The following is a 72,089-nucleotide window of genomic DNA, read 5'->3' as shown; positions in this document are numbered from 1 at the left end:
CCATACGATCGGTCCAATTTTTCAACACATTTTCGATTGTATGCGGCTGTATTTCAGCTATGACATCGCGTAGGTTGGTCTTCAGTGCATCAATTGTTGCTGGTTTGTTGGCATAACACTGGTCTTTGACGGCACCACAAAGATAATAATCCAACGGCGTCAAAGCAAGTAACGCACATACGCTTCATTCGGTGCTTTTCTTCTTCCCATTGCCGTACGTAATTTTCGTACACATTCTGCAACATTACCATGATTTTCAAAGTAATGTCGCAATATTTCCCAGCGTTCTTTGAGCGTATACAGAACCATTTTCGTTCAGCGGAAGAATAAAACTAATTTTCTGTCAAATCAGATGACAGCTAAGTGTTACCATTCTTCAAATAATACCTAGTTCAAATCCGTAACGATAGATGGCGGGCTCTGTACAAACAACCAAACTCTCGTCCTGACCCACACCTCTGAAATCGTTTCGCTATGTTCAGGAGTAAAGTGTACTCACGCATTGCATTTTTTGAAAGCTGGCAACTTTTTGTACGAACCTCTTATAGGAAAAAAAAGTTTTTATGTTTAACAATGGATCAAAAAATAATAACTGTTTTTTCATTTTTCTTTTACACGCTTTTAAAGAAACATCCAAAAACACCAATTCTAGAAATTATGAAATTGAAATTTGAAATAGGCGAGCCAAGAAGTACCGAGAGATTGGTAACTCCTAAAACACTCAGCCTGAAAAGCCCATTGTATTCAAAGCTCTGGAAAATAAAAGCGTAGATAGTCAAGGAGGAAAAGGGTGAAGTAACAAAAAGATATACTTAGTTAGACAGAATAGAGACAGAGACAGAAATAGCTAGTCCTGTGAGAATTTTCCAAATTTTTTTGGCAAATCTTAAAATATCCTTCAGTTTCAGAGAGCGAATATTACTCATTCTCATGACATCGGAGCCCAAAGAGAAAATGCTAATTGCTGTCCGCCCCCTCTATGTACGACAAGCAAATCGGTTCCTCAATGATTCCAATGATGGTCATATGCTGACCCCATGGGTTGTGTCCTCTAATAATAACGACCATCAACTGAACGGGTTTTCTTCCAAGTTGTAGAAGAAAGTTCTACAGTTTTCTGTTCGGGCACATCACAAAACACCTTGCAGCTCTGCAGCGTTCTAGACAGGATCACCGCTCTTTGTGTAAATTACATACGTAATCGCTGATCCCATTTATGATTCCTGCAGAACTGATTCCGATTATTGGCTCTAGTCTCTGTAGGTTAACCGCTGATCCGCAGTTCGCGAATCCATCGACAATTTCTACTGACCAGCAAATACTGCAGCAGTAAAAATACCCACATATGACTCAATTATTGAATCTTAATGCAAAACTCTTTTTGATAGTTACAAATCAGTGTTACACAATAATTGTAATCATAAATATTTACTTGAGCTGATTTTGTTAAAACCGAGAACGGAAAATAATTAATTGAATAAAATTGTTGTAGTGATTATTGCATGCATCTTATAGGGTTCTTAATATACATATGTATTCACTCATCGGTTGCTAATGGAAATTGGTATGGAAATATTATTGGTCCAATGCAAGATAACAGCTGTCATGAATCAAACTTTCCAAAATTTATAAAAACATGTACATATGTGTTTCACAGTTCCTGATGTGTCACTATCCCTCATATCCCCCTATTAGAAATTCAAGTTAAAATACATGTTCAAAACGTTAACTATTACTCTGCAATTTGTAGCAAATCTTTTGGAAACTTTCTACAGTTGAATACAAATCTAACCTCAAGTCCAATCCATTGCTTTAAAGTTTAAACTCGAGATGGGAAATATAAAAATATACTTGTTTTAAATTTGTAGTCTGTGAGACAAATTATTAGTGACAGAGTAACACTGATTTAATTTTAGTGATCTAGGACTTGGTGATCGAGGCCCTATTCTCCACCTAGCAATCATGGCAAAATAGCTCACTATTGATAAGCTGATAGTTTTTCGTGGACATCTCCCCATCTTTTTTAGTCCCCACTGCACTTTTTACTTACATACTACATACAGTGGGGAGCAAAACTGAGTACATGTTCGAAGACTTTGCACAAAAATGCCCACAGAATGAAAACGATCAAAGCAAATGAAACAATTTTTTTTTCTTTGTTCAATAACAAATAATTTACAAAATTTCATAACTAAACAAAAAAAAAGAATATTCCATAAACCGTCCAAAAATAAAAAATTAATGGTACTCGTATGTACTCAGTATTGCACTTTCTCAATCGGATTGAGGTCGGGACTTTGTGGGGGCCACTCCATCAACTTAAAACTTTGAGTCGAAAGCCATTCCTTAACCACCTTTGCTGTATGCTTGGGGTCTCCGTCCTGCTGAAATGTAAGTTCAGCTGACTGATATGCGCATACGTTCACAAAGCTGGTAAGATGGGTTTGAAGAATACTCAGGTAATCCTCCTTTTTCATTATGCCATCTTTTTTACTAAGGGACCAAGCTTCCACCACGTAAAGCAACCCCACGCCATAACATTGCCGCCTCCGTGCTTGACGATTTCCTTTATATGGCGTCTTTGCAATGATTCGCCTGGACGCTTCCAGCAATATTGCTTCCCGTCGGACTGGTAGCGGTTAAATTTTGACTCATCTGACCAAATAACTTTTTTCCAGTCATCTATGGTCCAGTCTCGGTGTTTTTTGGTAAATTTTAAACGAGCCTGAACATTTTTTTTAGATAATGCCGGTTTTGTCTTTTTGATCTCAGCCACGTATCCGATTTTTTGAAGGGCTCTCCTTGTTGTCCATCGACTAACATTTTTGCCAATAGTAGCCGCAGCATCTTTTGGTGTTAGCTGAGGGTCTCTCTTCAAGTTTGTGACTAAGAGCCTTGCGTCACCATCTTTTAAAAGTCGTGGGCGTCCACCAGAATTTTTTTAGAGGCAACTCCACACCTTTTCTGCACTCTAATTACCACCGACTGACTAATATTTAAAGCCTTTGCAATTTTTCGAGACGAAGAGCCTTGTTCTGTTAGGCACTTGATACTATTCTCAACGTCAAAAGGAATTTTTTTCATTTTTGTTAAATTTTAGGAACACTTTAAATATTAATGCACTGATCTCACCGAAAGACTAAAATAAAATAAATTACATATTTCTTTCTTTTGATTTTGCTACTTGATAACTGTAAATCAAGATGCATGCGGCGATAACGTATTATATGTAGCTAAAAATAGAAATGTGCTAAACTGAGTACATGCGAGTTGTTTTTGTTTTTCATTTTCTTTTTCATCATTCTTTTGATTTTTTATTTCTCTTTCACGGAAATGTATTCTGAATTGATACAGCAAAATTAAAAAAAAAATTGTTTCATTTGCTTTGATCGTTTTCATTCTGTGGGCATTTTTGTACAAAGTCTTCGAACATGTACTCAGTTTTGCTCCCCACTGTATGTGCTTATATATGAATGTATTGGCATCAAATAGGCGTCATTTGGAAACTATGAATTCGTTCAAATACATATGAATACATGTACATAAATATTTCAGGAAGAAAACAAAAACAAAAAATAACAGACGCAATGCACTGTCTAAATTCTTGGTTCTTCTTCTTTACTTCTTATTCCCTTTTATGAGTATTATGCGATAACAAAAACGGTGCAACACCAGACAAAGTAACAAAAATGGCATAATAGTAAAATTAAATGGGTCTTTTATATTCCTTACAATGGCTGACATAAAACCACACACAGGCAGACTGGCACAATCGCAAAATCATCAACACACATCCAACTATGTGGAAATAAACTTAACGCGCATGCAATACGTATATGTGTGTGTGCATACATGCATATGTACATTCATGCATATATTCTGCCACAAAGTCATACGAGAAACAATAATCATAACACACAGGCAGTAGATTCCTGCCAAATATTTAGAGCCTCCCTTTCCTAGCAGAAATTACCACCATTACTGCGGGTGTTGAAATGTGTAACGTCTTCATTCTGCCACGTTTTAAACCAGATCTCGGTGTCGTATGGAAGTTAGAGTTTATTTGTGTTTGTATGGGTATTAAGAAAGACTGGTTGGTACTCAAGGAAATAAGCACTAAAATATGAAAAGGAGCAGGCGGTGATACTTTGAGTATCCGTTTACACAAGCCTGGTGGTGTAGTTGAGGAAAGAACGGATTATGGAATACTTGAATAGAAACAAATGCAAAATATTTAAATGCAATTGTCTAAGCTTGTACTTACTTGTATTTCTTTTCTTTTTGTTCAGCAAAATATTCACTAGAAAAGTAGAAAAACAGCGGCAAGAATGAGAAAAATTTTGGCAAAAGTGTTGGATTAAAAATAAACGGAGGGTGAGTAGATTTTTCGTATTGGCAGAGAGTTAAACTTTAAATAGTAAAATGTGCTAGGAGAGGAGAGTTTGCAAATGCTGGTTATTAAAAGCGTAAGATATGACGTGTGTTCCTTGACAGATAAGCAAGTGGCAAACGCCCAGCAGCAGGCGACAGAGTGAGGGTCGCGGTTCGCAACCGAAAAACCGAAATCAAATAAGCTATGGTAATGGTGCAACGTAAATTGGAATTACGTTTGTATGTATGTGTATTTGGCTGTAATTGACACGCGGTCTTTAAAAAACATTTAGTAGCGAGTGAGAAAAGCGTTCGACGCGCGATAGAAGGGTTGCCATAAAATGCGCGAAAAGCAAAGGAAATTTGCTGAATAGAAAAAAATTGTGCGGAGATTCCTATCTCCCAATACTTAAATTGGGCTTTTGTATGGCAAGTTTGAAGCTTAATTGACTAAAAAAGAAATTAGTAACGAAAAACAACCCTAATTATATATGCATGTTTTTAAATGAAAATAAAGAAACCTCCCACAAGGATTATAAGGTATTGCTGCTGAGAAGCTGTGTAATTTTACGCTTCTTGATGACATTTTTGTCCTATTGACAAAATTAGCAACTCAATGTAACTTTTTGGCGCTTAATTTGTGGTTTCTTAAGGAAGAATCTCCGAATAATGACACCAATGAGCGCTTGTGGAAATAATCACTTTCCAAGTTTTTTAATACATTTTTCTGCTTACTTATTAATTGTTATTGTCATAACTGTCCCCAGCGAAAGTAAATACAAGGTGGCGCAAAAGTAACCTTGCGATGTTTTTCGGCTGTAATTTAAAACAAAAATGAAAAACTTTGATTCTTCTTGTGGATTATTTTTATTTGGTCGTTTAGTTTTTTTTTTACATCAAGTCGAGAATATGTTGTCATGTAAATGGCCGCCGTCACAGTTGATTGCCATTTGAGCCCTTTTTATGGCGTTTTCCATCACTTTGGCCAAAACTTCCGGCGATAGGTCCTCACATTCTTGACGGATATTGTCTTTAAGAGCTGCAAGAGTCTGAGGATTGTTGACATAAGCCCGCGACTTCAAAAAGCTCCACAAAAAGAAGTCTGGAGCGGTCAAATCAGGCGATCTTGCTGGCCAGTGCAAATCGCCAAAACGGGAGATTAGGCGCCCGGGAAATGCATCTTTCAGCATATCGGTTGTGGCACGTGCAGTGTGTGCCGTTGCATCGTCCTATTGGAACCACATGTTTTCCAATCCCAATTCATCAAGTTGCGGCAAAAAGAACTCGTTGATCATTGCTCTGTAGCGCTCACCATTCACAGTAACCGTTTGGCCCGTGACGTCTTCGAGGAAAAAAAGTCCGATGACTCCTCCAGCGAAAACAGCACACCATACAGTGACTTTGAGCGGGTGTAATGGCTACTCGTGGGTAACACGCGGATTTTCAGTGCCCCAGAAGCGTAAATTTTGCTTATTTACGTACCCGCTAAGATGGAAATGGGCCTCATCACTCATGATTATTTTTGATGAAAAATCATCTTCCTCTTGGTGGTGATTAAGGATGGCTTGAGCGTTTGTTAGACGCGATTGGCGGTCAGCAGCTAACAGCTGATGCACCGTCTGGACTTTGTACGGAAACATCTTAAATCTTGTACCAAAATTCGCTGTAAAGACCGTCGACTGATGCCCATTTTCGTGGCACGTCGTCTGGTCGGTGTGGACGGCGCTTCCATGACATCCTCGGCTACAGCAGCAATATTCTTTGCAGAACGGCTACTCCGGAGTCTGCCACGCCTGGCAGCAGCTCGTGTTGTGCCAGTCTCTTCGAGGCGAGCGGCTAAACGTCGCAGTGTTTCACCAGTAGGCGTTGGACGGCGAAGAAATCTGCGACGAAATTCACGTTGTGCCAAAGTCACCGACCGATTTTTGGGCAAATAAATAGTCAGCAATATTCCGCGTTCTGGAGCAGTGTAGCGTAACATTGTTTATTAACGTGTATTTCGCATGTGTTTACTATACAAATGTCAAAACAGAACTGACATTAGGGGCCAATCGCAAAATTTATAGCATTTTCTGATAGGAGGATTACTTTAGCGCCACCTGTTACTTGCTTTTGGGGCACACATACATACAACACGGATTTATATAGGTATACTTATACATTTTAAATGACGCTGATTCATTTAAATATGCGCGCTTTTTACAAAATACCGCTAATTAAGCCACTTGTATAGTTCAAAATTTAGGCTGGGGTAGTACGATACAGTAAAATGCACTTCTGTGCGTTGTGACCCAAGTTCATCTTTATATATGTATTTGCTGGCATCACTATTAAAGAAGCAATAAGCTGATGTAAAAAACAAACGTAAATAACAAATAAAAATAAAAATCAAGTAAAAAATATGTTGATTCAGCGCTGAAGCTTGTTTGGCATGTTGGGTTCCAGGAAGAATTAAAATGTTTGCTCCAAATGAATCTTTGTGGGTAAATAAGCTGCTAATAGAATTATTTTAAATAAATAAAATGTCAAAGATTTATGAAAACAAGTAATGTAGGTAAATTCACCACACCTCCATTCAATTTTTACCGAGCGGAATAAAAGGCGTCAGTCATTTTACCCGCTCAGAATTAATAAAGCTTACTCGCTCTACTCAGCTCATAGGCACCAGAGTCTGTATGGAATATTTTAATGTATGAAACATTTGGTGCATTAAAATGATAGCCATAGATACTTTTGCTGTGCCACCTATCGAAAAAGTTTCTAAATTTCGTCTTAAGAATTGGCCAGTCTTCTGCACTAAACAACAGAACGAAATTTTTTGAACATGGTTTTTATCAGTCGGTATACAGAAATTATTTTCTCTAAGCCGGAGAAACATATTTCTGGAAAACAATATTGTAAAGGGTGATCAATTTAGAGTTATCGGATTTGAAATTGAAATAAAACAATGAAAATTGAAGTTGATTGGGCAGTCTTTATTCATGACATTTATTTTTTAAAGATAATCCCTTTCAAATGTTAGCCGCAACTGCGTCGAAGCTGGTTTTCCCACAAAACATTTAGACTTTACAACCTCGAACAAATAAAATCCAAAGGTGTGATATTACACGATCTTGGTGGTGAATCCTCTGATTCGAGACGAGAGATAAATTGGACACCGAAACGACGACGTAGCAATTCAATTATTTCATGGTCTGTATGGCAAGTAGCGGCGTCTGTTGGCTTGTTGGAACCAAATGTTGTGGAGATCACAGGCTTTCCAGCATCACAAAGTCGTTTATCATGGCGCGATAGCGTTCACCATTCACTGTTACATTGGCGCCAGCCTCGTCTTTGAAGAAATATGGGCCATAGGTCACACAGTTGTTTTCAATGGATTTAATGGCTATTCTTGAATGGCCTTGGGTTGCTCTTCAGCTCAAGTACGGTAAGCCGACATCCATCGACAGCTACATATAAGTTGGCTTGGGCGCGCGATGAATATTTCTCACAGAGCATCGAATTTCGTAATACGACTGTACTATTTGTAAACGTTGTTGCGGCATAAGTCTTTCCAAGACGAAATGTCAATGAATACTTAAAAAAATTATGTACTTAGTGGGACCGTAGTCAAGCGTGATCTGTCAAAGAAACCCCTATCGGAAAAAGTACCTCTAATCTGATCACCCTTTATTAATAACAGCAAGCAGGAAACCACATAAATAAAAATTGTAAACGTACTGTGAAATTTTTAAACATTCATCCAATCTCCAACAAAATTTCACGCTTTATATTCAATTTTTTTAGAAAAAAGTGAGCTGTTTTATATCCTTATATAGAACTAATAATGACTTAAAATTTTCGTTGACTTTTTATAACTTTTTTCCTTGACGTTGGAAATTGTCTCCATATAACGAATGTGCGACATTTTTTTTTTTCAGTCTGAAATTTCGATTTAAATTTGACGAATTCTTATAAACCTTGTACAAAGTTTGGATTAATAGTTTTTGTTTATCGCACCATTACTCGTTACAATGATACTGGTAGCATCGCGAAACGTCATGGAGGTGGTCATCGAAAGACTGCAACGTCACGTGGGATGGTTCAAAACGTGAAGAAGCGACTTGAGCGAAATCCCCGACGAAGTGCCAATCAAATGGCGAAAGAACTGAAAATATCTGACCGTAGCATCCGCCGCATACTGAAACATGATCTTCAAATCAAGCCTTACAAGATCTAAAAGGCGCATGATCTCACACCAAAGCAGCAACAAGTCAGACTGGAGAGAGTGAAGAAGTTGTTTCCCTTTGCCGAAAGCGGTCAATTTCCGAACATTGTGTTTTCTGAAGAAAATTGAAATTGAGCAATTCTTAAACTTCCGGGCCACCCGCCACAGGTAATGGTTTGGCGCGCTAAACCGCAGATGGGCGCTCTCCAACCGTTTTCGTCGAGTCTGGCGTCAAGGTAAATGCGAAATATTATCGTGAAAGTATTCTGGAGGTCGCTTTGAAGTCGTGGGCAGACAAAGATTTCGGTGGCAGACCCCGAACGTTTCAACAAGACTCGGCACCGTTTCACAAAGCTCGAGTGAACCAAGAATGGCTAAAAAACAACGTTCCGAACTTCATAACGCCCACACATTGGCTCACAAATTCAATTCAGATGCGAATCCGATGGACTCTTCTCTTTGGTCCATTTTGGAGAACAAGGTCCGAACTAAAAGATTAACCAGTCTCGAGGCGCTGAAAAAAGCCATTGTCCGCGAGTGGCCCAAAATACCAGCAAGTCACATTCGGGCAGCTTGCGATTCGTTTCTGGACCGTCTCAAGGCCATTATGAAGGCAACAGGTGTACATATCGGTTTTTAGGTTTATAGGTTTTGTATTATTTTCACACATTTTTTACTTTGAATTGAATAAAAGTAATTTTCCGAACTAAATTTATGGGCCTTTCTAATTGGTTACACTTCGAGTGCCGGACCCTATAATTATCAATGTGTTTTTTAAATTTTAATTCGTACTAAATATCACACTTCAGCTTCCGGTCCTGAGTACTGCAGTGTGTTTGAGGCTGCATTGATGGAAATAATAAAAGCCGTGATACTGGTACCTTGCTATAATGTCTACATTGATGTCATGTCACTGATAGCCGTCGGCTATAAAATCCCTCACAAATCAGTCGACAACCACTAAAGTAGCCATGAAATGCCGCACATTTCTTAACGCGACGGCTAAGTCATTCCACCCAAAAGGTCAATGCAACATCGAGGAGAATTGACAATGGGCACTAAGTTGACTGATGAGTAGGCAGACAAAAGAAAATTAGATCATCTAAATTGGACTCTTATAGAACCTTCTGCAGTGAACTGGAGGAACGGAAGAGTTCAGCGAGGTGTTGCAAGGCCCTCCAAAGATCCCGGACGGCTAGGCTGGACTCACTGCTCAAACCGGATGGTACTTATACGGACTCAAAATCAGAAGTGTACAATGTTCTCTGTTCAACACATTGCACTGGCTCCAGGAATGTTGTTGGTCAAAGCTCTATCGATCAATCTGATCATGTCAATATACATATATAATTACCAGCAGACGTGATTGGTTCATTGCATCCAGGATAGTTATCGAGGAAACGATAAGGTTCGCTTTCTCGTCATTCGAAAACTTTAAGTCCCCAGGACCCGTTGGCATTTACCCAATCATATTCAAGCGAAGCATAGAACAACTAATGAAGGTTCTGAAAAGAATATTTACGGCATGTCTTGCGCACGCTTATGTTCCACAATCGCAGAGTTTGGAGGAAGTTGTCTCTGACCCAAAGCCATGCAAGGACAACTACGTTTTACCAAAAAGTTTTAGACCTTTAAGCTTGACATCGTTTATGCTTAAAGGTCTGGAACGTATGGTGGAGAAACACATTAGGACTATGGTTCTAAGTCGAAGCCCCCTCAAAGTCAGACAGTCTGCTTATCAAAGTGGGAAATCTTGCGAATCGGCTTTGCACGAGTGCGTTAGCATAATCGTTAACGTAATAAAAAGGGCTGGAAACAAGAGAGTACACTCTTGGTGTGTTTGTGGACATTGAAGGAGCTTTCGACAATGCTACTTTTGACTCTATGTGCTCTTCTATCAAAAGTTGGAAGAAGAAAAAATCATTGTCAGATGGATTCACCCTATGCTATCCAAAAGACTGCCTACCATGGATAGAGAAAGCGATGAAGGAGTCAATGTTGAGGTTAAGAAGGTTGCCCACAAGGCGGTGCTCTCCCTCCCCTACTTTGGTGCTTTGTTGTGAACTCTCTTCTTAATTATCTGCAGGAAATTGGACACATGCAAGCCTACGCAGACGATGTGTGCGTATTAATCTCAGTGCGATCACTTGTGGCTAATGGGTGACTTTTTAGCTATTATCTTTTTAAACAGTTGGTTTAAACAGCTGACGCACGTTTCGTGTTTTGTTCCACTGTCAAACATCTTCAGTTTGGTCTATAATTTAACCATGAATCGTCTTACAAACGAACAACGCTTGCAAATCATTGAATTTTATTATAAAAATGCGTGTTCTGTTAAGAGAGTTTATCGCGCGTGTCTTCCATTTTAGGGTCAGTTTAATCGACTCACAGAACCAAATTTACATTATTGGACATCAAACCACTAACACGCTTACGTAGAGTGCGAACTGAAGAAAATATCGCAGCTGTATCGGCCAGTGCTAATGATGACCATCAATTATCGATTCGTCGCCGTTCGCAGAAATTGGGCCTCTGTTACTCAACAACGTGGAAAATTTTGCAAAAGGATTTACGTGTGAGACCTTTCAAAATACAGCTGGTGCAAGAATTGAAGCCGCAACGCAGAATTTTTGGTGAATGGGCTCTTGGAAAGTTGGCCGAAGATCCACTTTTTTATCGAAAAATTGTGTTCAGCGACGAAGCTCATTTTTGGATCAATGGGTACGTAAATAAACAGAATTGTCGATTTTGGACTGAAGATCAGCCAGAAGAATTGCAAGAGCTACCAATATATCCAGAAAAGGTCACAGTTTGGTGCGGTTTATGGGCTGGAGATATTATTGGACCGTACTTCTTCAAAGATGCTGTGAATCGTAACGTGAGCGCTACCGTGAAATGATATCCAACTTTTTTTTGCCCAAAATGCAAGAACTTGACTTGCATGACATGTGGTTTCAGCAAGACGGTGCCACGTGCCACACAGCACGCGTAACAATGGAGTTGTTGAGAGGCGAGTTCGGTGAACATTTTATTTCACATTCGGGACCTGTCAATTGGCTACCCAGATCGTGCGATACAACGCCTATAGATTATTTTTTGTGGGGCTATGTTAAAGCTCATATCTATTCAGACAAGTCTGCTTCAATTAACGCATTGGAAGACAATATTAAAGCATTTATATGTGAGATACCGGCCGAAACACTGGAAAGAGTATACCAAAATTGGACTAAGCGGATGGACCATTTGAAGCGCAGTCGCGGTCAACATTTGCATGAAATAATCTTCAAACATTAACATTTTTCTGAATTTTACGTGTGTTTTTTGAAAAACTTTCCTATAGGTCCTAATAAATTGCAGGTAACTCTAAATAAGATTGAGTATTGGTGCGTATTGCATGGTCTTTCGGTGAATCCTACAAAAAGATCCTTAGTGCACTAGGCTACTAGGAAACGCAATATGGAATGCCTGTTGCTACCACATTGAAAAGGGTAATACTGCAACTGTCTTCTGAGGTTAAATACTTAGGAGTAATCCTAGATAGTAAGTTTACCTAGAAGAAACACGTCGAGCAGAAAGTCTCTCGAACACTAAAAGTATTCTGGCCTTGGCAAGACATGGGGTCTAAGACCGGCGATAGTACACTCGTTGTACATCACCCTGATTAGACCCATTATTACATAAGCCTCTGTAGTATGGTAGAAGGCTAATTCCAGAATAAAACCCCTAAACAGGCACATCATAGGTGGCATGAGTACGACATCTGGTGATGCCATTCTGAACTTGAATCCTCTAGATCTTCAAATTCGAAAGGAAACGATGAAGGCGGTACAGGCTCAAGTTAAATGAGAAATGGAGAAATGAGGAAAGCACTGGCCACTGTCAGATATACCAACAGTTGTCGGAGTGGTGTTCTCGATTGCCTGTCGCTTGCTTCGGTAGGAAGTATGAAGTTTTGATTCCAAATAGAGATCAATGGTTAAGTCCAGAGAACCTATTAACGGGATATCAGCACGCTTTCTACACCGACGGATCCAATACCAGTGATGATAGTGGATCTCCAGTATATAAATAAGAAGCTTATATTTGTAGAAGGGTATGTTCCATTAACATTCTCTGCTTATAGGTAGACACAGGATGGACATGCAGACACATGGCTTCTGCAAAAGCTGCTTAAATAAGAAAGAAGAAGAAACGATTTTGCAACTTCTGCGCAAATGCTCTGCTCTATCGAGACGCAGATTTCTCATTTAAAATAGAAAATTTTCCAATTAGTTAGAAGATCTTAGCAATCAGGGATCTTCTTAAGTTTCTGAACGCTTCACATTGGTTTTAGGAGAGTTAAGGACAAGTTCCTCACGCGGCAACACAATGGGCTATGAACTTGAGTGTGTCCCATAGTGGGCAACTGCGACAATCTAATATAACTCACATATATACGAGTATGTATACTTCAATTACCAATTACTCCATAAACCAAGAAGTTGAGAGAAATTACAAAATATTATATGATGTTTTTTAAAATTCTTTTAAAATTACAAATTCAAAAATATGATGTAGACTGTACGAGTATTATTGCAAACGCATCTTTGATCTGACGAGATATAGAAAGTGTAAGATGGAATGTGCTTGGAGTGCTTGGTTGGTTGTTATTATTACTACAATTTGTTCATTATTAGGGGAGTTAATCGATTTGGCAAGTGAAAGTAAATTTCTAATTCCAATTCATTCTGCGAATTATTCTTTTATTACGCAAAAATTATTATTTTATTACACTAATCAAGTGCTTTGATATTAAAATTAATTAGTACGAGTATTCAAAAACTGGAGTTAATCGATTTGGCAAGTGAAGCATCCATATTACACTTTGTCTGGTGATTTTTTGGCAGTTGATGGAATGCTTTTATTTTTCTTTTCTTGTTAAAGCATTTCTTTCGTGGCACATATTTTAATACTTACCTTCGGTATTATTGCAAAAAATCAATTATTTTTGTATAGAAGAGAATTGGTCTCTTCTATGCTAGACGCAGGAAGTAAAAATTGATAGGAAAACATCCACAAATGCTAGAAATGTTTAAAAAAAATCGTTGGACACCAGTTTGAGAAAAATAACACTGTGTAACAAAAAAAAAACTAAATATACTTTTATGGAGACCTATCACAACTTGTAGGTATAGAAAAACTAAAAAAAACTGGTATAGGAGAAATTTCCAATACACCCCCAAAATCTCATTTTATGGCCAAAAATCCATTTTTCAGTAGGTTGATGTGAAGAATCACTCCTAACTTCGCCAATTTCCATCCGATTTCTATTTTGTTTTTAGTTCGAAAGAACACAAACAAGCGTGCTCATAATTTTTTTAAATTGAAAACTGACGAGACTGTAGTTGTAAGTTTTTGGAATTTTTTGTTTTTTTCCATTTTTCCAAATTTGACATCATTTTTACGATATTATCCGATATTGAGGATTTTTTTTGGTACACTTCTATGTATCATTTTTCTTAGTTTTACTATACCTACAAGTTGTGCTAGGTCCCCATAAAAGTATAATATCACTGTCGCACAGTGTAATGTATTGTATGAGCAATTTAGACAACTTAGATGTGCTCTTTCAACGAACATCCCGCGTGGATAGCCCTCCCTTTCCAAGCATGTGTGGACGGCCTTATGAGTGTACTGCTCACACATAACTCCGTCCACACAAACTTCAACTACACAACATTAAACTATATTTATTTTATCGAACAGCTTAAAATTTCCCCAACTCCAATAAATACCATAACGACTTTCTGCACCCACGCACGTATTATAATTTCTAGTCAAGCTCACAAATTTGCAAACAATTGCAAAATTGCATTTTTCGTTGCCACAATGGCCACCGCGAACGTTGGTAAAAAAAAATGAATGCACCCACGTTTCTAGCGCTTCCGGTGCATTCAAATTCGAATGCCATTGTAACACACGAAAATCGCGTGACAAATTGCAGCATTTCTTTTGCGCATGCTCAAACCAACACCCGCCAATTTATCTTGACATTCTTTCTTTGGCATTTTGGCAGCTCGTTAGCAATTTGAAAAACCTGTAGCAAAAAAAAGGAAATACAAAAAAAATACTAAACACTAACCAAACGACGTATTCCAATTGTCCCTTGTAATTTTCAATTTTGGAACGTTTGATTTGCATTTGGATTTGAATTTGCATTTCAATAGGGAAATTGCAATGCGTTGCACACATCCCAATATATAAATATATATGTATGTGTACATATGTATGAATATGTGAGTGTGCATTTGTTTCCATCCATCAAATTATTTACATCGTGGATTGACAATCGCCAATCACCGCCGAACAATCAGCAGCACATCACATCACAATTGCACTTTTTATAAATGCCTCAAAGGTTTTTCGACGTAAATATGTAAGTGTATTTATATGTGAGAGTGCATTTATACATATAAGTATAGTGGGTTGTACGTAGTACGTAGTACAACATGGAATCTTGTTTATTCTTCTTCTTTTTATCTGCATACATGTACTCGTACTCGTATTCTTTGGTTGTTGCAGCATTAGAATTGGTTTGTTGTTTCGCACTCACAATGGTCAAGTGGCATTTGGTGGTTCGTGCTGCCACTTTGACTTTGACGTACGCATACTGATGAGCTGCTGATGAACGCGAAAACTGCAGGCGCATCACTTGCCCTCTGGACAGTTGATGTTTATTTTCACGTTATTCCCATTCTTTTGAAAAAGCTCTGCCACATATGATATTTACAAATGTGTGTATGCGCCGAAATATCCTTCTCCCTTAACTTTAGCTTTTTTCTAAGCAAATTGCGACCCACACAAAACAACCAGAGAACAAGATCGACATACACTCCGAGTCTCTAGAAACGAGCCTACAGCGACATCTATTATTATTATCATTATTGGCGTGTTCTAATTAAATCTAATTTACATTGTAAAATTAGTAACTTAACCTCTCTATTATGAGCCATGTATCGTAATTCGCTAACCGATCTAGATGTTTCATTATTACAATAACTGTACGCCTCCACGTAGTTTTTGGACGCCTTCTGCTCTTTGTACCATCCACAAGTATCTTGTGCATAACGGTTTTTGTTGTGTGCCACGTTTCGCTACCATAAAAGAGCACTGTTTTTACACAAGCGTTAAAAAAGTTTAATTTTGTGGTTCGATTAATTGTGGGGGATTTTCGTACTCTCGAAATAGAAGCGTAAGCCCGCTTAGCCTTGCTTAGGTGATTATTTACATCCGTCGAGGTACCCCTTCAAGCATAACAACGCAGCCTAGGTACTCAAATCAAGAGTTGTCGATATAGATAGAAAGGTTGCACATTTTGAGTGTTAGAGCGCACAGTTTTCGATTTTTGTACAGCGTCATCTGCATCTGCATAAAAAAACGTTTAGATCCTAATATAAGTGACGTAGGAGTTTGTAGATGCTTGTGGGAGTATAAATTATATGCGCGAAGCCTGCGAAAAGTTGCTTTTCTGGCAAATATCACGTTGCTCCAGCAAGATAACCAGCCAAAATACACAACTAAAGTCATGTTGGGGCTGCTCATTCAACCCTATAGAAAATCTATGAACGGATATAAAGAGGGTGCTGCCAATCGTATACCATCAAATGCCACAGATCTAGGCAACATAGTCCAGGAGGTATGGAAGCAAATCCCCCTGAAAAGGTTCCATGATCTCATCGATTTCATGTCACGCAGATGCGCAAGAGTATTAAAAAATAACTTATAATAATTAGTTAAATATTGTTTTACTCCTATTATTTTGAACAGTGAATTATTGAGTTTTTGTATTCAAACATTTATTTGTTTTTCTTATTTTTCTTAATATTAATAAAAAAGTTTAAATATATGGAAAGACTGTATGCAATAGAGAATTTGTTGCAAAGACAACAATTTTTTTTTCAATAAATATCATAGAACTTTTTATTTTATGTTGAGGTCACTACTATTGCTTTGAACACAACTGTGCATACCAGGGGTGCCTTTTATATTTCGGGATGTGGCGCTATTTGTGTTGTTTACAGTAACTTAAAAGATTCATCTCGGTCCAAAAATGGAATTAAATCGTGAACATTTTCGTGCGATTATTTTTTACAACTTTCGACGTGGATTAACTCAGCAACATTGCAGGGATGAACTTAATTCTTTTTTTGGCGATGAAGCTCCATCAAGGGCCAGTGTTTACCGATGGTATGGTGAATTCGTAGTTCACTCCAAGACGAATTTCGTGAAGGTCGTCCAAAATCAGTTATTGTTCCGAAAACCATTGATGCTGTGCGCGAACTGATATTGCAAGATCGTCATGTGACCTATCGTGAGATTGAGACAATCTTAGGCATCAGTGGGACCAGCATACATTCAATATTGCATAAACATTTGACTGTCAAAAAAATTTGTTCGCGTTGGATCCCACACAATTTGTCAATCGCTCAAAAAAAGGCTCGTGTCGATTGGTTGATGGAAATGCTCAAAAAATACGATCGCGGGGCTTCGAAACACGTCTATGACATCGTGACAGGTGATGAATCATGGATTTATGCGTATGAGCCCGAAAGTAAACAGCAGTCGACTGTATGGGTGTTTCAAGATGAGCCAAATCCAACAAAAGTTGTTCGCGCACGAAGCACTTCCAAGCAAATGGTCGCCTGTTTTTTCGGAAAAACTAGAACTGTCGCAACCGTATCACTAGAACAACGCAGAACAGTAAATTCTGAGTGGTACTCAACCGTTTGTTTGCCAGTTGTCTTCCAAGAAATCAGGAAAACCAATCGCCAAAGACGGATCACTCTTCACCAGGACAATGCGAGCTCTCACACATCGGCTCAAACAACTGCATTTTTGAGCACCCAAATCATCGAATTAATGGGTCATCCGCCGTATAGTTCTGACTTGGCACCGAATGACTTCTTTTTATTTCCGTACGTAAAAAACAAACTGAGAGGTCAACGTTTTTCGATACCTGAAGAAGCGGTTGCGGCATTCAGAATGCATGTTTTGGAGGTACCTCATTCAGAGTGGCAAAAGTGTTTCGACAATTGCTTCAAACGCATGCAAAAGTGTATAGATCTTCATGGAGAATATTTTGAAAAACAATAAAGTGATTCTCGATGATTAAAATTTGTTTTTGTTCTCTAATCCCGACATATAAAAGGCACCCCTCGTACAAGTTCTAATACCGTCGCACATCATACTCCTAGCTTACGACAAATCTGAAAGATTGCTTCTTGACTACCATTCGGAAGTGCCTATTTTCTGAGTGTATTTCTGCCATGAAAAAGCTCCTCATAAAAATATCGCCGTTCAGAGACAGCATAAATACTGTAGGTCCCTCCATTTATGGAACTATATCAAGACGCACGCCGCAAATAGGAGGAAGAGCCGGGCCAAACACCCAAAAAGGGTATAAGCGCCAACTATATATGTACATATATAGAGGGAATAAATGCCAGAAGTTCATTAGAAAAGAAATGTTTAAAATAGACACATGGTTCATCATACCCAGTAAAATAAGATAGATATACAAGAGGCAATTAAATTGTTTCTGTGTCCGAATGATTCTTAAACAAGAAAAAGAAAAATAGAATAGTATTTTCATCATGTGAGCATTCGCTCGATTAGTCAGGAACTAGGTGTAGACCACAAAACCGTTTGGAACCATTTGCAGAAGATTGGATTCCAAAAAAAGCTGGATGTTTGGGTGCCACACGTGTTGACGCAAAAAAATCTCTTGGACCGAATCAACGCTTGCGATTCTCTGCTAAAACGGAACGAACTTGACCCATTTTTGAAGCGGATGGTGACTGGCGATGAAAAGTGGATCACGTACGACAATGCCAAACGAAAGAGATCGTGGTCGAGAAGCGGCGAGCCGGCCCAAACCATCGCCAAGCCCGGATTGACCGCCATGAAGGTTTTGCTGTGTGTTTGGTGGGACTGGAAGGGAATTATCAACTATGAGCTGCTCAACTATGGCCAGACCCTTCATTCGGTCCTCTACTGTGATCAACTTGACCGTTTGAAGCAGGCGATTGACCAGAAGCGGCCAGAATTGGTCAATAGGAATGGTGTTGTGTTCCACCATGACAACGCTCGTCCTCACACTTCTTTGATGACCCGCCAGAAGCTACGGGAGCTCGGATGGGATGTCCTATCGCACCCACCATATAGTCCAGACCTGGCACCAAGTGACTATCATCTCTTCCGGTCCATGCAAAACGCCCTTGGTGATACCAAGTTGGCCGCAAAAGAAGCTTGCGAAAACTGGTTGTCTGAGTTTTTTGCAAACAAGGAGGGAGGGGGGGGGGGGGGGGGGTTTATAAAGGGGGGATAATGAAGTTACCTTCTAAATGGCAACAAGTCTGCGAACAAAACGGGGCATATTTCACTTAAATCGGATAATTCTAAGTACGTTAAATAAAGCGTCAAATTTCGATCACAAATACGACATTTCTTTTTCCCCAACCCAATATATGCCACACTAGTACATTTTATTAATATAAATATTTCTTGATGCAAAAAAATCTAACACCAACATAAATACAATGTAACCTCTCCTAACGGACGTCACTATTATCCGGACACCTCCCTTAAGTGGACATTTTTTTTTTAGACCAAATCTTATGTATCGCGAGAAGTTACTCTCTTTTGAGTGGACTCCTCTCTTGGACGAACAAGTGCTGAATGGCGAAGAGAGGTTTCACTATACATATTGAATATCCATTATAATATTTTTATGCGGAACCAAACCATGCCTATCTCTGACAAAACAGCCTATGTAACTCAAAAAGGTTTTGCTTTTAAATTGATAAAATTTTATCTTTCACAGAAACATGTAAAAATTTGTTCACCTTTTGTTTTAGGCGGACCCATAAGCAAACCAGAAATGATTTATTCTTTAGATATTATATTACTTTTCAGATATTTAGGGCTTATCAGGTAGAAACTCATACTATATGTCGCATTGTGAAAATTCCAATAAATGTTGATCTTTTTCATCATTTTGAGGAAGGCTGAATTTTCCCAACTCCAAGCTTATATATTTATTTGCTATAGAGATTTCTATGAGTATGCACTCAAGAGAATGTCCAGGAATCCACTATTGACATATTCACTAACCTTTTGTAGTTATCTCTTGTATATTGTGAGTTCGTTAAAGCAAGTATCGCGATTTTGTCATTAGATGACAAAGATTAATTTGAAAAATAGCCATTCTTTTCTGCAACCACCTCCTCGTTTGAATAAAATCTTTTTCGCGCCAGCCAATTCAACACATTGAGGAACAAATAATAATAGTCCGAAGGATCCGAGAGAGCCAATTCTGGAGAATAGTGAGGATGTGAAATGAGCTGGAACCCTATTTCCATTAACTTTGCAACCACACCTGCTGAGGTTTAAGATGATGCGTTATCATGAAGGAAAACGAGAATCACTCGGCTTCCTGTGTGTTCTTTCAAGAGATACCACTAAGTAAACATAACCTCGATAAGCGCCAGTATTGCCATCTCGTAGATTTTGCACGGACCTTTCAAACGACCCTCCTATACATATATAAGTATACACGCGGTCACATCCTGCTTGGCCCACATCCTCCTCCTAATTGTGGTGTACCTCTTGATGCTTTTCACAAATTGAGGGACATACAGTCTTAAGCCGCCTCCGAACGGCAGATGATGTTTTACGAAGAGCTTTTTAATGACAGAAATGCGCTCGGAGATTTGCCATTGCCTCATTGCTTTCAGATGTGCGATTCAAACTTGAGCACAGCTGATTTAAATATTCAATTCTGCTAACATTTTTGTAAACTTAATTAATGTGTAACGTAAATTCCTTAAAACAAATTTTTTTAACAGTCTAGCATGACCTTTGCAATTTAGTATATAATACTAATAATTTTATTATATACTAATTTATTTTATTAAATATAAAACCAAACTATTTTATTTATTTATATATTTCTTAAGTTAAAATTAATTTAATTTATATTAATTTTATTTAAAATTTGGTTTTAGTTTTGATTTTATTATGGAACAAATTTAATTAAATTTAGTTATTTTATAAATAATTATTCATTAAATTCAATTTATTATTTAAATTTTTAATACAGTACTAAATTTAACTCGGCTAAAGACGGTGCATGATAGAACCCATTCATTACATTTACCAAAAAAAAATTTCTTGTTCATTTACGTATTATCACCCGTGAACTGCAGTATACATTTGTACAAACAGACAAGCAATGGAGCGCGTAGAGATCAAAATAAAAACGTTTATCACTTAAAACCATTTTTTATTTATTAAAAGTCAGAAACAAAATTGAATGATTAATTTTGTGCCACCTTATATAGTTCATATATATAATATATCTGTATAAATAATAGGGAACATTCAGTAAATGGACGCGCAGCTGAAGAAAAGAAGGCAGACTGCACAACTTAACAGTAACCTAAAAACTGTTTTTCTTCTTCAACAACTTTAAAAGAAGGCAAATTCCTTTGAATTTGACACTTTCCAAAATATCCTTTACATTACGTCCGGTTTTCCATACTATTTCATTTGAATAATTCTATATTTAACTAGATGAATTTTTGAATCAAATATTTATTATTGAATTGTCAGTTTTTCAGCTTTGATTTCTTCTACATTTTAATAAAGCTTCGATTTACTTAAATTTTCACAAGCTTGATAAAGGTCACAGCCGTGAAATAAGCTGTCAGTTGAGACGCCATTGCTCAAGAATATATTCAATTCAACCATGCGACTCACCCACATGTGCATATGAATGCATGTATGTTAGTATGCAGAGAAGGTCAACGGGAAAATGCAGTGTATCGTGAACTGAAAAATTGCATCACAGAATAATGCAATGAATAGGAAAGTGGATGAGTGAATGTACCAATAAACGGTTGATTGAATGGCTGACAAAGTGCCGTGGCGATTCTGTTGATTGAATTGGGTTTTTTATTGAATCCATTGGAGGCATTTGCGAGCGATCCTTAATTACTCCTTTGTGTGGCCATGGAAATGAAAAAATGCGGAAAATACATATTTTGATTTGCATCGCTCAGCAATTATAGATGCAGCAATTTTTTGCGCGTTTTAATTGCTCTTTTGTGTAAAATGAATGCAACGCTTTTCTCATTTTAACAAGTCTAAAAGCAACACGCAAAAAACTTAAATACAGATATGCCAAACGTTTTATACCCAATGCACATCATGCACATACAGACGGTTGGTAGGGCATATTTATAAATCCAGTGCAGTGATCAGCAATAAATCTACATAAATTAATCATGGTATGGGTTTTTCTTCATTGAAATGGGATTGGCAGAATATTTTAGTGCTTTTGGTTTGTTTAATTATCATTAACAATGTGAAGAAAAGACAAAGAGAAGCAATCATTAAATTAATTGTGGAATTTATTGCTAGTAATAGACAGTTGGAGGAAATCCGTAAACGACATCTACTGAGGTTGCAAAACATTATGCCAGCAATACGTATGCGAAATTTCTGTATTATAAAAGGTGGTTAAATTTCAAAGGGCGATGTTGAATGAGAACCACACCTAAACGTCAAGCTTCTTTCTGCATTTCATTTGTTTTTTTTTTTTCAATTTCAGACTAACTCAATTTGAACCATGGAAAGGCTTATTATGAAAACAGGCGTTCTAATCAAAATGCATATCGCGCACTTCGTGATTTTTTCGGTCAATTTAAGAGTCCAAATGTGCGTACAATCGGAAAAATTGTGCAAAAGTTTGAGCAAACCGGGTCTGTAGGAGATGTGAAAACACCAGTGCATGCTCGTACAGCTCGTACTGCAGAAAATTTTGCTGCTGTTCGCGATAGTGTGGTTGAAGAGCCGTCCACCTCAACTCGTCGTCGTACCCAGCAATTGCACCTCTCACGCTCGTCGTTGATGAACATTATGCACAAAGACTTCCATTTACACGCTTACAAGGTGCAATTGACTCAAGAACTAAAACCTCTTGAGCATTTTAAGCGTCGTCAATGATCAGAATGGTGGCAGGAAATGGCAACAGTGAATGACCAATTTTCGAAGAAAATCATCTTCAGTGATGAGGCACATTTTCACCTCAGTGGATTAGTCAGTAAGCAGAATTGCCGCATTTGGGCGAATGATAATCCCAGAGTGATTACCGAAAAACCAATGCACCCACAAAGAGTGACTGTTTGGTGCGGTTTAAAGGCCGGCGGCATCATTGGGCCGTATTTTTTCCAAAATGAGGCCGGCCAGGCAGTTACTGTGAATAGTGTTCGCTATCGTGAGAGGATAACGAACTTTTTATGGCCCGAGTTGGAAGATATGGATGTAGACGATATGTGGTTTCAACAGGATGGTGCCACATGTCACACAGCTAACGAAAAAATGGTTCTTTTGCGCGAAAAATTTGATGGCCGAATAATCTCACGTCGCGGCGATGTCAATTGGCCGCCAAGATCATGTGATTTGACACCATTGGACTTCTTTCTTTGGGGTTATTTGTAAGAAAAGGTGTACGTCGATAAGCCAGTAACAGTAATAACAATTCAAAAGCTCAAGGAAGAGATAATTCGGCACATTAACGGTCATCGAAAATTTGGACCATCGAATGGAGGTGTGCCGCCGAGGCCGCGGCGGCCATTTGGCCGATATTTTGTTCCATACGTAATTGAGCCATACTAATATCATAATAAAGAGAAATGACAAAAAACAATTGTATTTTATTCAAAATCAACACCGGCCCTTAAAACTTAACCACCCTTAATACCACAGGCCAAAACGACTATAGTCACATGCTTTTTTCTGTTATATGAATGAATAACAAAAATATCTAACAAAAATTTTATTTGAATTTTGTTTACAAATCTCTTTTCATTTTCGACGTCTATTTCATTTAGTTTTTACTTTGACGTTTCTCCTTACATTCGTAATAATAACTATCGATAACACAGAAAACACAGAGTTGTATAATCAGATTATTTTATAATCTCGGATTTCAGGAGAAAAATTTTGTATGGGTAATCTCGTTTTTTAATTACGGATTGGGAGTTAACAGTTATTTTTGATTCGAAATATTGTCGGTTACTTAAGGTCATTATATATCGAAAACAAGTGGGACTAGGTAACTAAGAATTTAAGTAACTTTGTTAAATCTGCCAAAGCGGGTGCAGTGCAAAGAGATGACAATCAGAATTTTGCATAATTATCTTTGATTGTTCCTTTTCAAGGTTCAATTGACTTAACCGAACATTTCTTTCAGTTGGATGTATTTGTCCTCTTTGTTTTTTCGAAAATGCTGCTGGAAATACGATCAACGTTGACTATCGTCACGGCGCGTCATGCCACTCATACCCCTTAAAATAGCCAAAATCCATTACCAAGGTCAAGGAAAAAAGATTTGACAAGGCTACAACTACTGTCTATCTCAGTACAAGTCTTACATAGATTTGCAAGACAAGTCATGGGCATAATTTCGTATATGTCCTTGGGCATGGCTACCACTTGGATGACCCGCGCTCGAAACTCCCTGTGGATATGAAACACCAAACGGTAGAATTAGTTCATCCTAATAGCGGTCACCCCTCGGCAAGCAATAGCTCCTCCAAGTATATTTTGCTATAAAGAAGCTTCTCATAAAAATATTTTCCGCTCGGAGTCGGCGTAAAAATGTGTACGCCTCCACTTGTGGAACAACATCAAGGCGCGCATCAAATTTAAGGATGTCTTTAAGGGGTTACATGGGTTTCGTCGGGTAAAAAAAGGCCTATTTTCAATATTTTTTTTTCTATGTAAAAAATTATTTACTTAATTCAAACTTTTTCTTGTCTTATAGATACTATACATATTTAAAGAATAATTTCTGAAATTTTCAAAAAAAAAAAAATTAAACCTCCTCCATTGTGACGTCATTTCCGGTGACCCCTCGAAAAAAAGGTGCGTCCGCGTTGTCAGCATAACTCCTGACAGGCTCACCAAAAATGGAAAAACAAAAATAAGGGCTTTAGTTAAGACCATAAACTCGTACTTGAACGAAGGAAAGAAAAGAAAAGTAAAAATTGGAATTTTGGCAGACATTTTTGCAAAAAAATGAAAATTTCGGTCAAAAGCCAAAAAAAAAATAAATCGATTTTTTGAACCAACGAAACCCATGTAACCCCTTAAGGATAAAAACAAAAATAAAAAATAAAGCAAGCGCAAATTATATACGAGTATTTATATATATATGATGTTGCTCCCACAAGTGGAGGGACCTACAGTTTCAAGCCGACTCCGAACGGCAGATATTTTTTAAGATGAGCTTTTTCATGGCAGAAATACACTCGGAGGTTTGCCATTGCCTGCCGAGGGGCGACCGCTATTAGAAAAATGTTTTTCTTAATTTTGGTGTTCACCGAGATTCGAACCGACGTTCTCTCTGTGAATTCCGAATCGTAGTCACGCTCCAACCCATTCGGCTGCGGCGGCCGAGTATGTAAGTACAAAACCAATTATTCGTTTATACATACATTGCAAATAACGAAATATAACGGTACCATAATGAAAAGTTCATTCATGTTATTCATATCTTTTTATACAGGTCCATTGGTGTACGTACCCAACTGCAGTTGAAAAATTGCAAATTTTCTCCGAAATTCCGGCATAACGTAACAAATTGGAAAATAAATTCGCTGTTAAAAATTCTTCGTATTCAAGAAACACGGGGTTCAACGGACAGGTTTATTATTGTGAGCTTTTGAGGTAAATGCAAGAAATGACAAAAAATACCGAATTGATTTTCAAATTATGAACGATGACTACTTCATTATGGAACGAGGTAACGGCAAGGACGGGTTTACATAGACCTAAGGATCTACTGAAATTTTTCAATATATGCAATCTGAAAATAATGGCTGCAAGACCATTGCCATACAATTTAAAACCGGGTGTCACATTTCATTATTTTTTCACCCTCTTGGCACACATAAAAGCAATAGAGAAACAAGGCACATAAAATAGGCGCTATATACTTTATTAGTGTGCCTGTGCCTGTTTTCAATTTTCCTCAAATGGAGGGATCTAAAATTTTAAGTCACTTTAAACGGATGATGGATTTTTATGAGGAGCTTTTTAAGGGTGGCTATTTCCAGAGGAGATTCTTCTTCTTCTTAATTGGCGCGGAGAGGTCCTTCCCAATTCTGACGGCGTATTCGATTTGCGGGGATACCAAATTCAGACATCGCGGCATATAGGAAACTAGTTTTTGTACTGTCGAATGCAGCTTTGAAGTCAACAAAAAGATGGTGTGTGTCGATTCTCCTTTCATTCGTCTTTTCCAAGATTTGGCGTATTGTGAATATTTGGTCGATGGTAGATTTTCCAGATCTAAAGCCACACTGATAAGGTCCCATCAGTTGGTTGTCGGTGGGCTTAAGCCTTTCACACAATACGCTCGCTGGAATGGTTGTCACACACCAACGGCGGGGTAGGAAATATTTTCACAAAAAATGAGCCCGCTTGGTGATATTATACGTATATATGTATAGTATGTGTGATGTTTCTACGGCAGTTGGTTCTACGTTACCAACACGTTCCGAATTTTTATTCGGCTAAGGATATAAAGCTGTGGTACCGCTTTTGACTTTATCAAATCACTTTGACAATAATCTCAACTACAATATAAGCCAGCAGTACTAAAATACTTGCATTTGACCTTCAAATTAAGGGGTTACATGGGTTTCGTCGGGTAAAAAAAGGCCTATTTCCAATATTTTTTTTTGTATGTAAAAAATTATTTATTTAATTCGAACTTTTTTCTGTCTTATAGATACATATTTAAAGAATAATTTATGAAATTTTCAAAAAAAAAATTAAAACTCCTCCATTGTGACGTCATTTCCGGTGACCCCTCGAAAAAAAGGTGCGTCCGCGTTGTCAGCATAACTCCTGACAGGCTCATCAAAAATGAAAAAACAAAAATAAGTGCTTTAGTTAAGACCATAAACTCGTGCTTGAACGAAGGAAAGAAAAGAAAAGTAAAAATGGCAATTTTGGCAGACATTTTTGCAAAAAAATGAAAATTTCGGTCAAATTTGCTTGACATTTTGCTTTTTTTTTAATATATTAGTTGTAATTGAAAAAAAAAAACAAAATCCTTCGTTCAAGCACGAGTAAATTGTATTTCGAATACCTGTGTAAAATTTCATCAAGATCGGTTGAGTAGTTTTCGAGAACATTTGACAACCGACTTTGAAAACACAGTTCCGAGAAAAACGCGTTTAAAGTTTTGAGTAACAATAAAAGTGGCTTGGAGCGCACACATTCCAAAGGCTGTATCTCCGAATTTATTATTCGGACCGACTTGAAAATTTAGGATAATATTGTTGTAGAAATTAATAAGCAAAAAAAAAATAAATCGATTTTTTGAACCAACGGAACCCATGTAACCCCTTAAGGTGAACACAACAAACACAATAAAATCTGTTTTATTTGAACAGTGATAAGAGTGGGAATAGTTGGGTTTTCACCTGAATGTGTAATTACATACACCCCCACGATCACCTGACCGAAGCCCCATAAAGCACTTATGGGACGTACTCGAGAAGAAAATCCGGCAACGTACTATAACCAGCAAAGAAATGCTGAAATATGTCCTTAAGGAAGAATGGGAAGCAATAAGTCCAGAAATAACTGCAAAATTAGTTGTGTAAGAGTTATTTCTTAATAAACTGAATAAATAACTGTAAAAATATTGAATGCATAATGTATTGTAGAGTTTGAAATTTTCCACACAGAAAAGAAAATAGTTATTTACGTAAAATAAACCAATGGCGATTTTACTTAGCAACTTTTCGAAAGTATGCTATTTCCTTCAATGTTGAATCCCGAAATCGCATAAGGTTTCCGAAGTTTAGTCGACCCGTTTGGATGTTACTGATTTCCTCCTATTCAGTCAAAAATTGTTTAATAGCTATTCACCAATACACATACACAAGTAAATACCAAAAACGTGTGTGCTTCCACTCTCCAACTGCTGTATAAATACAGGTGTAATTTTGTTGACGATACGATTGAAACAATATTGCTTTAATTATATACATTTGCCTCTAAATGGAATTATTTCAGTACTGTTTCTGTGTATTACAAAAAGATTAAAAATATCAATGACAATTGGGATATCATAATAAAATTGACTATCTGAACAAAGTCCTTCTTGCGCAAAAAAGATAAAAAAAATTAAGAGAACCATTTGATCTTTTTTTTCATTAGAATTTCCAACTTTTTAGTCATCATAACATAAACCTTTCAACAATATTAAAAAAATTTATAAATACTTAAAAAATGCAACAAATTTTCATAAAAATTTCAAACAATTTTAAAATTTTTAGAAAAATTTCAACTATGCAGTTTTATAGCTCATTTAATTTTGGAAAGTGCAAGTTTGAGGCGTTTGAAATCCCCAATTTTTTATTGTTGGCGGTGTTCATAATCGAATAAATACTCGACAGTTTTTTGGTCCCTGTTATGAAACGCACTTTGCATATTCTCATACATACGTCTGTTATGTGCTCGCGTATTTCGCGTCTAAGGCTACACTAAAATCTTAATTTATAAACTTTAATTTAAAAAAATTATAACGGAAAACGGGGAAATGCGGCAAAAAGCAGATAATAAACTTTCGGCAAACTAAATAAAGCGAATAAGAGCGTTCGCTAAACTTAACGCTAATTTTCATATTGGATAACCGATGTGGAAAATGCGAAAACTTTATAAACAAACAGAGCACAAATATAAGTAACAAACACAAAATTATCAACAACAATCGCTTAACTCACGATTTTTCGACGAAATAATTGTGAACAACTGCCACTGTAACAACAGCAAAGTTATCACTAATTTGTGTGTGCGCCCAAAACTATGCAAAGCACCAAATAAACAACAACGGAATACGAGTATAAGAAACCAAAAAGCAAGTTTTCAGCGCTCGAGACGGAAATCGCTCAACTGATGATGAAGTGGAATAAACTGAGACGACGCTTCCGCTCGGTAATAAATTGTACGCGAGTACTTTTGAGCCCCTTTTCTCATGCTACATCCCATATATTCTGCTGGCACCTTTTGTTGATTCGCTTTAAGCGACGCACAGTGGGTCAGCTCCATAAATGAATTTTGTTTGAGGACGTGAATCAAAACAAAAAAAAAAACGAAAAATGGGTTTTATCCGTTTATTTTAAAGCATACCTCCTATACAAACCCAACCACGAAAACGTTTAAAAATATGATGAAAGACGCCAATGAATGTAGAGCTCCGAAATTCCGTCCATATATTTATAATAATATTGGGTAGTCGAAAAAGTCTTTTCGTATTTCTAATCAAACTTCAACTCATTTTTTTTATATTTATAATGAACTTTATTAAACCAAATATGTCCCATTTTGGTCGACCACCTTTTGCCATTTTTCTTCTAGAAAAATTATTCCATCAGTGTAAAACTTTTGTGGTTTCTCGGCGAAAAACTGCGACAAGTAATTTTCACAGGCTTCTCTTGAAGCCAACTTTACTCCATTAAGGGAGTTCTGCATTGACCAAAACAAATGGTAGTCCGATGGTGCAAGGTCAGGGCTATATGGTGGATGCATCAAAACTTCCCAGCCAAGCTCTCCCAGTTTTTGCCGAGTCATTAAAGATGTGTGTGGCCTAGCGTTGTCCTGATGGAAGACGACGCCCTTTCTGCTGATCAGTTCTTCATTCAGCTTAATCAGTTTTTTTCGATTGCTGGCTTCAATCTCATCAGTTGTTGACAGTAAAGTGTATAATCAATCGTTCGAGCAGGCTGACACAGCTCATAGTGGATGATTCCTTTCCAATGGCTTTTAATTAATAATTAAATTAATTTTATTCGTGTTGATAGAGTTGCGCCAGGTGGAAGTACCTTGAATGGATGGTGCCACTAGATGGATGGTGGAGGCAGTGTACTTAGTCCGTTGCTCGGTGCTCTCTCACTATGTTTTTATTGCTCTAAAAATGTTAAAATATCTAACTTTAATTTAATTAAATATTATAAACATATGTATATAGACTTGTGCAGGCACATATTTGTGAACCGCAATCGCGGGCAATGTGACCAGATGTTAAAAAATGTAAAGCCAAATAAAACTGACTGAATTATTGAACTAATTTTTAAAAAATGTATATTTTACAAATTTATAAACATTACATTTTTATTAGAACAGACTAGAAAGAATTCATGAAGAAAGAACTAAAATTCCGAGACTAAATAACAAACAAAATGCTACATCAAGTTACGAAAATGGTAATCTGGCCATGGTGCTAACATGACGTCACTCAATGTCGAATTCACTGAGAGCAAAGTAACGGTACCACAATAGGGGCCATCTCATTACTCTTTCCATCATGATATCCAAAGATATTATTCGAGAACGTTTACGTACAAAAGGCTTCAAATTCCGGAGCACATTGAAAAAAGACTTGCATGGGGTAAGGCAAATTCAGAACAGAAATCTTCGCTTTATGCGAATAGCTGCATACATCGGTTCTTGTGTACTGCCGATAGTTGACAACTGTTACACATTCAATTAAGATTCATGTTTGGGGTTTTTCTCCGACAAAGGATTTGGCCATTTATTTGTCTTTACCACCAATTTGAATGCAGTTTTAAAGAATAAAATTGACCAAGAAGGTCATTGCCATTAGCTGCGAAGATATTTGGAAGAACTAGCCTCTAGAAGACAACGATCTGAAACATCGAAGGCGAAGGTTGTAGAGTGGAAACAGTCAAATCCGCTTGAAATGCTGGATTGGCTTTCAAAGTCACCACATGTCAAGCCTATTGAAAATGTTTGGGCAATAGTTAAGCAAAAACTCGTAGGAAATCAAATATGGATAGCTAGACAGTTAGCAACGCAAGTGATTTGGAGCCGATCACCTCCATAACTTGCACAGAAATTAGCACAAAGTATGAATCAAAGATGTGAAACCAATATAGCTAAATAGGAAATTGACTGTTCCTCTCTTCTTGAAATGATTAATTTTTCGGTATCTTCCAAATCTTTACGTAATATAATCCATGTGAATAGGTTTAGGTCCTATTGTTCGCTTTCTTCATGAACTCAATGAGATCTCAAATTCTATTTAATTTTATTTTACATTATCTAAACTATGTTTTTCTGCTCAACTAAACTTTCTATTGTACAATAATTCAACTTTTTAATAACAATATTTTTATAGTATTTAGTAAGTAAGAAAAATTGTAATTTGACTTCGTGTTTTTTTTTTTTTTTTTTTTTGTTAAATTTTCTTTTGTAGTAAGTAATCAGTAAGAACAATTGTTTACTGATTTCTGAAATTAAATAAATAATGGTGGGGACTATAAGTTTTATCGAATACATTGCGTATTATATTATATTTATATTATACAGTAGGATCTGTTTTTATGCGGCTTTTTTTATGCGGTTTTGAAATAGTGCGGTTTTTTTTTAATTACAAAATGCATGTCGACCTATCGGGAATTGTACATATAAACAAGATTCTAAGCCAGCTAAGCAAAAACTCATCACAGATTACATCAGAAATGCTAACCCTACAAGTATGGAACCGCCTGCATAACTATCTAGATCAGACGTGTACATTTCCTCAAGTGACGAAAGTGATTTTACGCCAAATCCTAAACGAACGCGCAACATGTGGGTATTGTCTGATTTTATTTTTGACTTAAATTTAATTCGATTCTGACGTTTCTTAAATAAAGATATAATTTTCAAAAATACAATATTTTGTTAATGCGATTTTATTTCATTATTTCAGATTCATGCGTTCTATGGAACGTATCTATAGTTATAATATGGGACTAATGCCCTTTTTCATGCGATTTTATTACATTATTTCAGATTTATGCGGTTTTAGCACTTTTGAAACGTATCTATAGTTTTACTATAGAACTAGTAGCTTTTTTTATGCTGTTTTTTTTATGCTGTTTCTTGCGGAATGTATCTACCGCACAAAAACAGAGCCTACTGTATTTATTACTTGCAACGCAGTTTGTCACGTTTCTATTAGATAGATTGTACATAAAAATGTTGCCTCATGATAGGTAAAATTCTTAAAAAAACAAAATTTACGACGTCATTTGCAAATTGGTAAATCTTTCGATAGAGTGAGTAATTTTGTACCACCTAAAATATAAAAAATAATTGAACTTCTCGAAAATATTAGTTAATACAAGAAATTAATGAAAATCTCAGGACATGGATTCGGGATAGCTAGCAGCCTCATTTGCCATGTTTTTTAAAAGTTACTTACCTTCATTATTTATGATTTCTAACACTTGCACATTTTCGAAGAAAAATTAGCGTGTTAATAGAATAAGTCATTACAAAAGGAATTGCCGATAATTTCAGTTGGAATAGATTAGATATTAATTCTAATTAGTACAGAAATAATTAATGCTATTTCACAATAAAAGGTTGGAAAAGTTAAAATCAGTGTATTGAATTAAGCAGTGCACAGAAAAATATAAAAATTGCTTCAAATTAAATATTTATATTACCTCTAAAACAGCTTCAGATGTCCCTCAATTTGGGTCGAACGAAAACCCACTTTGACCCATTTAGAGTGCTCCAATCGAGTCTAAATGTATGACCGACCCCCACTAACTTTGGACGGCCGATCCACCCATGCCAGTGGCACACCCTCTGGAACTCTCCTGGGGGTCCCCCATACAATCATTTCAAAATATCACCATTTTTTGGCCTTTACATGAGAAAAGCAACTAAAAAGTTCGACCCAAATTGGGGGACATCAGAATTCGTTTTAGAGGTATGGTTCCTTCGGCAAAGTTTCTTATTTTGATCCCTAGAATATGATTTTCACAGAGAAATGGGCGATTTTTTTGCCTCCCCACAAATCGACCCGGCCTAATGTATATACTGGTTGGTGCGTGACTACCATTCGGAATTCACAGAGAGAACGTAGGTTCGAATCTCGGTGAAACACCAAAATTAAGAAAAAGATTTTTCTAATAGCGGTCTCCCCTCTTCTGCCATGAAAAAAGCTCTTCATAAAAATATCTGCCATTCGGAGTCGGCTTGAAACTGTAGGTCCTCCCATTTGTGGAACAACATCAAGACGCACACCAAAAATAGGAGGAGGAGCTCGGCCAAACACCCAAAAAGGGTGTACGCAGACAATATCAAGCAAAATACAAAAATGTGTCAATAAATGCCTGCGCGGGATATGTAATATAGAATATTTTAGCCAAACATAATTTTGAACCAAGAGCTTTACCGCATAACAAACTGCAGTCCGATTGTTCCGGAAATATATTAAAATGCCGAAAATGGAACTGGATCGGTGATACCTACATAAAATCAGAAGACAAGGTACTCGGAGAAGAGGTAGACTTAACGTAACTTAGATCCGGTCGGTGCATCCTGAAAGTAGAAGTTGGGGAACTTGGCGCGAAATTAAGTGTCTTGCGCTAAATCGAACACGTTGGAAGGAATTCGTTACCGCCCCATGCCATAATGGGAGCGATAGATAAGTTTACAAATACCAATTAAAATTTATTAATTATCAAGAAAAAATTAATAAAAAATATTCAGTCCCGTCACTTTATTAGTTAAGTTGTCAAACCTGAAATTATATTTGCTACCAAATCTTGTAAAACCGGATCACGAAATAATAAGTATAAGTAATAAATAAAAAAAAATTGTGGAACAACATCAAGGCGCACACCACAAATAGAAGGAGTTTGGTTAAACACCTAACAGAAGTGTTATTTTTTAATAAATAAAAAACGAAAAAATTTGACCATTACAAATATAATTTTTCCACTCATTACCCACTGTGCGGAACTGTGTTTCGCACTCGCTTCTTAGATTTCCCGAAAGTTTACTTAAATTAATATTTTTATTTTTTTGTTGATTGTAATCAGGAAAGTTTTTCACTTGGAAAATATACTCATTCCTCCACTAGGCAAGATGCACTTCCGTTGCATAGCTTTTGTGCTACATTTTTGTGCTTCTCATAATGAACTAACGAACAGACAATTAGCTCTGCAAATTTCGCGCCCAAAATGAGCAAAGAGAAGTAAGAAAAAAAACATATTTCGGCTTTTTATCTATTTTGAGGACACTCAAAAGTTTGTTTCTGTTCCTAACTTGTAAAGATCTGTAGTTGTAGATGTATTTGCGTTAAGGGCAAAGGGTTAAGTGTAGAAAACTTCCAAACTTTCTATGAACAAACATAAAATTGGATGTGAAGCGCTAAGCTTTGTGCTTGAGATAGCATCTATTTAATTATTTTAACATTCCATTATCAACATATCAGGGCAAAGTAATTAACTTGTAATTCAAGTATCCATACATAAGGATAAATAATAATTCAGACAGTAAACGTACTGGCGCATTCAGAAACTCGTTGTGGAGGAGCAGGGTAAATTGTTTTGGTAAATTGTGTGGTTTTCTGTTTGAGCAGTATGAGCAAAAGAAAAAATAATATACGTCAGCAACAATGGCATGCTTTTTAGATGTTTTAACATGCCATACAGGTTAGTTTAGGTTGACCTGGCTGGCTGAAAGCCATCACATAGACCTATTGATGACCCTTACGTTCTTTGTAGTAGACATCTTGTAATACGTCTGCGTTTTTTGCGAATCTAAGTAAACTTTGGAGCTCTATCCCCGAGAGGTTTTCTAACTTCTCCTATTGTAAAGCTCCTAAGCATTTTAATCTGGTTCTAGCTAATATAGGACAGGAACATAGAAGGTGTTCTACCGTTTCCCTCTCTTCTAGTTCATTGCAAAATCCGCAGCTATCGTTGTTTGTGATTCCTAACTTGCATGCGTGCGCCGCTAGCAAATTGTGGACTGCCAGCATACCTACGATACTACGATAGTTCTGCTTTCTTTTCTAGACAGAGCTAGTACGAATCGGAAGTATTTATCTGCACTCTGTGTACACAAGATTTTCGCGGTTCTGCAAGTGGCTAGATTATTCCACCTCCTGTCTATCCGTATTTTCATGTCCGCAGCGTACTTAAAGGCTTTGTATACCGTACTTAAAGGCTTCAGTATGTCGTTTTCTTGTTCGACTTTCTGGAAACAGCGCTTTTGGCAATCTCATCTACAATTTCGTTTCCTGCAATGCCCTTATGTCCGGGTACCCAATAGATATGCAACCGTCTGTCTGCGGCTAATCTCTCTATGGCTTCCCTGCTTTTTAGAACATTTTTAGATAAAATTTCATATGAGTTTGTTGCTTTATCGCAGCTTGGCTGTCAACGAATATATTTATTTTGGAGTTACTTGATGTGTTTGCGATTGCTACATATTTCTGCAGCCTTTCCTACCGCCAAGACTTTTGCTTGAAAGATACTGCAGAGGTCCGGAAGCTTAAATGGCTGCCTGATGCCTAGCTCTGCGCAATAGATCCCTGCCCCTACTCCGTCTACACTTTTCGAGCCATCGGTAAATATATTAAGAGTATTTGGGTTAGGTTTCATTCTTTTTTTCCACCCCTCTTCTTCTATTGTTGTTCGGAGTTTCTTCGCCCAATTGCATTTCGGAGTCATATAGACTCGTTTGGGCCCTATAACTAATGCCTGTTGAGCTATGTCGAATGTTTTACAGGTAAATTCGCCTGACGCGCTGAGTTTTATGGCGAATTTAGCTGCTAGACATTCCGCCGCAATATCAATCGGTGACAATTTGAGTATTCTTTCAAGCGCTGCCGTTGGAGTAGTTCTCAATGCATCTGTTGCGCAAAGTACACCAAGGCGTTGAATATTTTCCATAGGCTTTTTATATGTTGGTTTTCTTAGCGCAGTCCACCACACCAGAGCGCCGTATAGTAATATTGGCTTTACTATGGCTGAGTAGCTCCAATGCATTATAGCAGGAGGGTCTATCTCCCAGCATCTCTTTACCTGCGTGCGTTGCTGGCCTTTTTCTTCCTCCCTAATATATTGTACTTCCATGATAGTTTACTATCCAAAATTACTGCAAGGTACTTTGTGTGGTTTTTAAGAGTTAGTTCTACGTCGTTTAGCTTCGGGGGTTGCCAATAGGGGATCTTGTACCTTCTAGTAAAAAGTATCACATCCGTTTTATCGGCATTTATCCCTAGGCCTGCCTGTGTTGTCCATTGGTGCCCTGCTGCGAGTGTATTATTCATTATGTCGCTCACGGTGTTTAGGTATTTGCCTGTCACTGCTATGGATATGTCATCTGCATACGCTACTAGTTTCGATGCCGTACCTTCAAATTTCTTTAGTAACTCATTAACAGCGAGTAACCAGAGAAGTGGCGATAGAACACCACCCTGTGGCGTACCCTCGCATGCTACTTTAGTGAGTTTAGCTTCGTTCCATTCCGCCCTTATTATTCTACAACCTAACAGGTTCTTTATCCATGAATAAACAGCGGGTTCTGTATTCGTTGTATTTAAGCCCCTTAAAATGGCTTCTCTCGACACATTGTTGAATGCACCACTAATGTCTAGAAATACTCCTAAAGAATATTCCTTGTACTCTAGCGCTTTCTCTATAACTAACACTAATGAGTGTAACGCAGTCTCTGTGGATCTGCCTTTAGTATATGCGTGTTGTGCCTTAGACATAAAGTCTGACATCCTATTTCCTCTGATGTGTGCGTCAAGGATTTTCTCAAGCGTTTTCAGAAGAAATGAGGTCAAACTAATGGGCCTATAGTCCTTTGAGAGTATCGGGTTGTTCTTACCCGCTTTCGGTATGAATACAACCCTTGCTTCTCTCCAGATAACAGGTATATAGTTAAGCCTCAGACATCCTGTGTATATCGCTTTTAGCCATGGTACCAAAAGATCGTTCATCTTTTGGAGCATGGCTGGAAAAATTCCGTTTATGCCTGGCGATTCAAATGGGTCAAAAGTGTTTAATGGCCACTCAATTTCTTGGATTGTAATAAACTCTTCCGTGATGTTTGCTACGTTATCTCTCAAGGGATTGTAATCTGAGTAGTCTTGAAGTGATTCTTCACAGCTATCGGTCCAGTCTCCGTTTCCTGAGCCTAGCCGCTTCGTGTGTACTTTCTATACTGCCACAGAAGTCTTTCTAGCAGGATTCATTGTCGGCTGCCCGTGCCAGCTTATAGAATTCTAATACGCTTCGCATTTTTGATCCCAGCTCCTTGTTCCACCAAGGTGGCTTTGATCTGCGTTTGAAGCGTAGGGGAGTGCAAGTTGCGAGATATGCTTTATAAAGTGCCATTGTCACCGTTCTAACACTCTCTTCCAGTTCAGCACAAGAGCTGAACCTGCGAGGTCTCGACGGTTTTTGCATTAGCAATTTCCTAAACAGATCCCAGTTTGTATTTCTAGGATTTCTGAAGGTATTGCTCTTTAGCTTGGGCGTGAATGTTATTCTGAAATGTATGTATCTGTGGACGGAGAAAGAAGGCGTTAATAACACTCTCCAATCTTCCACCATCGTAAGGTTATTCGTGAAGGTTAAGTCTAGAACATTTTTTGAGGTGGGGCCAATATATGTTGGTTCCTCCCCACGGTTTGCTACTTCTAGGCTACTTTGTAAAATAAAATTGAATAGGAACTCCCCTCTATCGTTTATGTCCGAGCTTCCCCAGATAGTATGATGTGAGTTTCCATCGGACCCTACGACAAGCGCTAGCTTCCTTCGCTCGGCTTCCTTGACCAAATTATTATTGCAGTCCTGGATTGTCACTACTGTCAGGTCATCTGTGGAGAAATTAGTATTAAAGTCGGAACATACACTTTTCTTGACGAGTACCCCTGCTCTTATCCTGTTTGTAGCGATCGGGAAGTATGTATTGTAGTTTAGTGAGTCTAGTCCAGACACCAGGCCTGGTTGGATGCCTGCTCCAGCTTACCCTCCTTCACCTCTCGTAGATTTAGGGCATTTTCGAGGATGTCTTCTATGCCGAGATCCTTCTCCACCTCCCCAGTTTCCAGCGTGTTTTGATTAATGTCTGTTGGGCTGAGGCGAAGGTACACGCTACCAATACCCCACGCCCTTTTTCCAAGCCTTGCATATAAAATGTCCTCCGCTGTTTTATTAATTTGGATGATGTAGTTTTGGGCTTCATCCACATTTGCTGATTTAGCCACCTTCAACACCTTCCAATCATCGGTAGGAACATCCCTATTTTGTCATTGCAGGAGTTTTAAGGCATACTCTGGATATACCGTGCGCGGTATCAGCACCTTAGCTTTCGGTACCGTTGGTATGCAACTCCGATCCACGATTTCAAGAGATGCCCCTACCCATAGGCCTTGAAGTTTCTTCACCGCTTCCTTAACCCATATAAGAGTGGGATCGTCTTTACATTTTAATAACTTGACGCCGCTGAACCAACCTGCTCCATCAAATGTAGGCACTGCTGCGCTCGGATCAGCGTCAATTTTTGCGAACAAAGCCTCCAGTAGTTTCCTTTCAACTACCTTCCATTGTTCCTGCGTTATTCGTCCCAACGGGTTACTGCGATCAGTAACCGCCACTGTCAAGTGCTTCTTGGCTACCTCACTGACAGCCGCCGCTGCTTTGGAAGTGGGTGGTTTTTCACCGTCTCTGGTTGAATGCCTCCCGATTAGCTTTACAGCGTCGCCTTTGCACCTTCTTTTTGTGTTGGGCATCTTTCCTTCGCTTTCTGTAGATCGCTGCCTCTTTAACCCATTTGCTCCTCTACCTTGTTGGCGAACTTTGGGTTCGCTGCGGCACAGCTAGCACGCGTTGAAAAATATGCACGTCCGCTTCCTACTTCCTCCCTAGCCCATGCCAGTCTTTCCGCTTCTGGTTGCGTCAGATTGGCCATGCCACCAATTCGGTCGCAAATCCTGGCCGCTGCTTTGTAGCGTGACTTAGCTTTCATCCCATCCTTACTTGGCTTTACTCTAGGTCTTTTCGTACTGTCCGAAATGGCACCATCGAGTTTTACCAGAGAGTTAAGTAAAGCATCTTCTTCTGCGGAATTTACGCTAGCTGTGCTTTCCAGGTCCGAGTCTACTTGAACTATGGCACCCACACGCTGCATAGCGATTTTGGTTTTTGTGTTGGCAGTAGCAATACAGCTACTATAACCTGCTTCCGTTATACTTGTAGTAGAGGTGTGGCCGCTGGCGACACAGCTTCCGTCTTCACTGTGCCCGCCGGTGGTAGCAGCCTCTTCTCCCACCGACGTTTGGGTTAATATCCTAACCCGTTTGTTTTTTTATTCCTGGCCGCCAGGAACCTTATTAGCAATGATCTTTGTATTAGCCCCCCGACCACCCCTTGGGATAACATATAGAGTTAGTCACCGCGGAGAGGAAGGAGAGGTCATACATCGATCTTAGCTAGACATCACCTGTCCACATTGCAATCAGGTAGACCTGGTTAAACCTAATCTCATGCACTGCAGCCAGTGGTGCTCATTGCCCAGTCGGCGCCCACGGGGAGGAACTAGCTACGAGGATTTTCGCCAACCTTGCCATACAAAGGTGCGCACAATAATAGCACAGCGACACTTTGCAAAGTTGTGACAATTTACTCTAACTTTTTTATACCCATGACTCAATTATTAAAAATCTCTTGTGATAATAGAGATTGCCACTCCCTTACGAAAGGCTGCATTTAAGGAGGGTTAAGAAAGTGAAAAAATTAAATATCTTTTGGTAAAAATGGTAGCAAAAAATAATATTTTTTATTTTAGCAAGAAGGTTTAGGTGTAGCAAGAACTAAGATTCGAAACTGTGGTGTTCTCATTGCAGTTCACCGTAAACTCAACTCATTTCGTTTCGAATTAGGATTCTCTAATAGACCAATTACGGGAGACCAATTATGCCTTTTTATTTTTTGCTGTTTCATATGTGCCACAAAATAGTAGTGATTCACTATATCGATTGCATGCAGATAACATTATTTCATTAGTCGTAGACATAAACAGTGATAATCAAATATACGTATGTATGGTTAGTTGTTCCGATTGTGTCTTATGCCATATTTAAATCATGTTCGATAGTTATTCTACTTATCGTTGAAATTAGTTTGTAAGAAGCTTGTGTTCATAAATCAGTAATAAATAAATAAATAAATAAATAAATAGTTTAATTTAATTCAAGATATGTGTTTTATGAAGCCTGCATTATATTCGCTCACGGACACAACGGGTACCTGCGCCCAGGTTCCTCTCCTGCAAGCATATGAAGGCTATACGCCGTCAATAGCCCCAATTTCTTCCACTCTGTTTATAGGTGGGTCTAAAGTAAAGAAGATATCGGATAAGTTGCAATAGTGTTATATTAACCCACGACCGTCTTGTCTTCTGTGCAGTATTGCAGTGAGTGTTTCACTCAAAAGTCTGTGCTTGTCATCAGTCATATGGTAAACGGTTCGCCTTTACTGCTACTGCTAATGTTGGTGTATAGCCTTATGTTCCCAATCAATATGGCGGAGTCACAACATGATTTTAGCTGCCTCCCACTGACTGCTGGTTGTGCACATATCTCTTATGAGAGTGCTGGGAGATGGTTGATTGGCCAGTGCTTGTTCTAGAATAACTCGTTCCTCTCTGATCAAGCGGCTGCCACCACCGTCCAATTGTCAGCAATAGCTCAGCTACTTTTTGTACTGGTGTGAGGCGTGCTCCTTGCATGTTATGGAGCCGATTCATTTCATCTGCCACGAGGTCCAGATTGTGCCATCAGACAAAGTTCTGTACGCGCAAGCTACACGCAGTGTGCTCTGCCTGTGTGTCTGGGCGATTGTCATTAGATTGGGCTTTTTGGTCTCCGCCCATGGCTGCTGCATAAAGAATTATGGAGCCAGCAAGCTATGACAATAGTTGCCTGCAATTTTCTTGGGGCACTTCCATATTAGGGAGGATCTGCGTCAGGGCACCATTGACTGAAGCCGCCTTGGAACTTGCATTTATTAACAACAAAGTTCTGTGTCGATCCAGACGCCAATATATTTGATCGCCTTTTTCGAGACTATTTGCTAGCTAGATTAGTTACCTATGTTCAGCTCAAAGGACTTTCACCCATATGGAAATAATCAACCTCAAAGAACACTTGAACTTGGAGTGGCATGATACGGTGTACTGCATCGAACATTTATGATCGTGATTTAGTGCGAGAAAAACATTGCAATGCTAATCATTTGTGTGTAGTTATTGAAAAGGTAAAGAAAGCACTTGCTTATTGCTATTCTTCCTTTATATGCATAACGGCACTGAAAGAGTATTTCTTATAAATTAAAACTCCCAAAATGGCACAGCGGCTACACTATTCGATGGTGGAAGAGCATTCAGCGTTTAAATTGCTATTCAGTTTGCATTTCTTGGGAGCTCCAACTTTGGATATTCCTAAAGTTGCTGGATTGCTAAGGCTCTACAAATTTTATTGTACTTTTTAACAGAAATTGTGTGACACGAAAGCACCATGCACGACTCATAAGAAATCGCCAGAAGCACTGGATTGATTGGAAGATTTGCGATCAAATGCGCAGTCGTTCAGTTGCACTCTGATTTTATCATCATTTTCCTCTTATACCTGCATCATCAACACCATCATCTTTGGAGACAGATTTGTAGCGTAATGCATCGGCAGCCACATTTGAGAAACAGTTGTTGAACATAGGTTTTCAAGATGAAATAAAACGTATATAATTTAATGTTATGGCCAAGAATTTATCTTTATTATAAAGATAAGGGTTTGCCATTATGTTTTAAAAATGATTTCGGGCAAGTGGCCGCGGCTGGCTCGAATAAATTCCAGCCGAGAGGCCCAATTTTCGACCACTTTTTGCAGCAATTGGGGCCGTATGTCAGCAATAACGCGCCGAATATTCTCTTCCAAGACGTCAATCGTCTCGGGCTTATCTGCGTAGACAAGCGACTTCACATAGCCCCACAAGAAATAGTCCAGCGGTGTTATATCGCACGATCTTGAAGGCCACGCCACAGGTCCACGGCGCGAGATAATGCGCTCACCAAAAGTTTCCTTCAATAAATCGATTGTTGCGTTGGCTGTATGGCATGTAGCGCCGTCTTGTTGGAACCAAAGGTCGTCCACATCAACATCGTCCAATTCAGGCACGAAAAAGTCATTAATCATGGCTCTATAGCGCTCTCCATTGACTGTAACATTATGGCCGGCTTCATTTTTAAAGAAATATGGACCAATGATTCCCTCTGCCCATAGAGCACACCAAACAGTGACTTTTTGAGGATGTAACGGCGTCTCAGCAATGGCTTGTGGATTATGTTCACTCCAAATGCGACAATTTTGCTTATTGACATACCCATTCAACCAAAAGTGAGCTTCATCGCTGAACAAAATTTTCTTCGATGCGTCGCGCGAACCGAACCATTATTTTCGTAATAAATTTGCACGATTTGCAAACGTTGTTCAGGTGTAAGTCTATTCATTATGAAATGGCAAACCAAACTGAGCATAAATCAAGTGACAGCTGTCAAAAAAAGTAGTGCCAACTTGAAAACCTAACCTCTAAAAAAAACACCCTTTACCAATTGATGTTACCACAAAATGTTATATATTTCAACTCATTCTGAAAGATTTTTTGAAATTGCTAATTTGGCAGCAAAAAACACCCACGCAATCAACTACGTAATTCCAGAAGAAGAATTCCAAAGTTGTAAATTCCACTATACTAAAAAACTGTGGGACTTTCTTAGTCAAATAATTTGTCACTTAATTTCGGCGTGCCAATTATTCTCTTACGGAATATTATCCACCCCGATTTTAGAATAGAACAAAACTCGCTGTGAAGAAAATGATGTCCGATGTCATCGAGGTAACTATTCTTAATAAAAGTCAAAATGATAAGATGTGTTACTTTCTGGAATTCACATTATTCCCGCCAATATGCTATTAGATGCAGATTGGAGAAACGGACGAAGCTTCAGAGATTTTGATGCAGAAATTGGAACCGATGGGCTGCGGTGTCGAAGATATGTTTTCGACTGTTCATTCGTGTGCTATAAGGAGCGGGAATCGTTGCATGATCAAACAACACATTTCTTTTGATATCAAGCATCAGTGTATGTGTATTTGTTTATGCACCCTTAAGCGTCTGCACAAGCGGCACATGTGGGCATCTTCATTTTTCTGAGTATTTGTTAAATTGGTTATTGTACTCCATGGATTGCTGCATTGAAATAAGATGTTTTATGCTTAACTTGATAGCTAAATATTTTCATTTCTCTTGCTTTTACTGGCTGGATGGATGGATGGCTGACTGTCTGACTGACTGTCTGTCTGCTGGCTGGTATCCTCTTATGTGAATATTTTTTCCTCACCCTTTCGCATTTCCCTTATACTTCTTCGCCAAAAAGCCTTAGCCTCATTCACACAACATTTTTCCTTCATTCATCTAAATATGTACGTGAGAATATTTATGTGTGAATTTCCTTTCGTCTTCTTCTTCAGGCATATTTAAATGCGGCGCAAGTCTTTCAGCTTGATTGTGTTGTGATTCCGTTTGGAGCTTTCCTTCTCCCAATTCCCTTTCCTGCAGAGTACGAACACAATTCTATATTTGCCTATTATTGCAATTTGTTTGCAAAATCTTAAAAAAATAGAAAGACACAAATATTTTTCACACGTCTATACAAATCAATTCGGCTTTTCCGATACGAGTACTACCCCCGCCTCAAGTTTCCCTTTTGTAGTTCCTTGGCAGGGTTTTAAGTAGATTTTTTTTCCCTTCATAACTTGCACACGCTTTCTCGATTGTGTGTTTTGAATAGAAACGAGTGGCGCTTATTTCTATGCCTTGGTTGTGATTCCCTTCGATTTCAAAGCATTCAAGTGATCGCCTTCTGACTAAATAGCCCTTTGTGTTTTGGTGGTGAAGCAGTTGAGTGTGAGTAACGATTTTCAAATTGGGAAGGGCACAAAAGATCCTGGGTTTGTTAAGATGATGGGCGTGTGAATGTATGTGGATGGGCGCATGTGATTCGATTGTCAAGCAGGAAGCTTGTTGTTGGTTATGATGAAGGTGTAATAATGACTATGGCGGATGTGAGATTAGTGTCGCATTGTTCTTAAACTTTGTATATTTTGCATTAAAAAAAAATAAAGGGAATTACTTGTATATTTTTATTTGGACCTAAAATAATAAATAATCTTGCATGGAAAATAAAACTTCGGTTTGTAAATAGAGCTGTGGAGCAAATAGTAGAAGCTTTCCAGCCGTTTCAAATAAATTCACATTAGTGGGTACGATTATTGATGCCCTGAGTGATTATGATAGAAGTGATATATACCCGAGTATATATTTATAGTAGATACTTATAACAGTCACCTTTTTTTTGGAAATTAAGAAATATATTACAAAAATATATATTGTATTAATTGTAAAAACTAAGATATAGTTCATCCAATAGTTTAGTCAGCGTTGCCATCTGCTTTTAAGGAAAAAAATTTAATTAGAGGTTAGATTATGGGTATCGAATGTATTCAAAACAACGAACAAAGCTTAACTTCAAAATTCTTTGCGCATGGTGTTGCCACCTTACCCTGAAAATAGAAAAGGTAAATAACAGTACAGCTGAATTAAGTATTAGGATGAAGATAGGGCGGCCACCGCAACCGAGTGGGTGGGGGCGAAACCCCGAACACGAAGAACCAAATGATAGAAGTCGCCTTCTAGAGACAATAGCAAACTTCTCCGAGTGTATTTCTGCCATCTCATAAGGTTCATCATTCTCATAAAAATCATCTGCCGTTCAGAATCGGCTTAAATCGGCTTCCCTCCATTTGTGCAACAACATCAAGAGGCACACCACACATAGGAGGAGCAGCTCGCCCAAACATCTAACAGAAGTGTACGCACCAATTATTTATTTTATTTATTAAAGAATTGTATACACCAACCTAAAGTCTGGATATTAATCTAATAGAAAATGTGTGGGCATATTTAAAGAAAAAGTTGCAAAAAAACAAAAACACTCAGAAGGTTAAGTAGAGCTCAAAATCGTTATTTTCGGGGAATGTCACAAGCTACTCCAGCACCACGATGTTCAAAAGTTGATTCATTTTATGAGAAGCGGACTTAAAGGTGTTATATATAGATGCGCAGGGTAGTTATACAAAGAGCTGATGCACATTCCATTTTCAAATCATATAACTTAAAAATATGAACTGCAAATGTAGAAAGACTTTCTTGACAGCATTATTATGGAATAGTAGGTGTCAAAACATTACTTTTTCATTTATTTATTAGAATTAATATAAAACAAAGAGAACTATGGGTACAGTAATAAGAACTATACGAGTATTTGAGCAGTACCAACTGAATTTGCTTTTGTTTTAAGTATCAATTGATCTCTTGAAAAACGACGATAGCCTGGTGATGGTTAACAAAATTTAATCAAATACATTAACATATGAATACACATCGCACGCTGTACATTACGAGGTGTAGCTATTCAAAAATAAATAGCTGATAATAAATAGAATACAATTCAATGAACTTATCAAATATTATAAAAGAATATAAAAAGAAAGGGAATAAATCTAATACATACATATACATATAAATAATACGCGGGTGGAATATTCCAAACTTCTCACTGGAGCTGAACCAAAAAGTGGAATGAGCAATAGCCAATGATTAACACAAATATCAATTGATTTGACTTTATCGTTTGTTAAGCTGTCGATCTCTGATTCTTATTACTGAGATGTTCAATAGCATTGACCGACAATTGTCTCAGTTAATGGGGCGAATTAAATTCCCAACGATTAAATACAGTATTTCTCACACTAGAAAAGCTGTAGGAAATTTCCAACTAATATACTTAGATAAATAAATGCATACATAAAATCACTTATGTACAGGGCCCGCCATCTATCGTTTCGGATTTGAACTAGGTATTATTTCAAGGATGGTAACACTTAGCTGTAATCTTATTTGACAGAAAATTAGTTTTATTCTTCCGCTGAACGAAAATGGTTGTGTACACGCTCAAAGAACGCTGGGAAATATTGCGACATTACTTTGAAAATCATGGTAATGTTGCAGAATGTGTACGAAAATTACGTACGGCAATGGGAAGAAGAAAAGCACCGAATGAAGCGTATGTGCGTTACTTTGCGAAAAAAGTAAGAGAAACTGGGTTGCTTATTGACAAACCAACGCGTGACCGACCAAAAACCGTGCGTAAACCCGAAAATATTGCTGCTGTGGCCGAGAGTGTTCGTGAATCACCAGGAACATCAGTTCACCGTCGTTCTCAACAATTGGACATTTCGGAGACATCATTGAGACGAATTTTGCATAAAGACCTTGGTATGACGCCGTACAAAGTCCAATTGGAATGAAGTTGTGTTCCATCATTAACCGGAAGGACTGTACTTCAAAATAAAAAAAATAGTTTGGAAAAATATTGAGTAGTTTCTTTTTTATAGCATTTTTAATTCCGTAAAGTTATATGACGGACCCTTATAAGCATCCCGTTTATAAGCATTTCCTCAATATTGGTCATCTTCCGCTTACACTCGTATCACTGAAATTTAATTCTGCACGTATCCATATAAATAAATCATTGCTTGTGGTAATAAAATAATTGAATAATACTATTTCAGCTTCCCTACAATGATCTTTCAGTTGAAAATTACAGGCTTTTTAAAACTACTGCTTTAGCCGAATGGGCTAAAGCTTGACAACCGTTCGGAAATGCCCTCGCACAAAATAGGCCGGGAGGCAGGGGTCATTTTGACCTCATAATTTCATGCCGACTGATTTTAATACTGACGGCAGACGCCATCCAATGGATGACGAAAGCAACCGTGACCTGGTCCAGTAATGGTGGGTACGTGCGTGGCATGCTGCGAAACGTGTCGAAAAAAAATTTTAACGACTCATTTAATACCGGCTGAAATTTTTTTTGGGTATTGTTGACATTTAGTAGAATAAAAAAAATAGTCAGCTGCGCCGTAGAGGAGGGAAAATACGTCAGCTGAACAGGCGAACTTGTAAAATAAAAAATAGTTTAAAAAAACTAAAAAAACACGCTTTTATTGCTAATCGAACTAAAAAGTAGAAAATAAATTTTAATGACAAAGGGACCTATAATGAAGTAATAGCAAATCGAATTATAATAAAAATTAAGATACAAATAGAGTAATTGAAATTAGAGTTAAAAGCGTGGCATGCTTGATATAGTAAATATTACAATCATTCTATTGGCAACTACCTATGTACAGAGGGTTATGAAACTGAAGCAAAATGCACTGGTAAAACTGGTATAAAAGTCCAATGAGTGAACCAAAAGTACGTATAACTGTTTATTGATATCTGTGTACTTGAAATTTGTAATTTTAATAATAAAAGTATTCGTTCGCCTCGTGTAATTAAATAGATGCACCCGTAATACTTGTACAAGGTGGCGAAATAAGCAATCATCCAATTTGGTTTTTGAATAACTTTTTACTAAATAGCCTGTCTGTTTGTAAGTATACTGCAGGTATCTAATTCACAAGTGCCAAATACAATATGATTAACGTACGACACCGTTTGCAAAAATTATAAACCGATGGCTGATTAATTCTGCGCCACTTTATAACTACTTACTTATAACCGATAATTTAAGTATACGCTCAGTAAGTGCTCTAAGAGGATTTGAATATAACCTTCATATAAGCACTTACGCGGATAAAGATCGAATTTCGCGCATTTTTGATTGTGCTTATATCCGGGAAATACTGTAGCTATTTTCGTTCTCATACTAATCTTTTACTTATTACCTCAATATAATTTTTTTATTTTGTGGAATGCAGTAAAATTTGTTTTCCTATAAGTGCTTTCATATCACTGAGCCCATATTAAGCCACATTTTACGGTAATACATTTTTAATTTACAGTAACATTTTTATAATCAATTCAGTAAGGCATCATCAGGTAGTTTGTTTTTTCGGCATAAGAGAAACAAGAAGAATAACAAATGAGAGGAAGCTACGAGTATACTCTTTCTTATCGTCGTATTTAAAAATCCATTAATTTTTCATTAACATATAATAATTAACTGAAAATAATATTTCATTGTTCAAATACTTAGAACTGTTTATTCTTACACATCACTTCTTTACTACGTCACTTCACGGCGTGGCAAAAAGAAAATCAACACAACGCCCAACAAGTTACTCTAATGGAGATCTAGCAAAAGCTGTAGGCCTAGTAAAACTTAGAAAACTGTTATTTCCATTAACCACGAAAATGTCATAATGACGACTTTGACGTCGATGACACGTCCCATAGCGGAAGACCTTCTGTATTCGAAGAAGAACGTCTCAAACCACTTTTGAAGGAGAATGGTCGCCAAAACATAAAACGATCGTAAAACGATTCGCAATCACCTTCATTCAAAGGGATTTATCGGAAAATTGGGAGCCTGGGTGCCTCACGAGCTCAACGAAAAAACAAAAAAGTCACCTTCGAATTGCTTCTCTTACACTTCATCGAGCAACACGCGGTCATAAACAACGCTTTTTGTATCGAATCGGCACGGGAGGTGAGAAATGGTGACTATACATCAACATAAAGCAAAGAAAGGATGAGTAGCTCCAGGAGATACGCCAAAGCCGGATCGGCATCCAAAGGAGATGATATGTGGGAGGGCATGATGCACTGGGAAATGCTCGAAAATAATGTCATGGCTAACAAAGAGCTCTACATTGTTCAGCTACACCGCGTAAAAAGACCTGATTAACATGGTCAAACCATACTCCTTCTCGACATTGCCAGGCCCCATGTTGCACAATTCGTTAAAGCCGCACTCCAAGAGCTCGAATGGGAGGTCCTTCAGCATCCGACATATTCTCCGGACCTTGCACCGACCCATTACCATCTTTTCCGCTCCCTGTCAAACCATATAAAGGGAGGTCCGTAAAAACTGGCTCAACAACTTCTTTGACACCCGGCCAGGCGATTTTTGGCGGAACGGCATCAACAAATTGATCGAGAGGTGGAAAAAGGTTGTAATCAGCAACGGCGAATATATAGTATAATTGACTAACTTATTGATATAATTATTGTTTTTTGTTTAAATACAAGTCTTCGGTAAAAACGCTACGAACTTATTCCCCAACCCAATATAAATGACTCTATCGGAAGATTTATTGTTCTACAACAGTGCTGTCCATCCCATGCATCACGTGTGATCACGTATTCTTACTCTCCATCGTTCTGTCGTTTGCAAACCAGCAACGAATAAACACCACGATTGTCCGCGACGCTTAATGTATGCAATACAATGCCTTGTGAGAACTTTTTTATGCTAGAAAATGGCTTTGGCGACTTGCAATGCCTTTTATGTTACAAGTCGTTCAAAGGAGGCTATAGATGTAATATCAAAAGGCAATTCGATTCCTCCCACAAAAATTTTCTACTCCAATCCAATATTTATTTATTTTGGCTTAAGTTTCCTACTGGGCTGCTCCCATTCTCTCGTTCTCACTTATACACTCACATTTTTCATTCTGGACAGCACTGTTCTACAATCATATTTGACACTTGTGAATGCGATATACTGTATAGGAAATACTGACCTTTATTGAGATAATGGACCTTATGGAAAGCGAATAGCGATTATATTTTAAAATGCTTCTTAACCCTTTACTGCATGAATTAATAAAGCGTTAAAAAGTTTTTTCATGGTAATAATATCTCTATTTAATTATCAATAAGACTTATTAAAAGAAAAATAATAAAAAAGTTTTATTTTTTTTTATTTTACATAACCATATATAAAAACTAGTTGTAAAGTATAGACAACAGTTGAAAAGTGGTAAAATTATTGTATTATCCGACGAGAATGATGAGTATATGGACTCTGTATGCAGCAGGAATCCGCACAAACCCTATTTAGTTTTTACTCAAAACATAAAGAATTAATTTTTGTTAGTTTATCTTTAAAGAAAATACTTTTGTTATTTCTACAGGCATTCTTTATAAAATAACAGTAGAAACATCCGATTTCTGTAACCGCACAAAACATAAGCATTGCATGTACATACATATGTACATATAATACCGTACTCATATTAATCTTTCTATCTGCCTTCTGCATACTGCATTTTTCGTTGTAAATTTTATCTGAGCTCTGAGCTTTGCAGATTCGATGCTATAAGTAAATGTAGGGAACATGAATTTTGTCACTTCTACTTGGTACGTGAATAAAATAACATATTTTTACTCGAAAAAGTACAAGACTTCATAGGATTAAGAAAGGACTTAATTCCTCATAACAGCCTCCATGAAAATATTTTTTTTTGTCATAAAGTATCGTTTTTTGGAAAATTAATCACTCGTATTTCAATATAAATCATAAATCATATTGTAAAATCATAGATAATTTTTTTGCGATTTATTATTGATAAATATACATATATTTTATGGATTCAAATAGTTTGGATTATAATATAGTATACGAGGTGTGTTCAAAAAGTATCGCGAATTTTGAGTTTTCGCAGGTTACGTTTATTCGAATTTCGATTGTTTTGTGGCGATATGTTGGTACTCATGTGTACACACGAGTTCGGCCATTTTGAATGTTCAGTTAATTGTTGACAGCAGCTTTGCTTTCACGTGTTTCGGTTTCGATTTTTACCTATTCTAAAAGATGAATCAAAGAACATGTATCAAATTTTGTGTGAAAAACGAAATTAAGTGCGCGGATGCATTCCGAATGTTGACTGTGTCATGCGGAGAAGCTACTTTAGACCAAAGCAACGTTTATCGGTGGTACAAAATGTTCTCAGAAGGTCGAGAAGATGAAGAGAAGAACGAAAAGCATGCCGAACGCTCGATCACATCAACAGCAGACGAAAAAATTGATGAAGTGAAGAAAATGGTATTGGCCAATCGTCGAATCGCCGTTAGAGAAGTTGCTGAGGACCTAGATATATCGATTGGCTCGTGCGATTCGATTTTTTTTCAATGATTTGGACCTGAGATACATAGGTAGGTATAGTGATTGTCGTTTGACACGCCTAGGCCTGCTGTAGACCCAGTGTGTTTCTCTATAAGCATCTTGCAAGTTGCTAGAGGTATAGGTATGTTTGCTTTGTCTGGTTGGATCGGTAATGTGGTACCCAATCTCGCCAGTTCATCTGCTTTGCAGTTGCCTTCTATGTCTCTATGACCCGGCACCCAGAGCAGGTTTATTACAAAGTACTGTGATAGTTCTGTCAAAACGTCGATACATTCATTTACTGTCCTCGAGTTAATATTAGGCGATTTTAAAGCTTTCAGGGCCGATGGGCTATCAGAATATATGTTAATATCTCTTGTGGTGAGGACACTTTTATTTAGGGCGGCCTTCCCTGCACGGTAGGCAGGAAGCATCGATAGGTTGCACAAAAATGTCGACAAAAACTGCAAGCTGGGTTGTATTTGTTGATGATTATAGGTGCAAAATCCGTTGGAATTGAAATCCTACCTGCTCCTTTTCAAAAGTTATTCATATTTTTATATTTCATGTTGGGACAATTTGGAATCAATATCAAAAGTATAATCTCGTTTGAATTTGTATTATGCAAGAGAATAATAAAGAATCTTACGTAAGTTTTTAGCCGATTTTAATCGTTTCCAAGGTACACCACGTGGAGGTAACTTACTTTGTACCTTTTTTTCTATTTTTTTTTTATGTTTTTTCAGTTTTTTTTGTTTTTTTCAGATTTTTTGTTTTTTAGATTTTTTTTATTTTTTTATTTTTGGATATTAAGATGTGTTACTATTTCTGTATATATTATTTAGAATTTGAAATTTTGAAACTTAAGTTTGTAAATTTAAACATGCTGTGATGAAAATGTAACGACAGCTTTCTTTAAGCCACTTACAAAAGATGGTTCATCTAGCAAATTTATTTTAAATCTATTCCAATATTTATTGAACTCGCTATGAACTGACTCTCCAGCCTGCTCGGACCATAAACCTAAACCATCATTATTCAAGAATATGATTGCTTCCTCCAAATGCTCCAGGATAATATGAATTTTTAGTGTTTGAGAAATTTCAGTACTTTTTAAGGCTTCACGGAGTTCTTTTAAATTTTTGTTAAAGTCAGTAAGATCAGCTTTTTTGGCAGCAAAGCACTTTTCAACAATTTTATTCATAGCTTTAAATGCAGCAATATAAGGCTGTAAACGAAATGGTCCTGCAAGCTCGTAAATTTCAGGATCCTGCAATTTATCGGCCTCTTTAAGTAATTTTCGACATTGATTGCCTTCAAACATATCTCCTTGATAGCTCTTATGAGATATACCTAATTTATTCGGCCGCAATAATGCTCTATATTTTCCAATTTCCTCAATTTTAACTATACCGTGCAAGAAAAGATGGTTGACAAACCCTTGTAATAGGTGTAGTTCAGGAGGAATGCACTTCTGAAGTACGTACAAGTTATCATCTTCAGTAGCGCCGTATTCAATGCATAAAGGGTGATTTACTGTACTGCGACATTCTTTAGACTTTTTTTGTCATTACCCAAGCTCTTGAATTTAAAGTAGTCATCTTTTAAATGCTTGTAGGTCTTTAAATCAAGATTTTTGTCATCACTGCTTATATAATTTTCCTCAATCATTTTATTATAACTTTTTAATTCATTTAATGTGACGAAGCAATAAGGGCAAGGGTAGAAAGCCGTTGCAGTTTGCTGCCCATTGACCAATAGAACGAGCTTTAAATCTCCAACAAATTTAAATGGTATCTCATTGAGTTTCGTCAATTCAACCAAAATTTTAAAATTATCATAGGTCTCTTTAATCCGAGGCACTATGCCTAAAAAAAGCAATTTAAATACACTAGTCAACTTACGTTTATTTGCCATACTTCCACCAGTAGAGTAAGTTGAAACATTTTTACTTTTATCCAAGTAATTTTCTTTCAAGTCGTCTTCTGGAATTGATATTGAAAGAGAAACTTTGAAGAAATCTTGTCCTCCATCTGCCATTACTTTTATTTTTGATTGTTCAATATGTTCAATGTTTCGATTTTCAAAGACAAAGTCTACGAGTTCTGATGCAGTAGCATACACAACTGGTCTCTGTTTAATACCATCTTGGGATGTTTCGAATTCGTAGAAACCTTCTTTATAAATATGTTCCAGGATATTAGATTTTTCATACAAATGTTGATTGTAATTCTTGGGAACTGAGTTTCTACCAGCAGAACTACGAATGAAGTTAGCCAATTTTTTCATATCATTTGTAAACGTTCCAGTATTAGCTTGGAAATTGTCTAATCTTTCGGCAGAAAATCTTAATTCTTTTTCTTTTTTTATATTAACAGTTACCCAAACCTTCGATCCCAGAGTATTTAACACGAGCTCATCTTTATCTTCGTTATCATTGTTGGATATTTTTTTTTTTAATTTTAGTTATTATTTGGTTCTGCTGTTTCTCGGGTAACTTTTGTACTATATTCAAAACATTCTTACGAGCATTAGAAGTAGAAGGACCTCTGTAAGAATGTGATATGCCTTTACCTATTTGTTGAAAACAACTGTTACATAACTCAGTGGAAGTTCTCGTTTTAGTTGGCTTTGCCTCATTTTTAGAAAGTAAATCTTTTTGTTGCGAAGTATCATCAAAACACTTGTTTACGTCAATATTTGTAGAGAAATCCCTAACTTGACCTTTACCTTTTTTTTGTTTTTTATGACTGGTAACTCGTGCTGTTAGACAGATGTAACAATTACAACCCATCGTTCTAGTTTCTTTTGATAATTTAAGATCCTCGTAATTGGGCATAGTTGGACAAGGTCTTTTGAAAATATCATTTCCATATTCATTTATAGTTAGTCGGCAAGAGCTACATAAACTTTTTGGGAATTTACTATTATAAATATTAAATTCACCATTAATGTGCTTTTTTATAGCTTCAATATGTTTTTCAGATAGCAAGAAATGATGGGAAGGTTTATTTTGGAAAATAATTTTTTTCCCACAAAGAGCGCATACTTTTGTGCGATTTTCTTCATGATCGCATTTATAAAGCGGATGCTGACTATTCACCCGACTATTCAGCTGACTATTCATTATTAATTAATCTTCTCATATAATAATTTCTAAAACTAGAAAACACATTTGCCAGAAAACACTAATATTAATAGTTTAAACTGTACTTTTTTATTGCGGGAAGCACTCGACTGCCCTCTGCCACCTAGCGGCATTTATCGTAACTATTATATATAATATAGCTCTATAATATTGATATACGTATTATATACCATGTATTGAGTATACAACACTTTTACATATCTATTTAGAAAATAACTTTTGATATTTATTCCAAATTGTCCCAACATGAAATATAAAAATATGAATAACTTTTGAAAAGGAGCAGGTAGGATTTCAATTCCAACGGATTTTGCACCTATAATCATCAACAAATACAACCCAGCTTGCAGTTTTTGTCGACATTTTTGTGCAACCTATCGATGCTTCCTGCCTACCGTGCCTGATAGCCAAAATTTCAGCTTGAAATACACTGCAATAATCCGGTAACCGGAGTGCGATGTTGGCATTCATTCCTTCAGAATGAAGGCCTCCGCCTATTTGATCATTTAGCTTGGAACCATCAGTATAGATGCTGATTCCGCATTTGCTGTCCATTACCCCATTGTCCCAATCTTCTCTCGTTGGGAAAGTTGTGGTAAAGGATGTGTTTAAATGCAACTCCACTGAGCTACAAAAGTCTGTCGTTTGATGTAGGAAGGGGTATTCGTCTAGTATTCTTGCGTGACCTCTTCTGTTAGTGACTAAGTTGGAAGATTCTCTTGTGCCGATTTCGCCGCCAGCTGTTTGCTGTAGGCCTCAATCGGTAATAGGTGCAGCATGACATTCATCGCTGCCGTGGACGTAGTCTTTAGTGCCCCGCTTATGCAGAGACTAGCACCCCTTTGAACACTTCCTAGGCATGAGACGGGTCACCGCAAAATTCGTACCAAAACTGCTCAATTTCGACCAAAAGCAGCATGGCATGAACATTGCTAATGACCGCGGCGACCCAAATTTGCTCCAGAGGGTCATAACTGGTGACGAATCGTGGGTTTATGGTTATGACGTGGAAACCAAAGCTCAATCATCTCAATGGAAGCTGCCGCAAGAAGCAAGACCGAACAAAGCGGGACAAGTTCGGTCGAACGTAAAAGTTTTGCTAACCGTTTTTCTTCGATTGCAGGGGCGTTGTCCATCATGAGTTCTTGCCAGAGGGTAAAACGGTCAATAAGGAATATTACCTGCAAGTTATAAGCAATTTGCGCAAAGCAATCCGCCAGAAAAGCCCATTGACATTCTTTTAAATCTGGCAATACTACATGCTATTCTGTCATAATACTTTGATAATGTACTTTAAATTAAGTAAAACAAAGAGGGAATTTACCTTTAAATCCAAAAGCAAAAAAATGTTTACTATGGGAAAAGCAAAAATTAAAAAAACCGGCATGAAGAGAAAAATTACTTCTTTTGCAACTAAAATTGAAATTTTGGACCGATTAAGAAATAAAGAAAGAATAGTGGATATTGCTAAATTTTATTCAATGAACGAAGTAACAATAAGATCAATAAAGAAAAACGAAGACTCAGTTAGAAAAAGTGTAGCAGCTGGAACACATACCGAGTATGAGCACAACTTCACAAGTAAGAAATGCTACTATGGAAAACATGGAAAAGGCTCTAATGATATGGGTAGAAGACCAAAATCAAAAAAGGATTCCAATTGATAGGAACGCCATACAAAATAAGGCTTTAATAATTTATGACACACTGCAAAACCAAATGCCGGCCATTTCTGCGATAAGGTGGCTTTTAACGCAAGTCGTGGCTGGTGCCAACGATTTAAGCAAAGACATTCTTTGCATAGTCTAAAATTAAAAGGTGCACAAGCATCTGCCAATTTGGAAGAAACCCAAAAATATCCACAAAAGTTTGCGCCAAGTCATACAGCCCAGACCAGATATTTAATGCTGATGAATCCGAATTATTTTGGAAGAAAACGCCAGAGAGGATATTTACAGCAAAACTTAACAAATCAGCTAGCGGTCATAAGGCTGCAAAAGATCGTATAACGATTCTTCTTTGTATATAGTAATGTTTCCGGAGATCATATTATGAAGCCATTGGTCATTGGTAAAGCTTTGAATATTGACCATCTTCCCGTTTATTGGAAAGCCAATAAAAGAGCTTGGGTTGCCGCAACGTTATTCAATGACTGGTTCCATAATATTTTCGTGCCAGATGTGAAAAAGTATTTAATCAAAAAAGGGTTACCTTTTAAAGTCCTGCTAATTCTTGATAATGCTCCATGACACCCTCAAGACTTGCAGCATGAAAATGTTGAAGTTGTGTTTTTACCTCCAAATACGACTTCTTTGTTACAACCCCTAGACCAAGAGATAATTTCGACTTTCAATTATTGATACCTGGAAAAAATTTACAATGTTGGGTTGTATCAAACACATAAATATAATGACATTAAATAATCAACGCGCATGCCTGTTGGAAATCTTTATGGCCTGATATATTATATTTAATGGTGAGAAAGAGTATTCTCGGATAATTGAGTTACGTCAAGAATTGGGTGGAGAAGGCTTTGACGATATAACTCAAACAGATATTAAAGAATTAATGCAAGATCAGGAACTAAATGCAGACGACTTAATTGAAATGGTTAAAAGTTGTGAGGAGAATAGTGTTGAATATGACTTTCAATCTGACATCGGAAGCAATGAATCCAATGTATTCACAGCTAAATTTGTTCACGAGGGACTTGTACTAGGAAACCATTTTCAAGAAGGAGATGTTATTTTAGATCGTGGTCTTAAATTTCAACGAGGTGTTAATGATCTATTAAAACAATATAAAGAAGTCTACAAAGATATGACAAATAAAAATAAGCTACAAAAGCTTATTTCAGAATTGTTTAAAAAAAATACTCATCAAACAATGATTACAACCAATTCAGTAAATGCAGAAGAAAAATCCAATGAGATTATTTTATCCAGCGATGAGTCAGATATTATAATTTCGTAAGAGAAAACTAATGGTCGAAAGTGATAGTGATTAAGGTTGCTTGAAAATAGGGATGAGCCGTAAGTATTTAAAGATATTATTATCCAAATTTTTTTAATTTATAATGATATATTTTTTTTAATGGAATGAATTTTTTTGTTTTACCTATTCCTATGTTTTTTATGACTTAAATGATTCTTTTATGTCTTATTAACTGTATAAAGCTATGTTTTAACCCTCGAGAAGGCGCGCCTTAATAAGTTACACGAATTGGCGCACGTGAGCATTTTGCTCACACCACTTTCACATAAACATATTATGCTCCTAGGTTAAGAAGATTAGTAAGATAAAGTGTTTTTTTTTTATAGGTTAATGGTTTATTTTTATTAAGATATATGCATTTTTGAGTTTTAAACTCTTAGAAACTATTTTCGATAACATGAAAAAGATAAAACGAAAATTCAATACATTTTTTTCACTAGCAACAAAAAAAAATTTTAATTAGTAGCAATACATATTAATAAAAATTCAATATTGAGCCAGATCTTTGTTAAAGGAGCAATCGAAACAAGTTGGGCATATAAATAGTTCTTGCGTGCTCGGTGCAGAGTAATTTGTTGCACAAAAAAAATCCTTTTTTGGTGCGTCTATTTTTTCGCCTGGGACACAATGCGCAAAATCCATTATTTTCAGAGGCTTCTAAATGTTCATTGTTTGGCACTATATGAGATATAATTTCTTTTAATGAGCTTGGAAGTGTTTTGATAGTGTGACGACGTACAATATTTGGCTTTATAAGCACCAAAGCAATTTCTTTCAAAAATAACCTTCTCTGTGTCATGATTTGGGTATTGCATTTATAAATAATCTGGGCGTTTATACCAGCAATATTAATAATTGTAAAAAATAGTCGCATGGGCCACCTGCGAGTAGTTCTGGATACTGAATAAGTTTCCTTCATCTGGTCCACAGTATCTACTCCACCCTTTGTGTGGTTATAAAATGTTATAATTTCGGGTTTGATTTTGTCACCCGTTTCATCATCTATTCCGTCGTCGGTATGAAAAGAAGATATCAAAAGTACAATATTATCTTATCTTTCTTTTTTGGAATATGCGAGACAATAGTTTTGTTTTCACCAAAACCAAATAGGTTATGAGGTACTGGTCTTCCTCTTGTCGAAATGAATTGACGAGGAATTTCCTTCTTATTTTTTCTTAGTGTACCAACAGCTGTCGTCCTGTAGTTTTTGTAAAGATCATCAACCAGGGGTATGGACATAAAGTAATTGTCCATTGTTAAATTTCTGCCTGTATTTAATATTGGAGCAGCAATTCTTTTGACGATACTAGCAGGTGAATTATCTAACTGAGGAGGTCCAGGTGGCTGTTTTCCGCAGTATATTTCCCTTTTATAAGTGTAAAACGTCCTTGAATCGACCAATGCGTTGATTTTTAATCCGTACTTAGCTGGCTTATTAGGCATATAAATTCGGAACTTACACCTTCCACGAAAAGATTCCAGCATTTCGTCAATGGTGCAGTATTCTCCAGGAATAAAATGTTCGGAACAATAGCCATTAAATTCTTCAAATATTTCTCTGAACGCTGCAAGATTATCTAATTGGGATCTGGCTAAACGAGACGAAGTTTCATCGAAACGAATCACACGGACTAGGAATAAAAAACGCTTGATCGACATTGTTGCTCTGAAAATATCTGGAGCAGTTCCATCATCTAGCCAAAGCTCCTTTAAATTTGAATGGTTCGATTTTTTTAATCCAGCCATATACAAAATTCAATAAATGCTTTCATCTCCGCCAAATCTGTTTCCTTGCAATCCCTGTCTCTTTGGTACAAATCAGCCACTTTTTGAATGTACATATTTGTGTATGTTACAAATTTTTCAAGTAAAGTATCTTTCAAAAATAGTGCGAGGCATTTTGAAGGGGTTATAGCGTCTTTCGCTGTGCCCTTAACTCCTGGAAGATGTGTAACTATGTTACAGCGTCTGGTACGTATATTGCGAGTGGGTACATCCATAGCCCATTTTGTACACATATCTTTTCCCAAATAAAATTGCCGCCTTCCTTGCGGCATTTCGACGTTTTCATCTTGATCAAAACCTGCGTCGGTATCAGAAGATTGTTCTGTGTCACTTTGGTGATCAGTGTGTTCACTTTCACAATCACTTTCCTCAAAATCTTCTTCCACGCCGTCCTCATCATCCAAAATTTCGTCCAACCAAGATGCAATTTGTGAGGTGTCATTTGCCAGACGACGACGTTTGCTATTAGTTTCCATTATTTTGTTAAAAAATGTACCTAAATAATTATAAAGAGAAATTATACGCGTTTATTGCAAAAAAAAAAAAAATATTAAAGTACTTATGTAGTTAGGCGCGCAATGAGCAAAATGCCGCACATATAAAGTAAACCAATATCTTCGATATCTATTCGCACACTACACACTTCGAATGCATCTTATTGCAAAGACAAATCATTTACTTAGAGGTACTGAACGCCGTTAAACATTGAAAATTTGGCAATTTTAAAATTGCGCGCCTTCTGAAGGGTTAAGTTCAATAAATGTCTTAAAAGTCTTATTTATACTCTTTTTCGTTTTTCCATATAAATACGATTTTTTTATTCGACTTACACGATTTTGTCAGGAGCGTATCTACCGTGTAAAGCGAGGTACAGGTGTATCAAATTTAAATTAACTTTCGGCCACATTTTTTTTCATTTACTAAAAAAATCAAAAACATGGAGTATTCTAAGAAATATGTATATTTTTGTGTGTATGTATACCAAGCATCTTAAATTTTACTGGAATTCATGGGCATACAAGCAGACTAGCATAGCCAATTCGGAGATCCTACTGTATTATAAATAAGTATGCGCGTATTTTTCTTTTGTAATATTTTATAAATATGAATGCACATTCATATATTATATATAACTAAATAATATAAGTGCTAAGAAAAGAGTAGACCGAAGACATATTCTTTATTTCTTTTGAAAACTGGGTACTTAGTTTTTTTTACTGGCTCTGACATAAATTAGTGTTTGTGCATTATTGCAACACTTTTCATCTATTTTAAGTTTTCTTATGTATAATATTCGTAGTGGATTGAAACTTCTCTAGCGGTTGCATCTGAGTACGTATGTATGTATACAATGTATGTATCATACATCCTGCTAGTTACCTGCCGTGGCTCATTCAAAATGTAATTTTCCGTAAAGAATTTAAAATGAAAATATAATCACTCCCTTCCGTGATCTACACTTCATAAATGTATGATGCATATGTGTACTTATGATTATATACCGTTACTCACAAAAACGTTCATAAGAAACTTTATTCTTACCTTGCCTATTTGTGTCCAATTTTGTCAACACGGTTACAGCGGCCGCCGTAGCCGAATGGGTTGGAGCGTGGCTACCATTCAGAATTCAGAGAGAACGTAGCTTCGAACCCCGGTGAAACACAAAAATTAAGAAAACGTTTTTGTCTAATGGCGGTCGTCCCATGGCAGGCAATGGCAAGCTTCCGAGTGTATTTCTGCCCTGAAAAAGCTCCTCATAAAAAATATCTGCCGTTCGGAGTCGGCTTCAAACTGTAGGTCCCTTCATTTGGGGGACAACATCAAGACGCACACCACAAATAAGAGGAGGAGCTAGGCCAAATACCCGAAAGGGGTGTACGCCCCAATTGTATATATGTATGCTGCCCAATCAACCTTGAAATTATAAGACGTAAATGAAACTGGATTGGAAATACTCTCCGTACTGAAGGCGAGAGTGTTGCGAAAATGGCTTTTTAATAGAACCTTCAATGAAGCCGGCGCAGAGGACGCCCCGACAAACTTGGATGGGCACAATCCCGATTGAGAACTTTTCTACCGCCACCTGCAACAAAATTAGACAGGTAGCAGCTGACAGAAATCGTTGGGGAGCTTTTGTTTCCACCCTATGTTTTTTTATAGTTTTTTATGCGCTTTCTCCATTTAATGCCTACTCCAAATTGTTTATATGTAAGAAAACACTCAACACCGTCAGCAGAAAAAATTGTTAAAAATCATCGCAATTTTTCTAAAAATTCTGAGTAAAAAGTTTGAATTTTTGATAAAAATTTGCCGAATTTCGTAACTTTGCTTTATATGGTTCTCGATGTAGTATGATCTATATTTTTATAAAAAAATAATTGAAATTACAAAATAAATAAATAAATAGTCAACGTGTATACGAAGTGTACGAGATTTGTTCAAAACATAAGGTGAATTTTCAAACTTCGCGGGCTACGTACATTCGACTTCCGATTTTTACGTTTTTTATGTTGGTACACTCGTCTCGAGCATGTGTTCACGGTTTCAGCAATATAGCATTTTTAGTATGTGTGTTCGGCGATTTTCTGCTATCGGAAAAAAATGGCTCAAAGAAGTTGCATCAAATTTTGCGTAAAAAAATAGAATTAAGGGCTAAAAAACACTTGAAATGTCGACAGTGGCATACGGTCAGAGTACTCAGAGTCAAAAAAATTTTACAAGTGGTACAAGCTTTTCACAAAAGGTCGAGAGATATGAATGACGACACTCGCTCTGGATGCCCCAGCTCATAAAAAACCGATGAAAATGTTGAGAAAGTGAAGAAAATTGTATGGAATTAGAGAAGTTCCTGAGAATGTGGGGATATCAGCATGTCGGTTGGCTCATGTCATGCATGAGCATCCCTCAGGAATTGTTGAATGACTCAACGATGATCCAGATTTGCTTAAAAGGGCCATAACTGGTAACGAATCATGAGTATATGGTTATGACATCGAAACCAAAGTTCAATCGTCCCAATGGAAGAGTCCAGAAGAGCCAAAAGTTGGTAGCAGAAAATCGCCGAACACGCAAACCAGTTGTCTCATTTATGCCTCTCACAAACAAAATAAACATGCCTTATTGTTAAAACCGTGAACATATCTTCGAGACAAGTGTACCAACAGGAAAAAAATAATAAGCGGAATTCGAATTCAAGTAGCCCGCGAAATTTGAAAATTCCCCTTATTTTTTTAGCAAACCTCACAATCCTCCTTTTGACGCTGTATATGTACTGTAGGTATACTTCGATGTTAAGAGTATTTTTACATATATATTATTATAATTGAACAAAAAATCGTTATAATTCTTTCAATAAATTCACATTTGTGCTTGTTTATAAATTTTACACATAATTTTTGATGCCATAGTTACTGAGTTCTTAAAATGTTGCATACAAATTTCATATAATTTGATCTAAAATAACCAGAAACAACAAATAAAAATATTTTCCCCTCCGTTGCATCCCTAAAATTAAAACAATTAAACTCGTGTCTTTTTTGCAGTAACTATCATATTTTAGCTTACGTTGCACATTTTGGCGCTACACTTCGGTTTAATCTTACGTGTTCTTCGTTCAAAATAGTGGAAAGAGAACCGAACGTGTATTACGTTGAGCGGATGAAATTATTTAGTGTACTTTGTGTTTCTTCAAAGAATATGAGCGGTTACATATGGGGTGTTTTTTTAGCTCCATGGAAACCATCGATATCGATAATTATGATTTGACAGCTAAGAATGGCAATCGTTGACATTTCTTGCTTACTTTGAAGAAACTTAAACTTACTTTGGAAAACGCACTTTGAAAAAAAAGACGTTGTCTGTAAAGTCGGTTTACTGACGATAGTTTAACGTGACAACGTCATAAGAAAATACTGATGTAATGGTTGCAATTTTCAAAACAAAATTTTAATTTTATTTGTTTGATAGATATTTTGTTTGGATATAGAGGAGGAGCTAAATGGAATCGCAATGGAATAGGTCAAGTTACATTTACACAAACGTGAAAAATTACGAAACATTTATCAAATTCATAAAAGATATGTTCAATTTCGATTGTGCATCAGACGTTAATAAGTCAACATCATCGATTTTACTTTTTCAAGACATATACATACATATGCTCACTCAAGTAGGAGAGAGCCAGATGTCGAACGCTGCCGAACGCGGGCCGATTGTGCTCCTTGTCGTTCGTTCCGCGCTCTCACTTGCAGTTCAAGTAAGGTACATTAGCTTACATTTGCTTGCGTACAGAATAGATTCGTACATTTGATATGTCCGTATGATTTCTATGCATCTTTACATATAGATTTGTTCTTTTTGCGCGAAATTGTATATGTATATGCATGTTTATATGTTTTGGCATAGGACATATGTATATAAGAATATGAAAATTGCACCAAAGTATATGTATATATATGCATGTTTATGTAAAGCGTTTTTCAATAGGTGCGCTTCAACTTTTTTCCGATAGGGAGGGCGAACGACACAATATTTTTTATTTTTCGGTTGCCATTTGTAAACTTCATTAGTATACATTTCATCATGGAACGCTACACACTTCAGCAACGATTGCAAATCGTGCAATTTTTTTATGAAAATAATCGTTCTGTTGCTGCTACTTTAAGAGGATTACGGCCAAAAAATCATCTTCAGTGATGAAGCTCACTTTTGGCTCAATGGCTTTGTCAACAAGCAAAATATGCGTTACTGGGCAGAAAGCAATCCACACGTAATTCATGAGGCACCGTTGCATCCCGAAAAAATCACTGTTTGGTGCGGTTTACATGCCGGCGGCGTAATTGGCCCATATTACTGTGAATGGAAATCGATACCGCGACATGATAAACGATTATTTTTGGCCGCAATTGAATGGTATGGACTTAGACGACATGTGGTTTCAACAGGACGGGGCCACAAGCCACACAGCACACGCTGTAATTGATTTGTTAAAGAGTAAGTTCGATGAGCGCATTATTTCCAGAAATGGACCGGTCGAATGGCCGCCGCGCTCGTGTGATTTGACGCCTCTAGACTATTTTCTTTGGGGCTATGTGAAGTCATTGGTCTACAGTAACAAGCCGGCGACGATTTGTGAGCTCAGAGCCAATATTGAACGCGAAATTGCTGAAATTTCGGCCGATTTTTGCAAAAGAGTGGTCGAAAATTGGGTTCAACGATTGGACTTCGTAAAACGTGCACGCGGTGGTCATGCAAAAGAAATCGAATTTCATACTTAAATGTATATGTTCAAACTCGATAATAAAAACAAAATTGTTAAAAAAGTCAAACCGTTTGTGTTTTATCCAAAAAAAAAAGTTGAAGCGCTCTTACTGAAAAACGCTTTACATATATTATATTAGTATGCAATATATCTTATAAGGTATTGGGTAAATATTACCATACATTCTTTCCTTCATATATAATAATAAATTAATAATAAATTAATAATAAAAACATTAAAACAACAGGTATTATTAACAACTAGTCGTCTTTAATTATAAATTCGGTAAGAATGATGTTGATACACTTGGTTTTATTTTAAATTCTTCAAGTATAACGACGATTGAGCAAGATAACGACACATTTCTTCGTGCGTGAGCCGGCTAAATCGAATTATAAGACGTTATCACGTCAAAAATAAATCTGTTCGCAAAATCCTAGAGCGCAAAAAATAAAGCTGAAATATCGATTCGTCGTCTTTCTCAACTTGTTGGCATTTGTTTTCGACTACTTAGAAAATTTTACGTATGAATCTTGGGTTACGTTGAAGCCAAATGACCATCGTTTGCATCGTAGTAAAAAATTGGACTTATCGAATGTATCATATGAGCACACTTTGTTAACATTTATTATTTAATAATAAAAAAAAACGATTTTTCTTATCCGGTATGACAGAATCTGCTAATTGTCAGGTAGTTAATATGGGAACGAAAAATTAATATGGGACTGCCTTTTTTATCATGATTTGAACATGACAACCAAAAAACAATAACTGAAATTTCTTAAAATTCCCTTAGATTGAAAATGTATGATATAAAAATGTATCCAAACTATCAATATAACGCAATTTTCTCCATCTCCAACAATGTTACAGCGATGTTTCACTCTAAATGTAAAATTAGGTCGTAACAAAGCCACAACCCTTTGGGAAAAATACCAACTTTTGAACCATTTTGAAAAGCACTGTTTATGTGCACCTAAATATATTTATTTTTACATATTTATACATACATACAAAGACCATAGAATGCACAACGTTAGCACGCAACAGTGGTACCAATGCGTATATATTTCTTCAATAATATTAATTGAAGACTTTTTCTGAATATTTCTCAGTTTTAGTCCGTAATAAGACCGAAAGTATCTTATTTTGTCAAAAAAAAGTATGGCAAGCGCTCAAAGATACATATCTAAAGGGAGATTCGTGAAGAAAAAGTTACGAATTTCCGAATAACAAAGTACCAGTTTGCCATCTTTGCAAAGATACTTATCAGAAAATTGGACCTAAGATAGGGTAACAATTTTTTTTGGCAAAAGAGGAAGCCCTTTTTTTATTAAAATCGTATGTCAAAAAATTATTAATGACAACAATTGTTTCGAAGCAAAATAAGAAATACATATGTATGTATGTAGTTCACTTAACATAAATTCTTATTATACAATTTTATGGAAGCTGGATAAAGTTTTCTTCGCCAAGAGTAGTCGATGTCGAAGTGACCTAATGATACAATACTTCCACTGCAATGAAATTTTCTTCAACAAATCTGGTTTTTCTTTGAAATGCCTAAGCAGTTCTGTTCCAAATTATGTCAAGTGACCAAATAGACTTCAGCGTGTTACCTTCTAATCCGGTTTTTTCGATCGCCCAGTCACTTTTAATTGCCGAAAAAACTCCTTCCGCTGGCGTGGATGTCTCTGGTAGCGCATATTCAATGAGAACACTGAATTCTGGGAAGCGTGCGACACTTAAAAGATATTCGAAACACTAAACCTAGCGTTCGTCAGGTAGCTTGTCTTCACTGCATAAGAGAATTAGTTGAAAACTTGTGTCGAACTTTCAGCAGTAGTTTCGATATGCTTATGTTTAATCGCACCAAAGGTGTTATGGCGGTGAGGACTTGCTCAATGGGATTGTTTCCTCCACAATGGGGAACAAATAGTCACGCTAAGCTGGCACAAAAAGAATGACTTGCAATGGTTGAGTTAAAATTTAAGCACCATAGGGAATAACTTTTGTTTATCTTTAAATGTTATGATTTTTTTAACTTTTCTATGTTTAGCAAACAGTGTAAGAAAACGAGTTCGAGATATTAAACGCAATGAATTTCGCATTTTCTCGCGACATTTCCACTTATAAATAGAATTAAGCTCGCTTTGATACAATTTACCAGCCTATCTAGTATTAAATTAAAAGCTTTCACAGTTCAAAATTTTACTGCAATACAGTATTTCACCGCATATTAGAGAAGCAAAGTGAATTCCCGCTTGGGGAATTATAACCCAAACTAGTGATGTTAAAATTTGAAATTCTTTTTTTTTATTTAGTAAAACCGGATGTACAAGAATTTACATATCTGGGTATCAAAATATCAGCCAATAAGGATACATCATTGACATTAAATGGTAGAGTTTTAGCAGAAAATAAGTCTTACTTCTTTAATTTGAAGCTACTTGAGTCTAAATTAATATTTCGCGTCCAAAAGTTAAGGACATGCAAAAACTTGATCCGCCCGTGCTTACCTGTGGTTGCGAACTATGGACGCTAAAAACTACTGACAGCTAATCGTAGTTGAAAGAAAAATATTGCGAAAAATATATGGACCTGTAAGACTACAAGACGGTACCTATCGAATTAGATAATATCGTGAGCGGCAACTACTAGCAAAAAACGAAACTGTGATAAGATTTATAAAATCTCAGAGGATAAGATGGCTCGGACACGCGAGAGAGAACAACTCGAAAGGTATTTAAATTACGCCCTGTTTCTGGCCGAATAAGAAGACGCCACAGTAAGAGATGGCGCGAAGACGTGGAAGTTGACCTTGAAAAGCTAAATGTGCGGCGATGGATGGAGGTAGCCATAGATAGAGACAGATGGCACAAGGTTTTGAATGTAGCAATGGTTCATATGTTCATGTCTAATTACTTGCATATATATTTATAAGGAATAAGTTATAAATAGCAACTTTAGATCAGCGACTACTAAGAACAAGGAAATGTGGATTTGGAAGTTGTCCCAACCTTGTCGAGAATTTTAACCGTGCATACTCAGGAGTCGTATTTATAGGAATGAATTCTTTCAAGTTTACCCACAGTGTAATGCAGACAAAATGCTTGAGGGCCTTGTGAGCCCACATCATTTCACACCTTTCTTCCCTTTGTGCGGCAAAGTAGAGTAGTGAGGTAATGGAAATCGTTGTTGTAGGTGGATAGCCTGTCTGTCGTAGTTGGTGCAGCTTCATGTCGTAGGCATGTAACTTCAGCATCAGCCATAGTCGTAAATTTCCATTATTTTCAAGAGTTTGCTAAAATAATGAGTTTTTGTCTGCCAAGGAAAAATGAATTTCTGCTCCATTACACTTAATTTCAAACAGTTATTATTCCAATATTCAACCACATTTATGCTTGCAACTTGTGTGCGTACATATGAAGGAGAAAAGTTTCGATTTTGCGGTAGGAGTAGAAAATTATTTCTTTATTAAAAAATCAATTAAAGACAATTACATACTTATTACATATACACATATACAAATACATATTTACATATTATATACATGCAGGTATTTGTGTATAATCACATTTCGAGCATATTCGGTTCCAGCTTTCGGAATTGGCAATGTCGATACAACCGTTAACGTTCAATATATTCTCTAAGTCATTCATTAAGCTATGGGGTTTTTAACTGATTGTCGTGGTAGATCTGAACATCCATTAAATGCACATTGGGCAGTAATGTAATCTGTTGCATGTCCTGCAAGGGGCGATCCAACGGAAAACCAAGTGGCTGTCGGTCCGTATTCAGATTGCTTAATCCAAAACCGCACATTCTGTTACTCATCTCAAGAGCTTGTCTTGTAGGCGCGCCATTTTCCGCTGGTGTGATAACAGTAAGCATTTGCATAGGCAATCCATTGACGCTACCGCGTGGCAGCAGTAGGCGGTGAGGGAAGCGACAAGTTTGTCCTTGTAACTGATCTGAGATTATATTCATTTGACCATTGAGAGCCTGCAAGACGCGCTTGTAAACTTCGGTAAATGGAGTTGTATCGCGTGAGGTCCAGTTGATGTCGCCGGATTTGCGTGTAATCTGGTTGTGCCCGTTGTGAAGATCAACTAACTGAGTATCCAGCAAGATAAAGTCTTGACGTTGGTCATTTAAGTCAAGACCATTGACACCAGTCTTCGGCCCTAGAAGAGTACGCACGACTACACGTTGATTGCGATCTGAGGTAACATCAACGTTGATGGTGAACGTTTGGTGGTTCAGACGTTGTTGACGTGTAACAAACATTCGTTGAGAGTTCGCTGGGCCCTGATTGGAAGTGAGTGTGTGCTTCGCATCGAGAGCATTGATGAGATCCACATCGGTGGTGTCAACATAGGTCCGTAACCGGCCAACTTTAACATCATTGATGGCAACTCCAGTCATTTCAATTTCTTCTTTGCGGTAGCTGCCTAGCGCTTGTTGGCGTTGTAAATCAGCCATGCGCACTATCCGACGCAATAAGTGTAATACAATTGGATTCCTTATATTCATAGCAACAAGAGCTATTTTCTGAATGTCGCCATTAATGTCCTCAGTCTGGGAGTTTATCTCACGCAAAACGTTCAAAATGCTCACATCTTTGCCGAGGACCCCTTTACCCATAAGGGCGTTCCCAATAATGTGATCGATATCGCCGTTATTACGAACAGCTGTCACTCGCTTAGATTCAATGGTGCGAGCGATTTCCAGCTCTATTATCAAATTTAGACGCTTTTCAACTTCATTGATTCTATCGAGCAATATTCGTTGGCGGCGGTTGTTCTGCCGCATATCGTCTAAGCGCAGCGCGAACCGTTCATCTGCAGCGTTTGTGAGACGTTGTTTGTTAAAGCGGGAGGGAAGTGCTTCGTTTAGACCAAGAGAAATCTGCTCCAGATTGATTCGAGCTATTAACTGTTGAAGGTTATGCAATAGCAATTCTCCTCCACGTGCTTGCTCGACGTTACGTTGACGGTTCACAACCTCACCGCTTTTAATACTGCGACGGGTACGTTGGCGCGACATATCGGTTCCTGTTCTAATCTCAGCATTTTGTGTGCTAAAGTCACGGTCATTGTCCCAGTGAATAATTGGACGGCGGCCGTTATTTATCGCCCCACCATCTATTTCATCACTTTTGCTTTCACTTTGCTTGCGAAACTGCGGCCCTACATGAATTCCAATGTTTCCCATACCACGAGCAACTGTCGTCCATATCCTTGGATTTTCTACATGTCTTTCATTTCGAATCGCAGCATCAATAACATTGTATCGGATTGCACTTAACCCGTTTCCACTGAGCTTATCAAGTGGCAGCCATTGCGAATTGACTCCGGGGTTACCTCTTTCGTCAACTTCAGTCTGCTGTTGACGTTCTTTTTGCTCCATGGACCACTTTAACTGATTGAGCCGACGACGGCTGACGTGCAATAAGCGCTCATCGTTGATATCAATTTCTGGCAAATTCTTGTCCAATTTAGTCTTCTGAACATGGTTAACCCTTTGTCGATGCATAGCCATTTGTCTGTTCCAGTCCATTGGCATTCCCATACCGACATCCATGTCCAGGCTCGATTTGCGTTCATCTTTGCTATTCATATTAGTATTGAAGACTTGACGCTCATTAACGTCGTCAATGACCATTGTAGGAGGTTGGGCTCCTACAAATCGATCTCTAATGTCGCCCGATAATGACGATACCTGTTGCTGCCAGCGAGGGTTGGAAGATTGATCGTCAGTTACTTGTTCATGATTCATGACTCCTTTTGCCGAATTAGCGCTACCAAGCGTATTGATGTCGGCATTCGTTTTGGACCACCTACGACTGCCAATGTTTAAAACTTGGTCTTTTCTGGTATTGGTGATCACAGTGTCGGTATTTCTCATAGATTCATCGTTAACTTCGTCATTGTGATGCCGAATTTCATTTTCTAAAATCGATCCTACGTTTCTTTCCAAGCCAATTCGTGCCAAGTTAGCATTATTTAATCCCATGGCTGGTTGCTGTCTGTTTTGTTTCATTACTTCGTTCTCATTTATACACAAATCATTAATAAAGAAGTGCAAAAACGATTGAAAACCAACATCTTCTGTAAGTAGTCGAATCTCTCTTTCCTTACTTACAAGATTTATCGGCGGTATTACTGGCAAGACAATACGATCGTCATCACGAATCCAAATGCGCTTGGGAACGTTCACACCACCAACTTTTTGCGCTTTAATCTGCATTCGCATTTCATGCCACGGCATCCATAACTGTTTCCAGTCCATTGAACCCACTCTATGAGTTTTTCTGTTCAAAAGTTTATTTCTTCCAATCATTTCTAGTATGCTCGTGTGATCAGTTTCTATATTCGGGCGAGAATTAGTCCACTGATTCAAATCAATGTCTCCAGTACCCTGGACTACAGCTTCGTTTAGATAAAGTTCGGGTAAAATTTCATGTATACCAGGTATAAGCAAGTTCTGAGAATCATCTCGATCTCTGATGGCTAAGAGCAGTGAGTTGACCAGGAGAACACCATTCACATGAATGCGAGCGTGGAGTATATTTCGCTGTAGAGTATTCCAGTCGCGAGAACGGACGAAAAGGCGATACAGCCCAACCATTTGATGCATATGTTCATCATTGGCTATATTGAACACTTCTTCTTTGCTCAATAACTCTTGGCTATGACTCATTTCGATCACATTGGCCATTTGGTTATCGATGCCCTGGAGGAAAATGAAGAAGAATGTACACACCAATCTCAGTGAGGAGCAGATATATTCTGGATAATGTTAGGTTTACCCCGTCATAAAGTTGCTGATCGCCCACAAGCTGTTCCAATTGAAATTCTGAAATTTGTGGGAGTTCTTCGTCGTTGTTGATGGGCTCATTGACGTGTTGGAGAATGTCTAGTAAAAACTTCTGATGCACCAGGTCTTCATGAGTCATTTGAGAAAGGCGCTGCGTGCCTAAGTAAAAAACAAAAGTTTGGGGATGTGAATTAGTTATGAAGTCAAACATTTTACCAATACTCCTAATGTTGTTTTTATTCCGATCCATACAACCTTCACTTTGCCTGCCAGGAGAGTCCAGCACACCGGCTGATACTGCGCTGATCAAGCAGCTCAGTGTTAAGATAAACCTCTTCATATTACTTGAACTGTTCGAAATGTTGAGAACTTGGACAACTTTACTACGAAGCGAGATATAAACTGATGGCTGACGACTTATCTCGGATCTTTTATACCAACTCGGTGTCTTGTTTTTACATGTTATATATATGTATATGTGAATAGGTAAGTATAAATAAGAATATCAATAAATACGGGTATGATTTGATTAAATGTAACTTCATAAAATTATCTTTCCGCTGAGATGCACATTTAAAGCGTAAACAATTTTAGCGAAATTTTTGTAAATATTTTCGTAACTTAATTTCACTCTTTACATGCATACGTAAGTAGATGTCAAAGACATTATCGATAGCAAATAATAGGCTTTCATCTGAGCGTTCTTATCAACAAACTTTAAAAATGAAAAAATACATAAAATACAACTTGCTTGGGATTCCTGAATTATGCAATTTCCTTTCGTATGTCGTCATCTAAAGGTTACATAGAGATGTACGTTATACGAGTATATATACTTAGTCTTGCCATAAATACTGTGACAAATTTTAGAAGCGTACGGCGAGAACAAATTCGCAGAAAAAAGTTCCGTTATTTTTTCTTTTGTTCGTATGCATTGTCTACTCATAAATTATACTCAGTTTCGTGGCAAATTTCACTTGTTAGCAATGGAGTGGGAAGCTAAGGAAAATCGCATTGCTGTGATTGCATTACAAAGTGTGGAAAAAGTGCAAGTGAGATTTACGAATTGTTGAAAAAACTTACTATTTCGGGAATGTTTTTTTACCGCACGATCGTTTTTCCCCAACGTCTGAAGTGACAGACAGAAAAAGTAGTGGTCGTCCTCGCATGATTCGAACCAGCCATAAAAGCTTTTCGAGAAAGAATTCGCATAAATCCTTAAAAGCAGAAAATCCTGTCCAGACAAATAAATGTATTGACTAGATCCAACTCAAGACTCTATGATCTCCACATAGTCAAACTGCTTGTCAATTGACAAAGCGCCTGAAGAAAATTAGACTCGACAGAAGCAAGCAGCTTCTTCGGTGGCACGCGGTCAACGGCCTCGAAAATATTCTTTCCACAGATGAGAAAGAGAAGAAGTTTTTAATAAGCAAAATGACAAAATCTATGCTAGGCCACCATCCAGCCGTATTGGTTTAGAGGAAAGTGTCTTCTAAATCTCTTCATTTCTGCAAAAAAAGGGTTAAGACCGGGCAAAAGTG

General features: G+C 37.3%; 2 protein-coding genes across 2 annotated transcripts; both read right to left on the bottom strand.

Annotated features, from left to right (window-relative positions):
* Positions 1–37,772: 37,772 nt before the first annotated feature.
* Positions 37,773–38,255, bottom strand: LOC129242207 (uncharacterized). Its single transcript, XM_054878761.1, has one exon. It carries the CDS (start codon positions 38,253–38,255, stop codon positions 37,773–37,775), a length of 483 nt encoding a protein of 160 aa, XP_054734736.1.
* Positions 38,256–67,266: 29,011 nt separating this feature from the next.
* On the bottom strand, positions 67,267–70,684 carry LOC129242206 (fat-body protein 1-like). Its single transcript, XM_054878760.1, has 2 exons — positions 70,538–70,684; positions 67,267–70,461 (listed from the first exon to the last, which is right to left on the bottom strand). Exons 1-2 carry the CDS (start codon positions 70,682–70,684, stop codon positions 67,390–67,392), a joined length of 3,219 nt encoding a protein of 1,072 aa, XP_054734735.1. The 3' UTR covers positions 67,267–67,389.
* Between the last annotated feature and the right edge of the window lie 1,405 nt (positions 70,685–72,089).

The sequence above is a fragment of the Anastrepha obliqua genome, chromosome 3, assembly GCF_027943255.1.
Source record: "Anastrepha obliqua isolate idAnaObli1 chromosome 3, idAnaObli1_1.0, whole genome shotgun sequence".
NCBI lineage: Eukaryota > Metazoa > Arthropoda > Insecta > Diptera > Tephritidae > Anastrepha > Anastrepha obliqua.
Note: the sequence above shows the minus strand (reverse complement) of the source record. Positions and strands in the feature narration are given on the sequence as shown.

Bases quoted from the DNA above. Each gene is read 5' to 3' on its own strand.
- LOC129242207 (XM_054878761.1), bottom strand. From the start codon at position 38,255: ATGCCCAACACAAAAAGAAGGTGCAAAGGCGACGCTGTAAAGCTAATC.
- LOC129242206 (XM_054878760.1), bottom strand. From the start codon at position 70,684: ATGACTCATGAAGACCTGGTGCATCAGAAGTTTTTACTAGACATTCTC. The intron at 70,462-70,537 runs GTAAACCTAACA...ATTTTCCTCCAG, and splicing joins ATCAGCAACTTTATGACGGG to GGCATCGATAACCAAATGGC.